Source organism: Pipistrellus kuhlii, unplaced genomic scaffold, assembly GCF_014108245.1.
Source record: "Pipistrellus kuhlii isolate mPipKuh1 unplaced genomic scaffold, mPipKuh1.p scaffold_m20_p_59, whole genome shotgun sequence".
Classification (NCBI taxonomy): domain Eukaryota; kingdom Metazoa; phylum Chordata; class Mammalia; order Chiroptera; family Vespertilionidae; genus Pipistrellus; species Pipistrellus kuhlii.
The window spans coordinates 147,314-204,198 of record NW_023425561.1 but is presented as its reverse complement, the minus strand read 5'-3'; the positions used below and the strand labels follow the sequence as shown (position 1 = coordinate 204,198).

Genomic DNA, 56,885 nt, shown 5'->3' with positions numbered 1-56,885 from the left:
CCAGACGCCCCCCACAGGGCCGGGGAGGGGGAGCAGCTGCTGGGCCCCGGGGTCAGCCCTCAGCCGAGGCGGGGCTGCTGCCGCCTCCTGCCCTGTGACCCTGCGCAGCTCCTGCCTCTCTGGGCGGCTTCCTCATTGAGGCGCAGGTGCCGCGGCCGCTCACAGCTGTCGCTCTCCCCGCGCTCCCTCCCGGTGCTCCCCGCGCTCCCCCCTCTCCCCGCGCTCCCCACACAGGCACCTGGAGGCGGGCCCTGAGCAGCGGCTCAGACGCTGCCTTGCAGGCTGGGGTCCTGGCACCAGGCAGCCTTGGGGGGCGCCCACTGCCCTTCTCACCAAGGGCTGCCCCCAGGCGCCCGCCCCTTCCGCCCGTCCTCCCATGCTGGTATCCATGTGTCCGTCCGTATGTCCATCTCTGTCTCTGGAGAGACCTTCGGGGCTCCTCCTGCCCCCACCGGCCTCCCCTCTCCATTGTGGGTCCCAGAAGAGCCCAGAAGCCCTCCCGCCCCGCGCCATAGACCAGGTATACGAGGCCTCCAGCTGGCTCTGCCTCCCTCCACCCCCTGCCCTCCCCCGGGCCTCCTCCCTCCCTCCCCTGCCCCAGCACTTAGCACAGAGGAGACCTCCTGCCAAAGGAGAGGAGACAGAGCACTTAGCACACAGGAGACCCCACAGGAAAGAGGCGGAGTCTCCAGAGTGAAGGGCCTGGTCCTCCGTGCCTCCCTGGCCCTCATCTGGCTCCGCCCTCTCCTTTTCCCAGCCCGCCCCCCCAGTGACGGACACGCTCTGCTTTGCCGCTCTTTATTTCATCAGGAAAGTAACTGGGGGCGGGGGCAGGGGCTCTGGGGGGACAGGGACAGCGGCTCCCGCCCCATCGGCTTGGCGAACCTGTGCCGGGGAACAAAGACGAGGCTGAGGGCTCTGGGTGGTTCTGGGCGCCCGCCCTCCCCTACTCTGGGGCGGGGGTCCCCCAGGCAGGGCTTCCTCCACTCAGGGATGGGAGGTGCGCTGGCCCTCAACAGCAACCCCCAAGTGGGGAGCAGCTGCAGGAGGGTCCCCCAACCCTTACCCAGGCCTCAGCTCAGTGGGGGGTGTTGAAGCAGCTGCTGTGAGGTGGGGAGCGGTAGAAGGGGTCCGTGGAGATCAGGGTTCTGCAGGGAGGAAGGGCCAGAGTGGGGTGAGCAGTGAGCCGGCCTTTGCTTCCCCTGCGCCTCCCGAGGGGCCAGGCTCAGCTCGGGCTGTGGTGGCGTGAAGGCCATTGGTGAGGACTGAGCGAAAGGGTCAGCGTGAGGCCTAACCACAGCACATTCAGGTGTGTCTCCTCCTGCACACCCGCCCCCCTCGCCCCCCATGCAGCCCGGATGGAGGGAGCAGGTGGGGCGGCCTTGGTCACTGGGGAGAGGAGGGGGCGTGTGGGCAGGAGAGCGATGAAGGAGCCAGAGAGGAACAGGCCTCAGGACAGATGGAAGGAGAGGGAGAGGCTGCGGAGCCTGAGGGAGGGAGGGAGGAGTGGGGGAGGCGGAGGGAGGAGAGGGGGAGGGGGAGGGCTACCTTCCCACGTGGGGGTGCAGGTGCCTCAGGCTCTCCGTGGGGGTGGGGGTGGGCTCCATGCGGGTGACAGGCTGGTTGAGGGCGTAGCCTCCAGGTTTCTGCGGCTGGAGGCCCCCTCGAGTCCAGCCTTCCCGATCTAGACCCTTCGGGATGTTCTCAAAGTACCTGCGGCACAGAAGGGGCTGTGGCCGCAGCCTCTGCCCACCCCTGCAGCCCCCCACCTCTGCAGCCCCCACCTCTGCAGCCCCCATCACTGCAGCCCCCCATCACTGCAGCCCCCACCTCTGCAGCCCCCATCACTGCAGCCCCCCATCACTGCAGCCCCCCACCTCTGCAGCCCCCATCTCTGCAGCCCCCCATCACTGCAGCCCCCACCTCTGCAGCCCCCACCTCTGCAGCCCCCATCACTGCAGCCCCCACCTCTGCAGCCCCCACCTCTGCAGCCCCCACCTCTGCAGCCTCCACCTCTGCAGCCCCCATCACTGCAGCCCCCATCACTGCAGCCCCCACCTCTGCAGTCCCCCACCTCTGCAGCCCCCCATCACTGCAGCCCCCACCTCTGCAGCCCCCACCTCTGCAGCCCCCATCTCTGCAGCCCCCATCTCTGCAGCCCCCACCTCTGCAGCCCCCCATCACTGCAGCCCCCACCTCTGCAGCCCCCATCTCTGCAGCCCCCCATCACTGCAGCCCCCACCTCTGCAGCCCCCATCTCTGCAGCCCCCACCTCTGCAGCCCCCACCTCTGCAGCCCCCATCTCTGCAGCCTCCCATCACTGCAGCCCCCATCTCTGCAGCCCCCCTACCTCTGCAGCCCCCATCACTGCAGCCCCCATCTCTGCAGCCCCCACCTCTGCAGCCCCCATCTCTGCAGCCCCCCATCACTGCAGCCCCCCCACCCTGAAGCCCCCCCACCTCTGCAGCCCCCCACCCCTGCAGTCCCCCACCTCTGCAGCCCCCATCTCTGCAGCCCCCACCTCTGCAGCCCCCATCTCTGCAGCCCCCCTACCTCTGCAGCCCCCATCTCTGCAGCCCCCCATCACTGCAGCCCCCACCCCTGCAGCCCCCATCTCTGCAGCCCCCCATCACTGCAGCCCCCACCTCTGCAGCCCCCATCTCTGCAGCCCCCCATCACTGCAGCCCCCCACCTCTGCAGCCCCCATCACTGCAGCCCCCATCTCTGCAGCCCTCCTACCTCTGCAGCCCCCCCCACCCTGAAGCCCCCCCACCTCTGCAGCCCCCTCACCTTGCATCCACACCTCTGCAGCCCCTCCCACAGGAGTCCTAGCTCCCACAGCCCACGCTGCCCTGTGCTGGGCCTGCTCCCAGGCTGAGCTGGCACTAGCCGGCCCAGCCCCTGCCTGGGGGGCCGGCTCCCCAGCCAGATGTGGGCTTGAGGGGCTCACCCTTGGTTGTAGGAGGTCAAGTAGGGATTGTCCAGGCCGGGGTTGTAGGGGCTGCGGACGTAGCCGGGGTTGTTCAGGCTGTACCCGCTGGGCTCCTGCCGAAGGGCCGAGAGGGGCTGTCAGGTCAGAAGGGGAGGGCTTGGTGGTGGGGGTGGGGTGCCCCAGGCCTCACCTTGTGCCCCACCGTCTCCCGGCCGAGCAGGGAGACGTTTGTCTGCTGCACCCGCTGCGGGTGCTGGAATTGCCATTGGCTCAAGCTGCTGCGCTCCAGGCTGGGAGGGGGCACCTGCAGGGGCAGAAGCATGGGACGTGGCCGTGGCCGGGTGGCCCAGCAGGTGGCCCGCAGAGGCAGCCAGGATGGAGGGAGGTCAGGCCGAGGCCAGCAGCCACAACAACCTGCCCTTCTTTCCGTCCGTCCGTCCGTCCGTCCGTCCATCCCCTCCAGCCACACCATTCAGTTTCCAACACGCCCTCCTTCCCAGCGCCTAGGCCCTCCCCCTCCCCAGGGGCTCCAATGCCCTGATTCTCCCCACCCCCAGGGCCAGCCCAGGCCCCCGAACCTGTCTAGGCGCCTTCCCCCCCCCCCCCCCCCCCGCGCCCCTGTTCCGCGGTGCTTTCTCCCAGGAGCCGGGCCACTTACTCTGGAGCCCAGGATCCTCTCATTCACTCGGCTGAAGCCGCTCTCCCGCTCGGCGTCCCTGGACATCTGGGGCAGGACCTCGTCCCCCTGCGGCGACAGAGCGGCCGCTGGAGGTGGGGGCAGCCCGCACACCGTCCTCACTGCCTCGAGCCCCGGCCGGTGGGACGGGCAGCCTCCCGCCCCGCTTACGTGGAGGGGCGTCATGGGGAGGAAGTCCGCCTTGCTGGTGCTCCGGGCGGGAAGGAGGGCCTGGAGAAGGCGGGCAGAGCAGCGTCAGTCTGCCCCCCGAGGCAGCGGCCCCCCCAAGGGGCTCAGCACAAACGGGGGTCCCCGGGGTAACAGGAAAGGGACGGGTGTGGGAGAGCTGAGAGGAGGCCGTGACGCGGAGAGACACCAGCGGGCAAGGGCCTGTCTGGTGCTGAGTGGCCTCAGGTGGCCACGGGGCTTCTCCTCTTCAGGCCTCAGTCTTCTCATCTGTGAAGTGGGGCTACGAGGCCGAAGGAGTAGTTTTTACAAATGCTCTTTCAGCGGGCGTTTGAACAAAAGGTTCTGCAGCTCACATTTTTAAAAAAAGAAAGAAGAAAACCCAGGGATTTCCAGACCGAGGGCTTCCGTCTCCCTGAGACTCTGGGGGGGGGGGGGGGGCGGGCTGACTCACCGGGTCCCCGGGGAGCGCCTGGGAGGTGAGGGGGTTCTTGGCGGACGCCTCGGTGAAGCCGCTGTCCTCCTTGGCCCCGATGGACTTCTTCTGCAAGAGATCTGCAAGAGGCAGCGCTGGCCCCGGCCCCGCCCACCACGGGGCCCCGGGGGCTCAGGCCTGAACCCCAGGATCCCGGGCACCGGGAGGAAACCAGAATCCAGGGCAGAGGAGGAGAGAGGAGCAGAGGAAGGGCAGGGCACACAGGCGGGGGGTGCTGGGTGCTCAACCAGCCCTGCAAGGTGACAGTGTCCTTTGGGGTTTGGCGCCTAAGGCGCTGAGGTCACCCATACTGCCTGAATCTCCTTCCTTCTCCCCGGGCCTCCCTGGCGCTGTGCCAGCTCCCGTCCCCCGGGGTCTCTCGGGGTCTCTCCGGGGGGCGGGGGGAGGGGGGCGTGCAGTGGAAGGCGGTCTGAGCTCAGACAAGTGCCCACCTGGCTGGTTTGAGGGCTCCCTGAGGAACTTGGAATTGTACTCGGAAGTCATGAAGCGCGGGCCCTGGAACAGAGAGTGGGGCGTGGGGCCCGGGGGCCAGGGCCCGGGCGGCTGGGGCGCTGGAGGCTCTCGGAATCGGCTCTGAGCAGCCCCACGCGCTGTGTCCTAGCCGTGAGAGCCAGCCTGACACCCGGACACCAACTCCTCTCCCTCCGACAGGCCTCCCGCACCAGAATTCACGAGAGACAGCTCCCGGCGACCGTGAACGCCGAGTCCCACCCCCTCGGGACTCCCAGTGCTGAGCAGCGGGACCTGGCGCCCTGGAGGGCCCACAGAGGAGGGAGGGAATGGGAGCTCCCCACAATTCAGTGCCGGTTCAGGCTTTGGGGGGAGGGGGGGCAGGGAGCCCCGGTTCACCCTGAGGCTCGCAGGGGGCCCGCCGGATGCCGTCTGGGTGGCCACACCCTCTGCTCACCCCCGTGGTTGCTTCCCAGTGCCCCGAGCCCTCCCCCGGGCGAGTCACGCAGAGGAAGGCGGAGGAGGAGGAGGAGGAGGAGGAGGAGGAGGGGCGCCCCTGCCCAGCCCCCGCCGCCGTGGGTCCCACTCACGTGCCCGGCGTTCTCCCACTCCACGGAGCCCTTGCTCTGGTGCTGCTGGAGCAGCGGCACCTGCTTGGGCTCCAGCCCGGTGATTGCCTGAGGCCCGTAGTCCTGGGTGTCGAAATGCACCTTCCTGACCTGGGGGGGGGGACCCGTCGCCCGCCTGTGAGCACGTGGCAGTCACCGCCCGACCCCGTGTCGGCCCTGGACTCCCAGGATCCCCACAGCAGCCTCTGGGGGGGGGGGCCTCCAATGAAGTCGGTCCTGGCCCTCTGCTCAGAGCCCTGCGGTCCTGACAGCAGCCCACAGGCCCTCAGCCCTCCTCTCCTCTCCAGCCCTGCCTCCTTGCTGTCCTCCTCACCCCGCACCCTGACCCGGGCCCCAGGGCCTTTGCACCTGCTGTCCTCCCTCACCTCACTGCAATGGAGGCCAGAGAGCGCACCTCCCTCCCAGCTTGTCTAACGTCTCCATAGCAACCTTTCCTGACCTGCTTTGCAGGCGCAGCCTCTCCACATCTGCTCCACCCCTGCCTCTTCCTGTTCTATATAGTTCCCCCAGCACCATCTCCTTTGCCTCAGCCAGGGGAGGGCGCTCAGGACATGGGTGGGATAAACGCCAGAGGGAGTGGGTGGGCACCGGGGTGATGGGAGTCATGAGGAGGGAGTGGGTGGGCACCGGGGTGATGGCGGTCATGAGGAGGGAGTGGGTGGGCACAGGGGTGATGGCGATGATGAGAAGTGAGTGGGTGGGCACGGGGTGATGGCGTGATGAGGATGATGGCCACACAAAGACAGGAGACAATGGGGGTGATGAGGACCATGTGGACATGACCGTGATGGTGTGAGTGGGGGTGTGGCCTGGGGCCGGGGAAGGGATGGCGGAGACCGTGGGGACGGGGCCGGGAGTGGGGTTGGGCGGCGACGGGACTGGAGGAGGGCGGGCGTGGGGAATGAACGCGGAGGGGGAGGGGCTGGGGGTGCGGATGAGATGAAGGTGATACAGGTGACTGGGTCCCTAACAGGGCGGGCCTACTCGCTGGAGGAGTCGCCACTCTTTCCCGCCTGGCCCTCCTTCCACCCCATCTCAGCCTCCGCCCCTTCCCGCCCCCGGGCCCTGGCCTGGCACCCACCTCCTTGGGGGTGGGTGCCGGGCCGGCCTTGTCCAGGGAGTAGCCGGAGCTGGTCTGGTACAGGCTGCTGGGCAGCGGGCTCTTGCCATCAGGCACCTCCAGGGGGCGGTAACTCTGGCCGGTGACGGTCTGGAAGCCGTCCCGGACTTGTTCCCTGAGGGGCGGCAGAGCTCTCACCGGCCTGGGGGCTTCTCCCCAGGAGCTCCCACCTCCCTCAGACCCCAGGGTGCATCGCAAGTCCTTGGGGCCGGGCTCGGAGCCAGGCCCTGAGCCCCCAGAGCCCCAGGCCTGGGCAGGCGGGCTCAGGGTCCCCCTGCATGGATGTCCGTGAGAGCCGAGGCCCAGCGGGCGGGCAGGGGCTGAGGGGGCGACAGACCGTACCCCATGGCCGGGCTGTAGGAGACCACAGGCCGGTAGTTGGACTTGTAGCCGGTGCCTCTGTGAGTGCCCATGCGGGGCTTGAACTCCTCCCGGCCTGGCAGAGGGGGCAGGGAGGCAGGGCCCACGGTCAGCAGAGTGGGGGTGCGGAGGGCGGGGCTGCTTCCCAGGCAGGGCCAGCTCCCCCACCCCCTCCCCGTGGTGGAGAAGGCACAGGAACAGGTGTGAGCGGAAAAGGCTGAGGCCCGGAGTCAATGGGTGGGGCCACGGTTCTGTGGCAGCACCAGAGGATGGCTCAGGCCTGCGGGGGGCCTGCGGGGGGCTGCGGGGGGCTGCGGGGGGCTGCGGACACAGTGTGAGCGCTGCTCTGTGGGCGCGGGGCTGCGGCCACACTGCGTGACGGCGGGGCGGGCAGCTTCCCTCCCGGGTCCTGGGACCCCGCACATGGGCGCCCTCACCGTAGGCTGTGCAGTAGGTGGTGGCGTAGAATTTCATGGGGTCCGTGCAGCCCCCTGAACTCGTCTTCACGTAGGGGGAGGCCACCCCCAGGGGGATTTTCCCCGTCATCGTGCTGTGGGGCAGAACCCCGGGGGGCCTAGGGAGGGAACACCAAGAGCCGGGGGGTCCTGCAGCCCAAGCACCTGGCTCTGGGCGGTGGAGACCACAGAGGAGGTGATGGAACCCCACCCGCTGGCCTCCCCAGGCTGGCCTCTCCCCCCACCCACACCTCTCCCCACCCCCTCTTCTCTCCCACCCGCACATCTCCCCCACCCGCACCTCTCCCCCACCCACACCTCTCCCCCACCCCCTCCTCTCCCCACCCCCTCTTCTCTCCCACCCGCACCTCTCCCCCACCCGCACCTCTCCCCCACCCACACCTCTCCCCCACCCCCTCCTCTCCCCCACCCGCACCTCTCCCCCCACCCGCACCTCTCCCCCACCCACACCTCTCCCCCACCCCCTTCTCTCCCCCACACTCACCTCTCCCCCCACCCCCTTCTCTCCCCCACCCGCACCTCTCCCCCACCCACACCTCTCCCCCACCCCCTCCTCTCCCCCACCTGAACCTCTCCCCCACCCACACCTCTCCCCCACCCCCTTCTCTCCCCCACACTCACCTCTCCCCCCACCCGCACCTCTCCCCCACCCGCACCTCTCCCCCACCCCCTCCTCTCCCCCACCCGCACCTCTCCCCCACCCACACCTCCCACTGAAGGTTGGTCTCATCATGGTCAGCGTGTGTCTCAGATGTGGGTCTCGTTCACTGGCCCACACTTGGTGTGAACTCCTGTTTACCTTCGGGAAACAGGTTCCCCGTGATGAGGGGTTAGCTCAGTGGTCGGTAAACCGTGGCTCCCGAGCCGCGGTTTGCCGCTCTGTTGGCTGAGTGTGCCACCCACTGGACTAGACTAAAGGTTCCCGGGTGGTTGGGAGCGGTGAGGACTGGGCCGTTGTGACGGATTGTGTGCCAAGAGGTAAAGGTGGTATATGTCAGCACATGCTCGATGGCGGAGCCAGGGCCTGGGCACGGGCACCTGACCGCCCCACGTCCTGATCCTGGCCCCCCACGCCGTCCCCTTGGCACTGACGGCCAACCTCTGGCCAGCGGGCACTCCGGCTGCTCCAGCGGGACGCCCACTCCCAGCCCCGGGGCCTGGTCTCTCCCTCCCCTCCTGTGGCCTTGCCCACCGCTGCCCACCAGAGGTTGGCTCTGCCCCCCGCAGCTGACCCCACCCTCACCTGCCCTCCACACCGGCTGTGAGGTCTGCGAGAGGCCACAGGAGGCGGGAGGAGGCAGGAGCCACTCCAGAGAACCCGGGGCCCTCAGGGAGGTGGCCTGGCCGGTTGTAACAGTGGTTGCCTAGCAACCGGCGCGTAGCAACAGCGTCCACGCCTCCGAAGCAGTTCTCAGGCCAGGGCCCTGCGAGGGGCTGACCTGGCCGGAGGGGGAGGGGTGCCAGGCGTGGTCCAGACCAGGGCCTGCCTCCTCGGCCTCCCCCCTCGCCAGCCTCCCCCTGCACCGGGGCCCAGCAGAGCTGTGCTCTGAGCGACGCGAAATAAAAGATAATCAGGAACAATCACTTCCATTTATTGAGTACCACTTCTCAGCAGACACTCTGCATCCTTTATCTACAGTAGCTCTTCCAGGTCGCTGTCATTATGCCTCTCGTCCCATGGGGACAATGAGGTTACACAAGCAAAGTGGCTGGAGAGCTTGCAATCAGGGGACAGGCTGCCTCGCGGAGGTGGGTGGGTCCGGACTGGGCGCTCAGCCTCCGGGTTAATGAATGTCGGATGTGTTTTGCCAGCGCCGAGTCGGTGCCCAGCTCCTCGACACACATTCATAATCGTCCCCACGAAGCCGCAGCCGCCGCCGCCGCCGCCGCCGCCGCCGCCGCCGCCGCCGCCGCCGCCGCCGCCGCCGCCGCCGCCGCCGGTGCGGTTCAAGCCGGATCTGTGGCCGCGGATGAGGTTCTGATCCCTCACGCCCCCACTTCCTCCTCCCCCCAGGGCTGCCGCTGCACAGGGCTGCTGGCAGGCTGGGGAGAGCCCGGGCTCGGCACCTGAATGGTAACAGGCTCCGTTTTTATTTACTTATTTTGTTTTTTAATGTATATTTTTAAAATACATTTTGTTGATGTTTTTTACAGAGAAGAAGGGAAAGGGAGAGAGAGTTAGAAACATTGATAAGAGAGAAACATCGACCAGCTGCCTCCTGCACACTCCCCACGGGGGATGTGCCCGCAACCAAGGTACATGCCCTTGACTGGAATCGAACCTGGGACCCTTGAGTTCACAGGCCGACGCTCTATCCACTGAGCCATACCGGTCAGGGCTTTTAATATATTTTTATTGATTTCAGAGAGGTAGGGAGAGGGACAGACAGAAACATCAATGATGAGAAAGAATTGTGGATCGGCTGCCTCCTGCACGCCCCCCACTGGGGACCGAGCCCACAAACCCAACATGTGCCCTGACCAGGAATCGAACCGTGACCTCCTGGCTCACACATAGGTCCATGCTCAACCCCTGAGCCACGCTGGCCGGGCTCCGTTTTTAAAGCTGCTCTTCTTGGCCTCATGTTGCAGATGGGAAGACTGAGGCCCAAGGCCAAAGGGCCTGAGCCTCGCAGCTGGTGGAGGCGGAGCCTGGACTGAAATGGAGTGAGCCAACTCTGAGGCCCCCGCCCCGCTGGGGCCCACTTGCCCCACTCCGGCCCTGGACCCCGGCGCCGGGCATTTTAGGGCTTGTAAATGCGTAACAGCGGGACCTCTGGGAGGTGGGCGTGGGAGTCCTGGTCGGTAGCATCAGCCCATTTCTGGGGTTAAAGACGCCTGTCACGGCTGCTGTCCAACTCCAAAGCAGCGGCACGGAGCTGGGAGCTGGAGGACGAGCATACCGAGCTGCAGCGTCTCCGCACACAGAGCCACGGCCCAGTCCTCTCAGGTGAGACATGAATGGCAGGACATCAGTCACATCAGCAGGCGATGACTCTGAAGTGCTTACCACCTTCATTTTTATATATATATAGATTGATTTCAGAGAGGAAGGGAGAGGGAGAGAGAGAAACATCCATGATGAGAGAACCATGCATTGGCTGCCTCCTGCACGCTCCCTACCGGGGATCGAGCCCACAGCCTGGGCCTGTGCCCTGACCGGAACCCGCAGGCCTACACTCTAGCCACAAGCAAACTGGCCGGGCCCCGTCATTATTCTCCAGCTTTTCCTTGTTAACAAGGCTGAGTTCTACGCTCAGCTTGTAAACTCCCTGGAGGTTTCACCTGCTCTCATGCTCCGTGAGCACCCCTGCCCTCAGGAGAGGGGGAGGTGTGGATGCAGGGGAGAGGGGGGCCGCCCTTGCTGCCCTCACCCCAGGCCACTGGGCCTGCCAGGGAGGGTGCCTGAGTCTGCATCTGACCCCACCGAGGGTCCCAGGGCCCCAGGAGGTGGGGCAGGCAGAGGCGAAGGCACACGGCCCTGCCCTCCAGCGAGATCGGGTGCCATGGGTGGGTGGGGGGTCGCCCGGGCAAAGGGCAGGAATGGGTTTCTCAAAGTGTCTGTGGAGAAGTGATGATCACAAGCAAGAGCTCAGACTGACGCCAGCTGGCCTGAGCCCTGCCCCCGCCACTTACAGCCATAAGACTTGGTGCCTGTTCGGTGAGCCTCAGTTTCCCCTTCTGGACATTGGGGGCACTGATGGTAGCCACCCCTGAGGGCAGCTGTGAGCTGCTGGGGACCCCCTGAAGGAAGTTGTGAGCTACTGGGGACTCCCTGAGCAGGAGGCCAGAAACACTTGGGCAGGAATTTCAGAGGCGGGAGGCCCTGCCAGCCCCAACTCCCACCAGGGCCAGCAGCTGTGGTTTTCTGTTGTGTGGCGACACCCAGCGGCTAGACCTGGAACTGCAGGAGATGTGCTGCCTTCATTAGGCTGGGGCATTGCAGGAGGAGGGAGCCCAGCGACCAGGCTGCCCCAGAGGGGGCTGGTGGAGCAGCATTGGCTCCGGGGTTGCACCCGGCCTGCTGGGCGCCCCAGGTCCTCTGTGAAGTGCTGAGGCTGTCACCATGCGCGCCACACCATGTGGTTCTGAAGGGACAGGCTGCCTGGCTGGATGAGTCTGGATGAGTGACCTGCATCCAGGCCTGTGCAGGAAGATGGAGAAGGCAGCACTTCCGGGGCCCAACATGGGGTACAAAGTGTCTCTTTGAGCCTCGCTCTCCGTTCTTTGGGGTGTGTATCCAGAAGTGGCGTTGTGGGTTCCATGATACGGTTGAAGTCCCTGTGCTGGAGGCCAGGGCAGGCCCAAAGGCTGATGTTTCCTGGGCCCTGAGACAAGAGGTGCTGGAGAGGGAGAAGGGAGGAGAGGAAGGGGGGGGGGGAGGGGCGGAACCAGGTGTGGCCTCGGGAAGGCCTGGGCCGAGCCCCTTTAGCCTTTAGCCGGGAGAGGAAGAGGCGGAGGTGCTGATGTCTTGGGTGAGCCCGGGTCACCCCCCTGCTTCTTCCTGAGCCTCTTCTAAAACGTGGGTGTGAGGTCTGGCTCTGCCACAGACAGTGCTGTGTGCCGTTCCTTTAGTGACCGCCCCTCTCTGGTCCCGCTGCCCGTCATGGAAAGAAGGGGCTGGTTGGGAATAGGAGGTCCGGTTTTTGTGTTGGTGGTGGGAGAGGCGTTGCTTGTTTGGGCTCAGGCCTTGAAACTCTCTCTTCAAACAGATATTAAACTGATGGCTGTCCCCCATCTCCCCCCCCCTCCCACCTCATCTGTGAGGCAACAGGAGCCCCAGCCCACCTCCTTCCAGCCCCTTCCCCTCTGCCTTGTTATGGGGGTTTGTGGCCTGGCCCTCCAGGGCCTCTGGCCCCGCACGCAGTCTCTCCCAGCCCAGACCCTCAGGTGTGTCCACAGAGGCCATGGGGTCCCTGAGACAGAGCTCACCAAACCCCGCACTCTGCCAGCAGGGACACTGTTTCTGAGCCCAGATTCTTCTGAGGCCCATGCCGGCCTCCCCCGAGCAGGTGCCCCCTGTGTGACCGCCTGGGTCCCAGCGGCCTGGTGCGCCCCCGTGGAGGGGCAACTTGAAGGTGGGACACGGCGTTTAAGGGCACTTCTGAGGGACGGGGGTGGCTATGATGGCTGTAAGGACTGGTCCAGCCCGGCCGGTGTGGCTCAGGGCTTGAGCATCAGCCTATGAACCAGGTGGTCACAGTGTTGTGGCTGGCAAGACCCGGTCGAGGCAGGGCTCCAAATGGCCAGCAAGATCTTGTTGAGGCAGGACTCCAGGCCAGGGAAGGAACAAGCAACCAGATCCACAACAAAGAATGTAACGTAACTGTTAGCCATAAAATAGTTCTGTTGCAGGGCTCAACCCCCAGGCAGGCACGTCCTGTGTCCAGTAGCCGCAAGGCAGGACAAACAGACCAAACCAGGTCAAACAGAGACTGCTTAAGCTGAAAATAAACCCCCACCCCAGGTGCTGTATAAACTTTAAATGTTACTGTACAAGTGGAATTTTTCTACAACTTATAACTGACCTTCCTTTGTTAAAACTTTGGCCAATCATAATCTGCCAGGCATCCCTGAGACGGGGATAAAAGCAGCATGCTTAGAGTGGGTCGGGGCTCTCGTTGCTCGCTGCTGTGTCAGTTGAGACGGGAGCCCGGACTCGAGTTCGTAATAAAGGCTTCCTGAATTCCAGTTTGGCTGACTGGTGGTCGTCATTCGCGGGTCGCCCACAACAACAGCTTGCTTCCTGGTCAAGGGCATGTGCCCAGGTTGCTGACTCCATCCCCGGGGGGGGGGGGGGGGGCCTGCAGCAGGCAGCTGGTCCATGATTCTCTCGTCATGGATGTTTCTCTCCCGCTCTCCCTCTCCCTTCCTCTCTGACATCAATGGAAATAATGTTTAAAAAGACTGGGTCCCAGGAGGAGCCTGCAGACGGATGGGCCAGCCGACTCTGGCTCCACTGCGGGTTTCCCCCTTCCCGGCTTCTCCGCAGGACGACTTGGGCCGGAGGAAGGTCTGCTGGCCGCCTCAGGGAGGCAGGAGAACTGCCAGACTGGGCTCCCCACCCCCTGGCACCCCTACTCGCTGCGCATCACCCCCAGGACCTGAAGGAGTCCAGGCTAAGGGCCCATCGCTCTGTCTTTCCTAAAAGGAACCGCCGCCCCTGGCAGCCGGGCCCTCTCCCTGCCGCCCCCGTTGGCGTCACCGCTTCCCTGGCACTTCCCCTCGGGGGCGGTTCCTGGAAGACGTGTTTACGTGATGGCTGTGCTGTTCCTGCCTGTTCTGTTCTCTCACTGTCTCCGCGCAGGGAACTGGTTGATCTTGCACGAGGTTTAAAAATTCATGACTCCTGGGAAGACGGAATAAGATGAAGCAGAAAATGAGCCTGATCCGGGCCTCCAATGGGATGGAGGTTGCTGGGCAGCGATGCTGGGGGGGGGGGGGGGGCACGAGGGCGGGTTCTGGGCGCACAGAGGTCTGGGGCCGAAGCTGCGGCCTCTGTGCGGGCGGCTGTCTGGCTTCCTTCATGCCCTGCAGCCATTCCCTAAGCGGTACCCCGAGCTCACAGCAGCACTCACACACGTGGGCTGTGGATTCGGGGAAGAAATGGCATTTAAGTGCTTAGCCTGGCCTAGAGAAGGCGCTCCTAAGTGTTTATGATCATTTCCATTTCCCAGATGCCCCCGCAGTTAGATAAGGACCATGTGGCCAGTTCTGCTCCCCCTGCCCCCCCCCCCGCCCCGCCCCGCCCCTCTGTGGGAGGGGTTGAGGGATCTGCTCCCAGTCTGAGGTCACGAGTTTCCCCGCTCTCTGAGGGTGGAGACCCCGTGCTGGGATGGAAGGACCGAGAGCTGAGAGTCAGCTGAGAGCCGGATGCAGCCTGGATCCCCGAGGCACCGCATGGAGGCCATTTGGGGAAGTGGTGGCCGCCTCGCGCTCCCGCCCCCGAGGCCGGGCTCCTGCTTCTGCAGCCCGAGGGGAGGGAGGGCTTCTGGGGAAAGAGTTTGGCCGTGGTTCTGTGTTAGTCAGGCTTCTCCAGAGAAGCAGGACCACTGGGTGTTTACAGAGGGAGAGATAGAAATAGATTTATGATAAGAAATGAGCTCATGCTATGATGGAGGCCGGCGACTCCCAAGATCTGAGAAACGGGGGAAGGGGGGTAAACAGGCCTGAGACGGGGAGAGGCGCGGTCGCTATTTGAACCCGGAGGCAGGTGATGATGTGCTGTCCCCACGGGAAGGCAGGCGCAGGCAGGTGAGGGGCCTGTGAGATGTTAGGAGGACGGTGGTGGCAAGGCAGCCGCGGCCTGGTCCTTCGTCCCCGGCCACTGAGCTGCCGACGGAAGACCCAAACCCGCAGCGTTCCTGGGAGGAAACAGGGAAGGCACGCTTTTCCGTGGGCCTGCAAGGTGGTCTAGTGAGTAGGACCCCAAAACTGCACGGGCAACAAAAGCAGCTATAACCGAAGGGGACGCCTCGGACGCCACAGCTTCTGACCGAAGAGGAAACCGTCAGCGGGTGGGGAAGGGGAGCTGTGAAAGGAGGAGGAAAACGTTTGCAAATCCCATCCCAGAGGAGGGGTTGCTGTCCAGAGTGTAGAAGGAACTCGTACGTATCACCAGCCAAAGGCACGTGACCCCGGTTAAAAACGGGCCAAGGACATTCATGGACCGTTCCCCAAAGAATGTGGACAGACGGCCAATGGGCACCGGGAGAGGTCTCCCAGGCGCTGACCGTCAGCGAATGCAAACAAAAGCACCACGAGATGCCACCTCTTCCCCGGCAGCACTCGCACCCTGACCGGTGTGGCTCAGTGGATAGAGCGCCGGCCTGTGGACTCGGGTCCCAGGTTCGATTCTGGTCAAGGGCATGTACCTTGGTTGTGGGCATATCCCCAGGAGGGAGTGTGCAGGAGGCAGCTGATTGATGTTTCTCTCTCATCGATGTTTCTGACTATCCCTCTCCCTTCCTCCCTGTAAAAAAAAAAAATCAGTAAAGTATATTTTAAAAAAAGACACGTACTAGGGCTGGCCGCATGTGGAGAAACGGGGGCCATTGTGCACTGCTGGCGGAGCACAGGGGCCCCATCCAGATGTGTGACTGGCCCAGCCAGCGTGGCTGCGTGGCTGAGCGCTGAACTGGGAACCAGGAGGTCACGATGACATTCCCAGTCGGGCAGGTTACCTTGAACTTCGTCGAAGACACGGCTGGGAGGATGAAGACCCAAGGCGCAGGCCGGGTGGAAATATTCGCCGACGTTTCTCTGGCCACGGTCAGGTGTGCAGGATAAATAAAATGTACGTTTCAACAAGAAGATGACGACAACCAAATTTTAAAGTGGGTAAAAGACTGGGACAGACACTCCGCAGAAGAAGATACAGGAATGGCCAATAAGCATGTGAACAGAGTGCTTCACCTCATTAACCGTCAGGGAAACACATGTAAAAACCGCAGCGAGGCGCCCGCCCCTGCCTGCCGGATTGGCTGAAGGTTGAAGACTGTCAACCCAAGTGCTGACAAGATCCAGGGGTAGCTGGCCCTCCTGGGGGGAGTGTAAAATAGCACATCTGCTTTGGAAGCAGTTCTGACAGTTGCTTTTTTGTTCTTTGTTAATCCTCATCCAAGGATATTTTTCCATTAATTTTTAGAGAGAGAGGAAGAGAGGGAAAGACAGAGAGAGACATCGATGGGAGACCAGGACCCCCCAACCAAGGCATGTGCCCTTGACTGGAATCGAACCTGGGACCCTTCAGTCCTACAGGCTGATGCTCTATCCAGTGAGCCAGGGCTTGGCAGCTGCTTTTAAACTAGACATATACCTACCTTCGACCCCAAAATTCCTTGCCTAGATACCTACTAAGAGAAAGAAAAACATTTGTTGCTGAAACCTGTGTGGCTCAATGGATAGAGGTTCAGCCTACGAACTGAAGGGTCCCAGGTTCAATTCTGATCAAGGGCACTTACCTTGGTTTCAAGCACATCCCCAGTGGGTGGTGTGCAGGAGGCAGCTGATTGATGTTTCTCTCTCATGGATGTTTCTAACTCTTTATAATTCTCCCTTCTTCTCTGTAAAAAAAAAAATCAATAAAAAAAATATATTTTTTAAAGAAAAACATGTGTTCACACAGAAAGACTTGTCTGTAGCATCTTCAGTCATAATAGCCCAACGCGGGGAAGAGCGGAGGCGCCCATCGGTGGAGAGTGGATGACCGTGGCGGTCAGCGTGGAATAGACGCGGAACGCTGGTGTGCAATGACACAGCGGAATCTCAGAACATCCTGCTGAGTGGAAGCAGGCATGCGCAGAACAGGGCGCCCGGAGCGAGTCCAGCTACAGGCAGTCCCTGAGGGGAGCAGCTCTCCCGCAGCTCTCCCGCGCTGGGATCGGAGAGAGGGAGGCCCGAGGTGCTGCAGGGGCTGCTGGGATGAGCACGAGGGACCTTTCTAGGGTGACGGGAATGTCTGTACCTTGACTGGGGTGTGGTTGTTAAAAATGCGCTTTTATATGTCAAAATTCGGCAAATGTGTACTGAAGAGTTTTACCTTTTAGCCCCGGCCCATGTTTCTCGGTGGTTAGCCCGACCACAGAAGAGTTGCAGGTTCAGTTTCTGATCAAGGGCACGTACCTGGGTTGCGTGGAAATCCCAGCCCGGTCAGGGCATGTACAGAAGGCAAGCCATCAATGTGTCTCCCTCACATCAATGCCTCTCTCTCTCTCTCTCTCTCGCCCTCTCTCTCTCATTCCCTCTCTCCCTCCCCCTCTCTAAAATTTAATGGAAGCTCTAGCTGGTTTAGTTCAGTAGATAGAGCATCAGCCTGCAGACTGAAGGATCCTGGGTTCGATTCCAGTCAGGGGCACAGGCCTGGGTTGCAGGCTTGGTCCCCAGTAGAGGGCCTGCAGGAGTCAGCCGATCCATGATTCTCTTTCATCATTGATGATTCTATCTCTTTTTCTCCCTTCCTCTCTGAAATCAATAAAAATATATATTTAAAAAAGAAAAGAAAATTTAATGGAAAACATTTTGAGAATTAACAACAAAAAGATGTGTGTGTTTTATTGCATGTATACTTTATAGCAAGAGGCAAAAAACTTGACATAAATATCAAAGTCTAATAATTTGTATTCTGAAGTATTTAGGGGAGGTGTTCTGATGTCAGTAATTTTCTCTGAAATACATAAAAAAGTAGATGCTTTTATGGGTGGAGAGAGGGATGGAAAGACAGACAGATGTGTGATCCATCAAACAGCGTTAAGAAGTTAATGGCAGGCTCTGTCCGGTGTGGCTCAGTGGGTTGGGCATCCCATGCACTGAAAGGTTGCTGGTTCGATGCCAGTCAGGGCACATGCCCGGGTTGCGGGCTGGATCCCCAGCAGGGGGTGTGCAGGAGGCAGCCGATCAATGATTCTTATTTTTGATGTTTCTATCTCTCTCCCCCTCTCCCTTTCTCTCTGAAATCAATAAAAAAATATATATATATTTTAAAAGTTAATGGTAGAATCGAAGTTCTGGCTGTAGGGTTGTTTATTGCAGAACTCAACATTGTTTGAAATTTTTAATAACAAAATGTTAGGAGAACTTGGTAACATTTTATGTGTTTGTTCTTATAGTTACCTTTTTAATTTTGGCGAGTGGCCGCTATTGACATAATTGTTCCATTTCCAGTGAGGATCAACAGTTTCCTTATAAAACTAATCTGTTTAAATAAAAAAGGGACTTTTTTTATTGAAGAAAGCTATTCGGTGAATATTGGCACAGATGGTGCACGGATTCGGTCAAGCTCAGGCTGGCCGGGCGTGAACAGGCTCGTCTGGGCTGGGGTGTGGGAGTGCACAGTTCTGGAGGACCTGGTAGAAGCTTCCCTTGCTGCCCCCCATCACCTTACCTGCCTGGGGAAGAGTCTAACTGTGCAGAGGGCTCCTGGGAAACGGGGATCCCCAGGCAGCGTAACTAGAAGCTTATCAGCATCAACTTGTGGTCCGCTGTCCGCAGGCAGGATGGGCTGAATGAGTAGGGGCTGTCAGCTCAGCTCTGAGACCTACTGCTGTGTAAAGCTGCACCAGCTCTGTGCCCTGGCACCTTCCCTCCAGCCACCATGGCAGCAGATGGACTGAAGGGTAAATAGTGGACTAAGGTTGACCACTCTCCCAGAGGAATCTGGTGGGTGGGTGCTGTCATTGAAAAGGCTAGGCGAGCAGGGAGAGCTATATATACCATTTAAAGGCATACCCTATCCGCTTTTCCTTTCGCAGCATGTACACAGTGAATTCATGTTTAGTTTGGAACCAAATTACTTCTTGAGTCTCTTCCTTCCTCCTCCTCCTCCCCCTCCCCCTCCCCCTCCCCCTCCCCCCCCTCCTCCTGTTCTTTCTCTTCAGCATAGGGCTGTTGTTTCCAAGTTTTTGTCTGATATTCAGGTGTAGGACAGATGTATGTATGTATGTATGTATGTATGTATGTATGTATGTATGGTCTGAGTGGTCAGATTATTATGATCTCTGAACATATCATAATCTGGCCACTCAATGCATATATATATATACTAGAGGCCCGGTGCATGAATTTGTGCATGGGTGGGGTCCAGCCAGCCTGGCCAGGGGGAGGAGACATGGGCCGTTGGCTGGCCTGCCTGCTGGTCGAACTCCTGGTTGAGGGGAAAATTTGCACTTTAGCCTTTTATTATCTTGGCTATACACTGAGTGGCCAGATAATTATGTGTTCAGAGATCATAATAATCTGACCATTCAGTGTATTACTTAAATATATTTTTATTGATTTCAGAGAGGAAGGGAGAGGGAGAGAGATGGAAACATCAATGATGAGAGAGAATCATTGATCAGCTGCCTCCTGCACCCTCCTACCCCATTGGAGATTGAGCCCAAAACCCAGGCATGTGCCCTTGATCGGAATTGAACCTGGGACACTTCAGTCCACAGGCTGACGCTCTATCCACTGAGCCAAAGCAGCCAGGGCTCCCTGGTGATATTTGGAATAGGAGCAGGTTTGTGCTGGTGCCTCCGTGTCCGGAGGCGAAGACACAGACCAGATGACGTCCAGGCAGTGCCGGGAGCCAGACAGAGAGGCCCCGCCGTGGCCGGGAGAGATGCGCTCCCTCCAAGGGGCACAGCTCAGGCAAACGGTGTTTGGCTGTGGGTTTTGACGATTTCCAATGACTCCGTGAGAAAACGATGGGAAGAGAACAGTCTTGACTGACCCAGTTTGATGAGCCTGGAGAGGGACTGGCAAGACCACATCTGATGGGCCAGGGCAGGGCCAGGCGCTCAGGGCCCGGCGGGCGGGAATGAGGTCAGCAAGTGGTGGTGGCAGACCGAGAGGAAGGATGCAGCTTCTGTGCACCAGGGCCCTTGGGGGCTGCTGGCCTGGCTGCGTGGCTATTAATTGTTGTTTATTTTTAATGCACCGTGGCCGGCCTCATTTACCTTCATGCCTAATAAAGGGAAAACTGTTTACACAGCACCTTGCGCCTGTCCTCGGAGCTGACACACGCCAGCAGCCTGAGAGGCAGGCAGCCCCGTTCGCCAGCAGGCGCAGGTGGCAGTGCGGCGGTTGGACGGTGTTGGGGAGACAAACGGGGGACAGGGGAGGTCAGCGCCCTGGGAAACAGCTCTGAGTGCAGAGCTGGCTACCGGGCGGATGGCGTCAGCGCCAGGGGAGATGGGCCAGCAGCCCAGACCTCTAAGCTGTCTGCGCCCCCTTCTCCCCACGTCAGCGCGGCTGGGACGATGGCCAGGGTCGGCGGTGCGTTCCAGGGCGACATCCGTCTTCGCGCCTGCCCTGCTCTGCCTTCTCTCACGCCTGCTGCCCGCCGAGGTGAGCGCTCTGGTTTTTCCATCCAAGGTCCCGTGACCAGGGTCTGTGTTCTCTCCGGCCGCCGCTGCGGGGAGACACTGGGCGCTCTACCTGCAGATGGGACTGCCCTGCGCAGAGCTTGGTGACTTCCCGACCCGCCAGGCCGTTAGGACACAGGTGACCCGATACCTACCGAGGGCTTGCTGTGAGCTGGGGTCCTGCAGGAATGTGGCGTGCTGCACCCCTCTCCCCTATGGGGACCCCTGGTTAAGAGAGAGCGTCCCCCTGGCCGGTTTGGTTCAGTGGATAGAGCGTCGGCCTGCAGAGTGAAGGGTCCCAGGTTGAATTCCGGTCAAGGGCATGTACCTTGGTTGCGGGCACAGCCACAGTAGGGGGTGTGTAGGAGGCAGCTGATCCATGTTTCTCTCCCATCGATGTTTCTTTTTCTTTTTCTTTTTTTAACACTATTCTTTTTTTTTTTATAATATATTTTATTGATTTTTTACAGAGAGGAAGAGAGAGGGATAGAGAGTTAGAAATATTGATGAGAGAGAATCATCAACCAGCTGCCTCTTGCACACCTCCCCACTGGGGATGTGCCTGCAACCAAGGTACATGCTCTTGACCGGAATCGAACCTGGGACCTTTTAGTCCCCAGGCCGACGCTCTATCCACTGAGCCAAACCGGTTTCGGCTGTTTCTAACTTTCTATCCCTCTCCCTTCCTCTCTGTGAAAAATCAATAAAATATATATTTTTTTTTAAAAGAGAGAGAGGGAGCCGAGACCGGTTTGGCTCAATGGATAGAGCGTCGGCTTGGGGACTGAAAGGTCCCGGGTTCGATTCCGGTCAAGGGCATGTACCTTGGTTGCGGGCATATCCCCAGTAAGGGGTGTGCAAGAGGCAGCTGGTCGATGATTCTCTCTCTCATCGATGTTTCTAGTTCTCTATCTCTCTCCCGTCCTCTCTGTACAAAATAATAAAATATATTTAAAATAAATAAATAAATAAATAAAAGAGAGAGAGGGAGTGTCACCGCCCCACCTAGTAGATGAGGAAACTGAGGCTCAGGCCAACCTTTCCTCCAGCAAGCGGCGGAGCCAGGGCGAGAACTTGTCACCGGTGCTGCTCTGCTTCCCCGCCGGGGGTCCTGGCCTCGTCCTGCCCCCTCCCCGCAGGACACACAGCCACGCCTCGGAGCCAGCACACTCCTTTGCTACAGTCTGTCCCAGGGTGGATTTCTGTGTCCACCGGTGAGGCAGGCAGTATGTTCCGGGAGCAAGTTCATCCACTTTGGAGGCAGGCTGGACTAAACCACACTCAGGAGTTTGTTTGTTGTTGCTGTTAATTCTCACCTGAGGATATATTTCCATTGACTTTTAGAGAGAGTGGGAGAGAAAGACAGAAACATCGACGTGAGACACATCGATTGGTTGCCTCCTGCACATGCCGAAACCAGAGCCTGGGCTGGGGAGGAGCCTGCAACCGAGGTACATGCCTTTGACTGAAAATGAACCCAGGACCCTTCGGTCTGCAGGTCAATGCTCTATCCACTGAGCCACACCAGTCAGGCAGGACGCTGGCTTTTTTACCTTGAACAGACTCCTCTCTCTGAGGCCCCTTCTGTACAAGACGGGCCCGAGCCACTGGCCTGGAGGAACGACATCACATAGGCACAGGCTGGTTCTCCTTCTGAGCCAGGGCGCTGAGCTGAGGAATGGGCAGGGCCATGAGGACGCTACTAGAGACCCGCAGCCTGACAGTGCTGGGAACGCATACCTCCTCCCCACCCACAGCTGTACCTCCTCCCCACCCACAGCACTTCCTTCCCCCCCACCCACAGCTATACCTCCTCCCCACCCACAGCTTGTCCTCCCCCACCACAGCTGTACCTCCTCCCCACCCACAGCTGGTACCTCCTCCCCACCCACAGTTGGTACCTCCTCCTCCCCACCCACAGCTGTACCTCCTCCCCACCCACAGCTTGTCCTCCCCCCCCCACAGCTGGTACCTCCTCCTCCCCACCCACAGCTCGTCCTTCCTCCCTACCCACAGCTCATACTTACCTCCTCCCCACCCACAGCATGTTCTTCCTCCCCACTCACAGCTCGTAATCACCAGGCATCTGCTTATCAGCCATCGCCATCCTGATAGGATCGTGTCCTGATAGGATCACAGCTCCAAGGGCACGAGTCCCCTAGAGGCCGCCCCTAGCAACACCAGTCTTCTGGCTGGAGCCCAGCACTTCCAAATACGTCATTCATTCTTAAAACACTATCGTCATTCTGTCATCTACAATAATGTGAAGACTAGAAATAGAGAAAAACTGGCTATGTGACCCGGAAATGAAAGCTGACTGTGACCTTGTAAACTCTATGCACATGTCTACGGATTATATGAAGTAATGGTGCACAGACTGGGAATTGTGGTTTTCCATCTTAAGACATTTTCCAATATCTGATTATCGTTGTTCACAAAGTGACATTTCAGAGAAAGACCTGAGGAGGAGGAAGTTGGCTGTGACGCAGCACGCACACCCACTCCTCCCGCTGTGCCTTCCAGACTCAGGCCGGGGTCCTGGGTCCGCTTCCCTGGGCAGGAAGCCCCGCTGGGCTGGAAGGGGAGGATCACGGGCCCTGCTGCAGCTGGGGCTGTTCTGCAGTGCTGGGGCTGCCAGCACCTCCAGCTGAAGCCCTGAGCGGGCACATTTGCTTCCCCACAGCGCCCTCCTGTGGCAGAGGCCAGCCAGAGCCCACAGGCCTTCCTGCCAGCAACAATGACAACCCACTTTTTAAAAAACTATTTTTGATTTCAGAGAGGAAGGCAAAGGGAGATCGAAACATCAATCAGCTGCCTCCTGCACGCCCCCTACAGGGGATTGAGCCTGCCACCTGGGCATGCACCCTTAACCGGAACTGAACTTGGGACCCTACAGCCTGCAGCCCAACACGCTATCCCTTTTTTTTTTCTTTAAAAAAAATATTTAATTAATTAGCTAACCTTCAAACCAGTCATCGGGCATGAGTAATGTTTAAGAAGAAGGAGTAATCACAAAACTATTAATGTTGTTTTCTTTAATCACTGTTTGCTACAGGTAAAATGGATACACATCTGTGTAAAAACACACAATCCGTGCTTTTTAAATACCAGATTCCCCCAAAACCAGGGGAAGGTGGTTCAGCGTGGCTGGTGGGAGGCGAATGGCGATTTGAAAGACAGTTCATGCACATCACACTCTAACCCCCGCTCGAGGCCCAGGACTGAGCAAGCAGCACTAGACTAGGAGATGCTGAACATTTAACGTCCTGGGAGAGGGTGGGGGAGGAGGGGCCCCTACCCGGGCAGGAGGGTGCGAGAGCTGAGGGCCAGGAGGAGGGGCAGCTGAGGGCCAGGAGGAGGGGCAGGGAAGCCAGCATCCTCGCAGCAGGGAGCCGGCGGAGCTCCGCGCAGGGGCAGGGGCAGGGGCAGGGGCAGGGGCAGGGGCACGCTCACTGGGGCTTTTCGAAGAGGTACTCGAGGTCCGGGGCGCGCAGCCGCTGCTCCTTGTTTTTGTTTTTAGCAAAGTCTCTGAGCAACGCCAGGATTTCGTTTTCGAATATCTCCGGGGCTGGTTTGGCTTCTGCAAGAGAAGAGCAGCCAGAACAAACTGTGTCAGTCAGTAGTTAGGCAAAAGGGTTTTGAGCCTTGACTCCAGCCTTGGCGTAGCCGTTCCTTTCTCCCTCTCAGTGCTGATGCACACGGTGCTGGGCCTGCAACAGGTTTGGGACAGCAGCTCCTGCTGGTTCATGTGCCGTTGTGGCTGCTCTTGTGCTACGAGACTGAAGCCTTTACTGTCTGCTAACAGCCAGACACAAGCAAGCCGCTTCTATTCATGAACACAGCCCGCCTCGGTCTTCCTTACGATGCCTAACATTCAACACACAATTACCACACACACACACACACACACACACACACACACACACACACGGGGAAGGGACAAAGCAATCCACAGAAACAGACGAAGGGATGGCCCACAAACTGGTGGGGAATTTAAAGCCACTGTGGCTAATATGTTAAAGGCCCCAGTGGAAAAAGGAGACAAAAATCTATGAACCGGCGAGGAGCTCCGAGATGGGAACTATAAAAGTGAAATTGAAAGGTTAACAAACCCTGGCCGGATGGCTCAGTTGGAGGGTCGTCCCAGGCACCGAGGAGGTCACTGGTCAAGGCACCCGGGCGGGTTGTGGCTCCGGTCCCCGGTCAGGGTGCTGGGGTGTGTGTGAGAGGCAAGCCATGTTTCTCCCCTCCACCTTCCTCTCTCTCTGAAATCAATAAAAACAACATTTAATAAATAAGTAAAAATAAGCAAATAAGCAGAATGACCTCAACAGGTCCATCCTGAGATGTGACAGAGTCGAGGACGAATCAGTGAACTGAGGACAGGTCAACAGACATCACCCAAATGAACGCATTGAGGAAAAGAGTAAGAGACAGAGAACAGAATCCCAGACTATGACATCAGATGGACAGTCTAACCGAAGTGTAACTGGACCCAACAAGCCCAGAGAACCCAAAGCAGGTAAACACCCAACACAAGCATCCAGCCTGTCACACACCAACTGCTGGAAGCCAGAGATAAAACGCTGGAAACGTTCAGGAAGAACAGATACACTATACACAAAGCAACAAAGACACAGCACAGCCCATGCCAAGACTAGGCAGACCAGATAAGACACAGCACAGCCCACGCCAAGACTAGGCACATGGTGACACTAACGGACTTGAAGCTGGCGGTACAAGGTAACCAAAGCAACAATAACCAGATCAAGCTCAACCGAACAGCTCATCCTTCAGCCTCACAAAAAAGTGTGCCCCTATAATGTGCTGAAAAGTTGTGAACTTATAATTCTATAGCCAGTGAAAATATCTTTCAAAACTGCTAAAAGCTGAGAAAATGCATAACAGCAGACCTACACTACAAGAAATATTAAAGGAAGTTCTTCAGGAATAGAATACCAGATAGAAACATCGATCTACATAAAGAAATGAAGAACTTGGAGGCGATTAAAATAAGGGAAATATAAAACACCAGAGGCCCAGTGCACAACATTTGTGTACTGGGTGGGGTCCCTCAGCCTGGCCTGCGCCCTCTTGCAGTCCAGGACACCTCAGGGGATGTCCAACTGTCAGCTTAGGGGAGCAGGCCTAAGGGGGCAGGCGGACATCCCCCAGGGTCCTTAGTTCTGCCACCACTGCTAGTTACTGCGCTCACTAGCTGTGAGCCCGCTGGCGAGCCTTGCTTCAGGCTGAGCAGTGCTCCACCTATGGGAGCACACTGACCACCAGGGGGCAGCTCCTGCACTCAGCATCTGACCCTGGCGGACAGTGCACGTCATAGCAACCGGTCATTCCACCGTTCGGTCAATTTGCATATTAACCTTTTATTATATAGGATAATGTAATTTATATATTGGTTACCTTGTACCGCCAGCTTCAAGTCCGTTATATATTATCCATATATTTACATATAAGATACTATATGTTATAATTTTTACATATATCCCATCCTTTTCCTTATTTTAAATTGCTCTGAAGTAAAACAACAGAAATGTAGTATAGGCTTATAGCGCAAGTAAAAATAGAAAGTATGACAACAATAGCACATAAGATGGGAGGAGGAGCTGGAGTGTGCTACTGTAAAGGTCTTACATTATGCATGAAGTACTATAATATTACTTGAAGGTAGACTGTGATTAATTAAAGATGTAGACTGCAAGCCCCAGGGCAATTGCTAAAAAATTATAAAGGGAGGTATAAATAATAAACCGAAAGCGGAGTAACATTTAAAATACTCGTTGAAAAAACCCCATGGAAACAGAGGGGGAAAGGAACAAAGAACAGATGGAAGAAGTAGAAAATAAAATGATGGTAAATTTTAATGCAATCACATTGATAATTAGTTATATGTAAATGACCAAACATAGCAACATACAGATAGAGATGTTAACATTGGACAAAGAAATAAAGACTAGGTATGTTGTCTGCAGGAGGCTCCGTTTAGAGCAGAAGAATGGCGCACAAGCCTTGAGCAATCCCGGCTGGTCACCGCGGCACAGTTGGCCTCCGGACAGGGAAATGATCCAAGCGGTTTTGACCTGGTCACATGAGCGCTATTAAAAGCAGGGTTTTCTCCAGGAGGCGACAGCAGGGCACTCGGGTAGCTTGGAAGCACGAGAGGGATTCCATGGGAGGGAGCTCCGCTGCTGAGTGGAGGGGCCACAGGGCCCAGATCTGAGAGTGGCTTCCAGGAGCTAAAGGAGACCAGCAGCTAACAGACCGCTGGGACTTCAGTCCTACCGCCTGAATGAGTTTCCAGACGGTGAGATCTGGGCACAGCTCCGGAGCTAACAAGGCACTAAGTTTGCGGTGTAGAAGGGACTTACGGGGGGTGGGGAGTGGGGTGGGGCGGGGACATCTCTGATACTTTGAAGAATAAAGATAAATTAAAAAAAGATAAAGTCACTAAGTTTGTATTAATTTACTCCATAGCAACAGAAAATTAATATAGACGGAAAGACACATACCATGCAAACACTCATCAAAAGAACGCTGGAGTGACTAAATTATGATCAGGTACTTCGGAACAAGGAACACCATCAGCAATCAAGACAGGCATTATCTATAATAATCTATCATAATAAAAGCATAATATGCTAATTAGATCAGACGTCTTTCCAGACAACCATCCTGACGAAGCCGGGGCTGCGAGGGAAGCCGGTGCCCGCAGCCAGAAAGCCGGCTCTTGCACGAATTTCGTGGATCGGGCCTCTGGTGTGATGAGAAAGGCGTCAATCCATCAAGAAGACATAACAATCCTAATATGTCTGCACACAATAACAGAGCTTCCAAATGTATGAAGTAAAACTGAGAAGGCAGAAAGGAGTAATAAATCCGCAATTACAGATGGAGATTCCACAGTCCTCGCTCACCGACCGTCAGAACAAGCACCGAGGACTCTGTCAGCACGGAGGAGAGCCGAACCTGCAGCACGGCCCCTACGTGGTGGCCCACCCTGAGTGGGGACGCAGACACAGGAGACCCAGAGGTGCGAGAACGGGCGAGACGTCCACTTCTGGCTCCACGCCAGGCCCTGCCTCATTTTTCCTCAGCCTGCCTCGGAGACCGGCGCGATCCCACCAAACTCCCTTTTACCCAAGTTCCCCAGAACAGGTGTCTGCTGTTGGCACACAAGAGCCCTAACTAATCAAACAGATGCCGCACACCTGGGGACATGAACAGTGCCTGGAGGGAGGGTCTATTTGCATGAATAAAGGGGGGGGGGCACTGCCCAGAGATAATCCCAGACTCAAGTCAGCCCAAGTGACCCTCCTTTTCACATTCCACTTGCCCTCCCCCCATCCCCTAGTACCTGTGGCCCAGTGGTAAATATCCCAGTCGTTACTGGGCTCGTTAATCAGGCGATCGTACAGGTTCAGCTGTTTCTCCGTCATTTGATGCAGATACTCTTTAGCAAAGAGGCTAAAACGAGAGTGAGGGGCAGAGAGAGAGGAACAGTTAAAAGGCCGGGCGGCTCGGGCCACGGGGCGCGGCCCCGAGCCCGGCCCACCTGAGCAGGATGCAGTTCTCCAGCATGCCCCGCTTCCGGCTCTCATACAGCAGGCGGGCCCTTTTGGTGGCGATGGGCTCGTCGGTTCGCTCCTGCCACGGGGGCAGCGGGATCTCGATCATGTCTTTCTGGGAATCTGACGGGCTGTCCCCTCGGTAGGAACGGCTGAAGGCCGTCACGCTGGGCAAAGGAGACCTGAGGTGTTGCCTGGACAGCGCGAGCCTCTGAAACAGACAGACCACGGACATCTTTTCAACATCAGGTGGCATCACTGCCACCCCCGCTCGCGCTAGGTGCCTTCGAAGCATTTGGTTTCACCGGGTCCTCGAGAAGCTTCGCCACAACTGGCCCCACTTTACAGCTTAGAGGCGGGGCTCAGGGAGGCGAAGACACCACTCCGACAGTAACTGCAGTGAGACCTGAAACCCAGCTCTGACGGCAAACGTCCTTAACCAGTCCCTTCCGAAAGTTCTCCAGCAGACGTACGTCCTCCCGTCCTCCCTCCCTCCCTCCCTCCCTCCGAGGAATTCCCTTCCGGTGCAGTGTGTGTTTTTGTCTCCTGACTGTGTTAAAATCTGGCGGCACGGACCCTAACCCTCCAAGGGCTCCCAACTGAGAGACAGGCAAAGCCTCTCATGATGCCACGAGAAGGTACTCATGTCAGCAAGATGGCAGGACAGGCATTCTCCCCCCACCCTCACCCCCGCTCTCCTCCCAGAAACCATCACCTCCGGTCCCCTTTACGAGAAATCCCGAAACCAGTGAAGAGGCTCCTAACCCCAGGCAAGCACGCAGCAGCGGCATCAAAGCTGGAAGGGAAAGCCAAGACAATCCTTCATCTCGGTCCCTCCCCCTGGCTCAGCTGGTGCAACTGAAGAAAACCCTCAGCTCCTGGTGCCTCCCTCCGGAGAGAGAGGGGAGCCTGAGACATATGCCCAGCGTGCCCACTTCTGGGGGGACTGCCGGATGGGCTAGTGTTTGTCCTCTCTGAGTCTAAGTGCTGGCAGGAGATGGGTGCTGTGAGAACACAGGCAAGGTGTTTGGACTGGTCCGCACTCACCCACCAGGGCCCCGCCCCCAGCTCTGCACAGCAGGAGAAAGCCCCAACTTCTGGCTTTTTAAATGGAAATGTATCCAACTCCCGAACCAAAATGCATGGATAAAACAGTAAGACCCAACGGCCCCGGCCAGTGTGGTTCAGTTCTTTGGAGCATCGTCCCACACACAGAAAGGTCGCAGGGTCAATCCCTGGTCAGGGCTGGTAGAAGGCAACTGATCAATGTTTCTCTCACCCATCGACGTATCTCTCTCTCTCCCTCCTTCTCCTCTCTCTAAAGTCGATAAGCATGTCCTTGGGTGAAGATTTTAAAAATAATAAGATCCAACTAAATACTGTTACATGAGACTCATTTTAGATGTAAGGATACACATGGGCTGAAGTGAAAGGATGGAAAAAAAGGTATTTCATGCAAAAGTGAGCAGAATGACCCTACTCATATCAGATGAAACAGACTTTAAGTAAAAAAACGGTCAGGGGAAAAAACCACACCTGTCAAGAGGTAAAGAAGGGCATTGCATAATGATAAAAAGGGCAATTCATCAGGGAGATACAACCGTGATACATACACACGCCGTCAACATCAGAGCACCCACATATATGAGGCAAATGTTGACCAGATAGAGAAGCAGCAACACAATGACAGGAGAGTTCCATACCCCACAGAGCATCCAGGCGGAAGATCAATACGGAAACAGAACTTGAACACTACAGACCCAACTGACCAGACAGACAGACATATCCAGAACCTCCCACCCACCAGCAGCAAGAACATGTTCCTCTCAGGCATACAGGGAACTTTCTTCAGGTGAGACCACCTCGAAATTACAACACACGTCTCAGGAGGGTGAAATTATACGAGACCTCTTCTGATAACCATGGCAGGAAGCTGGGAAGAGCCGAAGGAAGGCTGCAACATTGGTAAGTATGCGGAATCAACACACTTAGCCCATGTTCAAGTGAGTCCAAGAAGGAATCGGAAGGGAGGTGAGGAAATGTCTGGAGACCAAAGACACACATACAAACTGTTAGTAGGCGCAGCAAAGGAGCACTCAGAGGGAGGAATACGGCGGGAAACATTAAACAGGAAAGAAAGATTAAACAGGAAACATTAGACAGGAAGAAAGGCCGTATGATGCGACGTGAGGTCATGGAGGTGTCAGGTAGGACTCAGAACAGAGTCCCCGGGGGAGAGGAGAACTCGCACGGGTCCGGCAGAAAGCTGATCTATTCTAACTGCCCCGCGGGACAGCACGCGGCGGGCCCGGGAGAGGGGGGAGCGGCCTGAGCTCCCAAGTTTGCAAGAAGGACCTCTGCCCGGGTCTGTCCCGCCCCGGACCGCCAGCAGCCGGACGGCCCCGCAAGACGGCGGCGGAAGACGAGACTCGGGGTCCAGGGCGGCCGCCTGGGGCCCCAGCACCCGCACGCTCCTCACCCGCGCCAGAGCCGGCAGCACGACGGCCAGGGCCATTTTCCCCGACCTGGACCGGAAGCCGGCGACCCGGCCACTTCCGGGAACTCCCGAGGCCGGCCTCGCGGAAGACGCGCCGGAGCCGGAAGACACTTCTCTGCGTGTGACGGAAGTGGCCGTGCGTCTGACGCCCCTGGCGGAGGGGAGGGGGGAGGCGGGCTCTGGGGGGCCGTGAGCGGTTCGCGCGCTTCGGGCCTAGTCCGGACTCGCCGCCTCCGCCGCCATATTCCCGGTAACGGGGGCGCGCGGCCGGGGGCCGGCGGGGCCGGAAGAGGGCTCGGGGCCGGCGCCGAGGCGGGGAGGGGGTCGGTTGAGTCGGGGGCCGTGGGAGGCGGCGGAGGGAGGGGGGAGGCGCGGGCCTTTGTGGGAGGGGGCTGCGGGCGCTGGGCCGGGGCTGCGGGACGGAGCGGGGCGGGCCTCGCTGGGGGCAAGGACTGGGCCTGGGTGCGGAGCGGGGGTGGCGGGAGCTCAGAGACCCGCGGGGCCTCGGACTCGGGCCGCCCGGGGCCTAGGCAGGTGCGGCGGGCGGGGGCCGCGGGCTTTGCCTCGGGCGTTCTTGGCAGCGCCGCCCGCGGCCCCTCGGAGCGGAGGCCCGGACGTGCCCGCGGCGCCATGGCCAGCTGCGGCGCCGCTCGGGTCGGGCCCGAGGGTGATGGGCAGCGAGCCCCGCGAGCCTGGCGGCCCGGGAGAGCGAGGGGCGGCGCGAGGCCGGGGGCGGGGCGGGGCGCGGCGGGTGGGGCCGAGCTCGGGGCCGGAGGCTGCGTCTCTGGAGACCGGGAGGTTGGCAACCATTGCCCTCCGCCCAGCCCGGGACCCGCATGCCGTCTAACTCTCGCCTCTCTCTGGATATCGCAGTGGCATCTTTCTTACTTGGTCCGCTTTCCGGGCTCGCGATCTGCCTTCCGGAGCCATGTCAGAAGGAGTGGACTTGATTGATATATACGCCGACGAGGAGTTCAATCAGGTGAGGGGTCGCCGAGAGCGTGGGGACTCCCGGGTCAGCCGGGAGCCACCTCCAGCATACTTGCAGGGGCTCCAAGTTCCGCCCGCCCGTGGGGGGTTTGCTGCCTGAACACGCCTCTGCCGGGTCCCTCTAGCACACACTTCCAAGTCCTCTGACCGCTCTGTGTGTTAATTTAATCCCAGGCTTCATTAGCAAGGCTTTGATTTAAGAGCACATAAAAGTCAGGTTTAATGGTTTGGTGCATCAACCTGTGGAATGTGCTGCCCCAGGAGCCAGAGTTGGATGCCCATCTCCTCCGAGGCTAACCGCGCTCACAGACCAGAATTCGGTTTCCTCAGCGTTCCTGGGACAACGCTGACATCTGTTCCTTTGTGATTGTCCCGGACTGCAGCGGGGAAATAGCTGTTAGTCCCCCCTCTCTCCCATAAGGCAGTGCAAAGGCACAATACAAAGATACTTTGACATTTAATCTCGGCTCCCTTCTGATTGCCTTAATCTCCTCTAACTAGCTGGACTCCAGGCTGAAGAGGGCATTTTGGTGGAGTCCGTTTTACTGATGAATGTAATTTTTGTTTGGGAGGTTAGGGGAGAGGCGAAGGCTTGGGACAAACAGTTGAAAAGCAGGTATAGACCACTTACATACCTAAGTTGGATTCGTTGGTGCTTTTATGTTACCTCAGAGAACATTATACAGTGACGTTCCTGGAAACAGTCATTTAAAATTTGATTCCGAGCTCTCGAGGTCACAGCTCAAGAATGTTGCAGAGTCTCTGTTTAAAACTTCGTATCTTGCCCGGGTTGTTTCCAGCACCTTCTGCTTGGGTAAGCTGGTTCTTCCCATTGGCATCGCTTATGGGCAGCACGCGAGGGCTTGGGAGAGGTAAAAGAACAAACTGGAGGAGGAAAGTCTGCCGTGTGGACTCTGGCTTGGATATGAGGCAAAAGAAGAGGCTGAAATACATGCTGGTTTTTTGTTTGTTTTTTCCACTTGGCATAAATTTAAATGTAAAAAAACTTTTTAAAGTATTATGCCTTTTTCACATAGAGATCTTAAAACACAAAATAAGAATGTAATGACCTTGTATCCATTATACAGCTTCAGTTATACTTTTTTTTTTTTTTTAATGTTTTTATTGATTTTTAGAGAAAAAGGAAGGGAGAGGGGGAGAGAGAGAAACATTGATCAGCTGCCTCCTGCAACACGCGCAGATGTGCCCTCACCGGGAATTGAACCACTGACCTTTGGTACATGGGGTGATGCTCAACCAACTGAGCCACACAAGCCAGGCACCAGTTACACTTTTTTTTTTTTTAATATAATTTTATTTTAGAGGGAGAAAGAAACATCAATGAAGAGAGAGAATCATTGGCTGCCTCCTGCACACCCCCATTGGAGATCAAGCCTATAACCGGGGAATGTGCCATAACGGAATCACACCATGTCCTCCTGGTTCATAGATTGATGCTCAACCACTGAGCCAGCCGGGCACCAGTTACACTTTTTTTTAATAGTCATTTTCTGGTGTCTCCTCAGGTAAACTGGATGAGTCTACATGTGGGTATTGATTGACTTAAATACATGAATAAATTTTTGTTAATTTCAAACAAGTCAAATACTATAGATAAAAAGAAAGGTTTAATGTAATAAGTAGGTTACAAACCATTGCTTTCCTGAGTTTTCCGTGCTACTTTGAGGCAGACTTTTACTACCTTTTAACAGGTTACGGTTTGTTTTTAAGCACAAAATGATAGGAAAAGGACTCCCTGCGGAGTTGGTTCCCTCCTGTGGGTGGGAACGCCGCTGCTTTGGGAAAGGGGAGGCAGGGGTCCCTGACCGGAGGTCTAGCCACAGCTGGCCTAAGAAAGCGAAAGTTCATTATTTCCTGAACAGTGTAAGTTGTAGGTCAGAGACAAGACTCCGGCCTTGTCCAGAGGTCACTGCTTTGTCAGAGGAGAAGTCCTTGGCCTCTACGATTTGTGTCCTCTGACTTCTTGCTAAAAGGAATTTTGTATGAGTCTAAGGTAAGCCAAAGGTGGTGTGTGGGATCTAGTAGACATTTATACCAAACAGACAATATTTGATTCTCGGCAAGTTGAAGAAAGTGGAGATTTTTAATGTCTTGTGGAAGGTTGGGGGAGGGGTGCTTTTTACCCCCATCAGGGAGTTAATTTTTGGCAGAAATGGTTTTAGTGTTATTGGGAGGCTGCTGAAGAAATAATGAGAGCTCTGTCCGGCTGGAATTGTTAGAAGCAGGCTCAGGGTGAAGCAGTCAGGACAGATAGTGCTTCAGGGTGTTTTAAGAATGTTCTTGATTAACCCCAAAGTGACCCAGGCACAAACTCCATCACACGGACTTTGTTCCCCAGGGAAAAGGAATGCCTCTCCTAGATGGAACCCCATGGCGCTGGCTCCCTGATCTCTCCCATGTGCTGCGAAAGCCTCTTACAGGCTCTCCTGTGTCCCAGGGGGCTGGAGCCAGCTCCTCCCTGGGCAGGGGAGGCGCTCAGCTGCTGCCTTTCCTGAGTGCTTGTCTCCGCTCCTTGGGCCAGACAGGCAGGCGCTCTGCGCAGTCGGCCGGTTCTCCTCTTTACTCCCAGCAGCAGGTGTTTACTGAGCGCCTTCTATTGGCCAGGCCTGTGTTGGGACCAGTGAGGTAAAGGGGAGGAAGCATCCTGTGCTCAAGAGGTGTTTCTGGTGGCTGAGGGTATGGAGAGTGACAGGACGGAGGCTGTTAGATGAGGACTGTGTTAGCTTTGTTTACAGTTAAGAGAAGCAGTGCTATCAAGTAGATCGCTTTGAGAAAAATAAGTCCTCTCAGACATCAAGGGAAGGGGGCTGGAGGTGAGCATGCTGATGAGGAATTATGTAAATTTAAAATTCTGCTAGTTCTCTTGTTAACCATGAAGCGTCACGAGACAGTGACAGCTCTGTGCTGTTAAACACCAAGTTCTTTGTGAGATAGTCATTCAGTATTAAACGCTGCCTTTTTAAGTAAAATTTTTTTGGTGTTTTTTTTTAAATATATTTTAATTGATTTCATAGAGGAAGGGAGAGAAAGAAACATCATTGATGAGAATCATTGATCAGCTCCCTCCTGCACACCCCACACTGGAAATTGAGCCCACAACCTGGGCATGTGCCCTGACCGGGAATCAAACTGCAACCTCCTGGTTCATAGGTCAATCACTGAGGCATACTGGCCAGGCTGGCTTGTTTCTCTCTCTCTCTCTCTCTCTCTCTCTCTCTCTCTCTCTCTCTCTCTCTAAGTAAAAAATGTTATTGTTAATTTGTAGATTTAGGTTTTGCCTTAACCTAATGCATCACTGCATAAATCATTCACTTATTTGTAACCAGAAAAAACTTCAGGTCATTATCTGTTCTTTGTTTTACCAACCAGAAGTAAAATGAATTGGTGTCACTAGCAGTTTTAAATCCAAATACAAATTGGTACCTTGTTTCTTCAGTAAAATTTTACCTCAACACAACCCTCAGCAGGCCTTCCTGTGCAGGGGAACAGCTCGGTCACCCCGAGCCCAGGCTCTGGCCCAGAGAACCCATGTGCGTCCCGTGACAGCTGTGCACTGGCTGGAGCCTTTTTTCGTGCAGAGTTGAGGTAACCCATGCAGCAGGGCCTCCGGGGACAGCCGGGTTCTCCGAGGGACCCTGAGCGAGCAGCTGATTTGCTGAGGCTTATAATAGGGGGACACCCTGGCCATACGTTTGCTTTTTGAGCTACCCAAGTCTGAATGTTGGTTTGTTACCCAATTACCAGTGGTAATTTTTGTCTTACAGCTTTCAGACACATTCCTTCCTTACATGGAAGGAATTCCAACTCGATTCCACTGACTATCCAAGATGGCGTGTTTTTAAGTTCCATTTCAAAATTCTTGATTAAAAAAAGAAAGCCTAGTATGAAGTAGTGTTCTCCAAGGATTAGGTCATTGGAGAGGATCAAGTGCTTTCTCTGTCTTTAACCACAAGGGAAAATTGCCATAGCTGGTACATAAACAAATAAGTGATTTACATAGAATTGGGATAGTTCGAAACATAAGGTCTATAAAATATTTACACAGAATATTTGTCAACTTAGCCCTCGCTTTGTCTACCTTACTCAGTCTATTACCCACCCTGCACTCCAGTGTTAGCTTCTCTCTGTTTTCCACACACCCATTTTATGCAAGATCCTTATTTACTGGTTTGCTAGAATAGTCTTCTAGTGCTTGTCTGATTCCTTCTCTTGTAAGCTGCCCCTAAAAGGTTTCTCTTGCCATTCGCTTTCTGACATTTTTACAAGGTTTAGACTCCTCCCCTGTGGGGTTTCTTAGACCAGCGGTCACCAACTGGTGGTTCATGAGGTCCAAAAGTTTGGTGACCGCTGACTTAGAGTATCTGTGATCTTTGACATTATTTACAAGCCTCAGGAGGTAGCAGCCTGTCCCCTTCATTAGCAAAACACTGTTACGTTAGTGTGCGTATTTTCATTGTGCTTCAGATAAGCTGAGAAAATAAAAGACGGTTTCCAAAAGTGTGGGATGGTGTGTAGGCCTGATGATCTGTGCACGGCCAGTGTGACTCAGGCTGCGTGTCAAGTGGTCACAGGTTGGGCTCCTGGTCAGTGCCTGGGTTGTGGGCTCCATCCCTAGTGGCAAGCATGCAGGAGGCAGCCAGTGGATGATTTCTCACTGACATTTCTTTCATCTTTACCGCTTTCTTCCTCTCGATCTAAATCAATGAAAACATACCGTATTTTTCGGACCATAAGACGCTCCGGACCATAAGACGCACCAGTTTTTAGAGAAGGGAAATGAAGAAAAAAAGATTCTGAAACAAATAGTGTCCTAAAATATTTTATGTGCATTAAAACCCAACATCACAGTCATAAACACATGTAATCAACCCTGTAAAGTAAACAGCAGCATTTAGAACCATTTTAGAGCCGGGCAAGCACACAGAGACCACACAGAGCCGGGCAAGTAAAAAAACTTTTTTTTTAAAGTATATGTGTAGGCTATATTTGGACCATAAGACGCAGGGACTTTTTCCCCCCACTTCTGGGGGGGAAAAAGTGCGTCTTATGGTCCGAAAAATACGGTACTTTTTAAACAATGATTTCTGTGGTGAGTCTAAACCTCTCCAGTCTCCTTTGAGAATCAGCAGTATTTGGGTTGATAGTGAAGGGAGACAGCCATTGGAGCTTCCTGTCCTGAGTTGTTTAGGCAGGAAATGACGTCAGGGAACTAGACCTAACGCAGGTTTTTCCTTTATTCCCTTTTTAAAAGGCAGCAGTGGATGAATGAGCTGTGGCTTCCGTAAAACACTGTGAACTTCTGTCCCTCATTTTGGCAGCTTCATCTTCAGCATTGTTTGCATGTTAGAGTGTTAACTGGAAAATACTTCTCTGATCCTTTAAAAAAAGATCTGAGATAATTGCAAAATCTGAAATTAAGATACTTCGATAGTAGTTCTTGTGGTTTTAGGGTTTTTGGTGTATGGTGTTAGTCAGCTTGGACTTCCATAACAAAATAATAAAAACGGGGTGCTGTGAACACAGAAACTTATTTCTCACTGTTCTGGAGGCTAGAGGGCCAAAACCAGGTTTGGGTTCCGGTGAGGCCCCTCCTCGGGGTTGTGGACTGCGGTTTCTTACGTTCTCACCCTGTGCAGAGCAGAGGAGAGAGTGTCTCACTTGACTCTTACAAGGGCCCTAATCTCATCCATGAGCGCTTCACCCTCATCCTCATTACCTCCCAAAGGCCCCCTCCTGACACCATCCCACTGGGGAGCAGGGCTTCAGCATACATATGGGGGCGGGCACACGGACATTCAGTCTATACAGTAACGTGTCACATAGGCAATAAGCATCTACAGCAGCGCTCGCCAGCCTGGTGGACCTTACACCACCAGTTGGCGACCACTGTCATCCAGAATAGACATTTATAGTGTAATGCTCACTGTGACATAGCTCATGGTATGGCTACATCTCTTTTCCGAGTCTTATATTTTAGAGAACTTGTTATTGTATCATTAAACATCTCTGGTATTGTTCAAAGATATCTCTTCTGTAGGCGTTATGGTAATATATTGGATCTGCATGCCACTTGAGAAATAGAACTTAGTGAGGGAAAATTCTCCCAAGGTTATTAACTTTTTACTTTATTTTTTAATGTGGGTTTTTTTTGTTTGTTTGTTTGTTTGTTTTTTACGGTTATTGGAAAGATGGGATTGTGTACTCTGAGTTTTAGAGCTTCCCTAAATCATTTGTGTAAATCAAATAATTTTAACCAGTTATTCCCATTATTTTTTATGTTTTGGTTCCCATTTTAACATGCCTTTCCCCCCGCTTTCTATTTCTAAACAATATTCTCTATTTCCTATTGAATAGAACGTTTGTGTAACTCTTGATTTTGAAAATGCATAAGATACTGAAATTTTCATTAGTGTGTCTTAGACGCAACGTTTAGAAGCTAACCTCATTGATATCAGTGTGTCCTTGCATTCTTATTTAATTATAATTTACCTTTTAATTCTCACAAGTGCCTGGAGCTAGAAATATTGCAGACAACTCACAGGGTCTTAGAAGAAAAACCTACGTGAGCATAATTAAGTGAAATAGTTGTAAATGAGGAAGTTTCCTAGAGTAGGACAAGGAAAGTTTTGTACATTTTATAAAGTATTTGTGGCTCTAAGTGAACGAGAGTGAACTAGAACGGACAAAATGAAAGGTTTGCAAACCCACCTTTGCCGACCCTTCATCTCTTAGGACCCAGAGTTCAACAATACAGACCAGATTGATCTGTATGATGACGTGTTGACCGCCACCTCCCAGCCCTCAGATGACAGAAGCAGCAGCACTGAGCCACCTCCTCCTGTTCGCCAGGAGCCGTCTCCCAAGCCCAATAACAAGACCCCTGCAATTCTGTACACCTACAGCGGCCTGCGAAACAGGCGGGCGGCTGTGTACGTGGGCAGCTTCTCCTGGGTGAGCGTGGGCAACCTCACAGGCTGTGGGGGCTGAGGGAGAGCCCGGGGAGGTGATGGCATTTTCAAAACCCAATGTCGCACTGCTTTGTGCTCTGATGGGGTTGGATTTCTTTTTCCTGGGATCAGGTTGGATTGATCTCTGAAAGAGAACTATCCTGAGGACGTTCTGATGCCGAAGAACGCAATGATTAAGTGGGTAGTTGCTTTTTCTGTCATCTTGTTACCACCCCTGACCCTGGGGCTTTATGTCTAGCAGGGTCATCTGTGGGATGAGATTTCAGAGTGAATACCTTGTACTCTTGGTGGTCATTAGATGGTCCTGTGATAATGATGGGTGACAGGGATCAAAGACCTTGATAGCTCTAGTACACCTGGGGTAGGTGGTGATTGTTACTCTGTAAGTTACTGTGTGACATGTTTTTGGGCTGGTGGGGGGATTGTTCTTCAGATTAGAAAACGTATGAGCTGGGGGAAAGCTCCTGACCATGGTCAGCTCTGCGGATCAGACCTGTGATTAAAAGCTGCGAGTCTCAGCGTTTGAGCTGATGACCAGACAGCCCAAATGGCAGTCAAAGTTAAACTAGGTTTGGCTCTTACTCTCTAAAGGTGGGGACTGTGGAGGGGGTCGGGGGACAGTAAGAAAAGCCTGCACCAATTGAAGTGCTGATGGGCTTTGGGGTTTCCTGAGGGAGGTCATGGCTGTGACTAGAATCCTAGGCTTGGGGAAAGGGTTGGGACATTCTGGGTTGGGGGTGGGGGCAGTGTAGCTCCTGACATTTCTTCCTTTTCCATTTTGCCGGCCCAGTGGACCACAGACCAGCAGCTAATCCAGGTTATTCGCTCCATCGGAGTCTATGACGTGGTGGAGCTGAAATTTGCGGAGAATCGAGCCAATGGCCAGTCCAAAGGGTGAGGTCTGCGTTTGAGAAGCCCCTCTAGTTTGTAACCGTTGGGATAACAGGTCTGCACTCTCTTGGCCCTAGATTTTTTTTTTTTTTTAATATATTTTATTGATTTTCTACAGAGAAAGGGAGAGGAACAGAGAGCCAGAAACATTGATGAGAGAGAAACATCGATCAGCTGCCTCCAGCACACCCCCTAATGGGGATGTGCCCACAACCAAGGTACATGCCCTTGACCGGAATCGAACCCGGGACCCTTGAGTCTGCAGGCCTACGCTCTATCCACTGAGCCAAACTGGTTTCGGCTTGGCCCTGGATTTTAACCCCTCCAACCCCAGGCCCAGTTCACTGCCTTGATTTTGGCAAATTGCCTTAGAATGGGGACCTGGCTGCAATGTCGTAGAACATCTATCCCTTGAGGGGCAAAGAAAGCTGACTTCTAATTTCAAATAAGTAGGAAGATTATAGACTGACACCTTTTTGTTGTTGGTAGAGTGTGTGTGTGTGTGTGTGTGTGTGTGTGTGTTCAATAATAGCACGATATTGTTTGCTTGGCCAGTTTTCACTAAAAGTGAAAGAAAATGTCTTTGTTCTTCTGTTGTCTATAGATCTCACTCATTTTTAATGTTTCTTCCTCAGGTACGCTGAGGTGGTGGTAGCCTCTGAAAACTCTGTCCACAAATTGTTGGAACTCCTGCCAGGAAAGGTTCTTAACGGAGAGAAAGTAGACGTGAGGCCAGCCACCAGACAGAACCTGTCACAGTTTGAGGCTCAGGCTCGGAAACGTGAGTGCGTCCGAGTCCCAAGAGGGGGTACGTGGCGACCATCTGTACGAAGTGGGGAATGCTGTGGATTTGTCTTCTGTGGTGTAGGCTCAGCCTACAGTGTGGAGGAATTTGGGGGAGGGAAGGGGTGGTTGTGGGTGGCAGCATGTCAGGTTGGCCCCAAATGAGGTCTGTGTGAGAGTCAGGTTTAGGTTTTACTTTGGTTCTGCCACTAAGTCATGTGACTGTGGGCTTATTTCCCCATCTGAACTAGATACATGATGTTTAAAGTTCCTGTCAACTCTAAATTGTGTGTTTCTGCCTGAAAAAAATCCTCAGTATATAGTGAATGAATGGGCTTAATTTATAAATTTTTTAAGAAGGAGCCACCCTAAAATATAAACAAGGTATATATATGCCTAAGCAACCAGCCGACCGTCTGACCAGTATCTATGACACAAACTGGGCAGATGCTCAACACAGGAAGCTGCTGAGCTGCGCTGACTTGACAGCTGCGGTTCTTGGATGATGCACCTGGAACAGAGAAGAGGGAGCCCGATTCTGGGGTGCATCACCCAAGAACCGCCCTCTTGCAATCCAGGACCCCTCAGGGGATATCGGAGAGTCCGTTTCAGCCCCATCCCTGCAGGCCAGGCTGCAGGACCCCACTGGTGCATGAATCCATGCACCGGGTCTCTGGCCCATTGGCTCCCCACTTTGGGTCTGGCTCCCCACCAGGCCTCTAGCCCTTTGCAGAGGTCGTGGGTCTGGCCCTTACAGAAACTTTTCGACTCAGTTAGCTAAACGATAAGACGTGCAGGACCTACTGGCTATGGTCCCAATGTTTGGTGCCCACACTGACTCATCCGCTTAATACCAATTTCCAGTGGAGGCAGCGAATTTTCCCGAGACCACTCTCACTAAGAAACTGGCCGTGGCTTCCCTCCTTTTGGGCAGACAGTAGCGCCAGTGGGCAACCTCCAGGGAGGTAAGGCACAAAGGCGCAGCAGCTCAGGTACAAAGAAGGAGGTTCCTGCTGCCACAGGATTCTGCTTGGGCAGAAGGGCCAGGGCGGGAGCCTGACATTGAGCAGGGCCTGCCCTGGGCCTATTAGATTCCAGGCTAAGCAAATCCTGTTTGCTAGTAAACAATTGCATTTACAACAAACAAACAAAACAAAACAAAATAAAAAACACAATTGCTTTTGTAGCTAAATGCCCACAAGGCTTCAGTTCCTGCCAAACTTAGGGTAAAGTGAGGTGAAAGAAGTGAGACAGATATAGAGAGAAAGTGACAAAATATTGGGAGAAGAGAGGAGGGAGCCTGATTCTGGGGTGCATCACCCAAGAACCACCCTCTCACATCCGGGACCTCTTTGGGGATGTCAGGGAGCCGTTTTCTGCCTGATCCTTGCAGGCCAGGCTGAGGGATCCCACCAGTGCACGAATCCGCACACCAGGCCTCTAGCTTGTCATAAACCAAGACTGGAAGGTGCTCTGTAAGGAAGTGATCTAAAGATGTGCTGGAGAAGGTGCATTTAACAATGTTTCTCCAGCATTTTCTAGGGACACCCTTGCAGTTGCTGGATATTTTTAGTCTGCTTGGCAAGTATTTCTTAGAAAAGAAAGTTGCATCATATTACCTTAGCTCCACGCTAGCATCTCTTAGTGCCTCTTACTCCTTTTATTCCGGCTCTGCCCACCGCGCACCTTCTGATCCTGATTTGGTTTCCCAGCGAGGCTCTCACTGGGAAGGGAATGCCCTGACCAGCTGCTGCAAGTGTTCTCTCTGCTTGGCAGCTCTGTTTCTTGTTGTAAATTAATAAAATGGCACTCTGGTTTATGAATCGGTCTCTGGTGAGTTTGGTTAGTATGAATCCGTCTCCTAGGGTTTGATCACCCTTGGTGAACGGTTCAAGTTGAATTTCTGAACCTGGGAAACCTGAGAACCAGACGTTGGATTGGCCTGACCTCACGCAGTGCGGCCACCTGTCAGGCCCTGTCTGAAACAGCCAGCTGCCTTCACTCTGCCTTTCCTGCGGGGGGAGCCTTGGAGTGGCTCACATTGATTGGGGGGCCCATGGGAACCGTGTATTGATTGATGGGAGGTGGAGCCCTAGCCCCTGCTCTCTTGTGTGGGAACAGCTGTTCTTTTACTAGATGGAGAGCTTAGATGGCTGTGGTCTGAGCGTCCATTGCTCTGGTTCAGAAGGCACACACTTCCTCCTTGACTGCTTGTACTTTCCAATCCCTTCAGTTTTAGTCTCCCTGTAAAACAGCCTTCTTCAGACTTCCTAAGGTGCATCATTTTCCAGCTGCGTCAGGGGACACTCCTAACTTCACATGGCTGTTTGTTCCTTGGTGCTGCCTGCCTTTGCTGAAATGTTGGTGGTGGCTGAGCGCTGTTTTTCTATGTTGTGGACTTGGCCTCTGTTCACTCGCTGAGTACAGTTGGTGGACTTGCTTTGCTAAAGAATGTTGGGATTTGTAGCCAAAGATATAAAACAGCCTTGTGGATGAGGGGACAGTAGGTGGGAAGGTGGCTGTCAGAGCTCACACTTGACACTTGTTCTCCCTTCGGTGTGGGAGAGCGTGGGGAATACGCAAGGTGCCGTGTGTTTGAGACAGAAAGGTGCTCTGACGGGCATTGTGATAAACTGCAGTGGGGAAACGGCAGTGGTTGCAGGGCGGTGACCCCCCTTCTGCTGGAACCGGAGTGGGTGTACTGACAGGTTCGAGTCTAAGGAGCGCTCTTCTTTCCACACTGTCTGCTGACGGCGTCTTTCTGCCTCGGAGACTCCACGGCCAAGCAATCGCGTTCTTCTGTTGGAGTCCACGCTGGCCAGGCCTAACGTGGCTGCGAGCGGGAGGGAACAGGTGTAAGCAGGGGCTTGACAGTGCCAGGGCCTCACACCACACAGCGTGCTCTGACTGCATGCTGCCCTGTGGGGAGAACAAGGGGTCATTGAAATGTAGCCCTGGGAGTTCCCACATTTGTGGCATGTTTTACCCCAGGCGTTTGCTAGGAGTCTGTTCTCAGCTGTGGGCATCAGCTCTTCTGTGGGCAGACTCTTCCTGGCTTACCTCCCATTGTCTCTACCTCCCAGTCTCCGGTCTTCTCTTGGTTGTGGGTCTCTTTCATCCCAGTTACCACTTTGGTATGTGAAAGAAGTGTCGCCCATCCCGAACCCTTCCTTCTCTTTCCCCAAACTCTCTAGGTCAAGTGCCTGGGCGAGGAGGAAATCCCAAGTGTGCAGCAGGAGCAGGTAGAGAAGGTCGACTAGCGCCAGGCTAAGGTCCTGCATTCTTACCAGGGGACATGGAATTCCAAATCCGATTGACTCCAGCTGAACAGGGATGAACATACACTGTCATTTCTCACGGAGATTAGGATCCTTCTGCACTTAAAAATACAAAACAGATCTAAGGATAAATGTGAAGCATGGATGGTTCTAACCTGTTTCTCCGAAAATAAGACAGTGTCTTATATTAATTTTTGCTCCCAAAGATGTGCTAGGTCTTATTTTCAGGGGATGTCTTATTTTTCCATGAAGAAGAATACACATTTATTGTTAAATGAAAATAAAAGGAAATTTATTACCTGTATACAGAACGGTAGTATGGTAGTTGTCAACACAAACCAGACAAACTGTGAATCCTACAGTATCAAGAATTTACTTGGCGAAGCCAGTTTGGCTCAGTGGTAGAGCATCTGCCGACTGAAGGGTCCCAGGTTTGATTCCGGTCAAAGGCATGTACATTGGTTGCGGGCACATCCCCAGTAGGGTGTGTGCAGGAGGCAGCTGGTCGATGTTTCTCTCTCATCGACGTTTCTAGCTGTCTATCTCTCTCCCTTCCTCTCTGTAAAAAAATCAATAATATATATATATATTTTTTTTAAAAAGTAGGGAGGAAAAAAGAATTTACTCATTTATTCAATGACAATCTTGTCATCATCTTCTGGAACATCATCATAATCCAATTCCTGAATTTCCTGGTGAATTTCTTGTGAATCCATTCTTTCAGAATCAGTGGACCAAATCTCATGTTTAGCAATAGCACTGTCTTTAAATGAGTACTTCTTGTCGAGGTAGCCTGCTCGCAGTGCATTTGCAATACAACTGTCAGTGATTTTCTCCCATGAATTCTTCACCCAAGTCACAGCTTTTTGCAGTTTAGGTTTCACAAAGTTTCCACACTGATTTCTCTCCATTCTATTTTCAATGCAGTCATTAATTTCCATGCGCAAATTGTCTTTGAATGGCTTGTTTATTGCAATATCAAGAGTGTGGAGATAGGCCATCATTCCTGCGGGAATCATTATCTGATCTATTTTTCTTTCATGAAGAAATGTCTTAATGTCTTTAGCGCTGTGAGTGCTGGCTGCATCCCAGACTAGCAGACCTCTTTGGCTCTCTCGCGTAACAAGCGGCAGCATTAAATCAACCCACTTCCTTATAACTGCTTGTGTGGCCCAAGCTTTTTCAGTTTCAAGAATAAAAACTCCCAAAACACGTTCAATCTTTTCCTTCTTGCTCTTAGAAATGATTAAAGGTGGGATTTTAGTGCCATCCTTACAAATTGCCAAAATACAGGAAACACGTGCACTTTCGTAAGCAGTGGAGGGAATGTACACTAAGGAGGCACCCCGCTGTTCAATTGTTGTTTGAGATGATTGGCCCACAAACACTGCAGTTTCATCCATAGCAATCATGTTGGAAAGATTGTATTTAGAGAAGTCAGCATCATCAATGAAGGACTTGAATGCAAGTGCTTGCTTAATAACTTGAGTATCTTCCAACCTAAACAATGTTGTACCGGTAGATCTTCTTAAAGACAGTTCACTTCGCTGAAGGAAATTATCCAGCCAGTGTTGTGATGCTTCGAAGTCTTTGGGGGCTATGTCAAACTGGTGCCATTGCAAGGGCAAATTCTTGAATCTGAGCCCTATTCACAACCAAAGCCTTTGCTCTCCTGTCAACAACCCATTCACAGATCAGGTCTTCCAGCTCAGAAAATAATGGTTGCCTACCTGATCCACACTTGCGCTTTTTAGCATTTCCCTTGTCCACTTGTTCAATGAGGTTACCATTCTCTGCTCGCCATTTTCGGACCAATCGGACACTCAACATCTTCTCTTTGCAGAAAGCAGTAAAATTTTGGCCCCAAGAGTCTTCCACGATTCCTTTCTGGTACTCCATGGAGTAGCTTTTTCTTTTTGCACTCATTTCTAGGGGTAAAAAAAAAAAAGGAATTGGCGTATCAAGGTGAGGGAGGGGGGTCACTTAAATGACACAGGGGGGATCAGAGGGGGGAATCAAAATGGCACAGGAGAATCAGAAGGGGGATTACCATTTTAGTAACCTCTTTTGATCCTCCTGTGTCATTTTGATTGCCCCCTCTTTTCCTCCTGTGTCATTTTAAGTGATCCCTCTCCCCCCACCCCTGTGCCACTGAACACCTTCACCAGACATCCCCCCTACCCCTTTATCAGACATTTACCCCCTGGGGCCTGCTTGGGGACTGTCACTGGGCTTGCTGGGGCCTGGATCTGGGCTGGAGCAGGGTCTGCCACTGACTGAGAACCTTTAGTCATGAGGACTGCCGCGAGCATCAGGTAGTGTCACCAGAGACCAGCACTCACCACCTTCGCCGTGTCCTGTCCACTCTAATCCTCCTGTTCTTCTACACGCGTCTTCGAAAAGTCTCTTCTCTCCCGCCCTGCGCTCACTGCTCACTCTGACCTCTGCTCCGCCTCCACACAGCAGTGACGTCAGGACTCCGTGTAACGTCACTGATTGCTAGACGCCAGCTGGGGCGGCCCTAGCGACCAGTTTACGGTAAATTAATTTTCATTCTGAGACAGAGCCTAGGGGAGGCCTTATTTTCAGGAGGATGCCTTATATTTCACTCAGAAGGAAACCTGTAAGTAGGTCTTATTTTCGGAGGATGTTTTATTTTCCGGGAAACACGTTAGATAAAGAATATTTTTGACATAAGAATTTAAGGTGGTATTGCCTTCTGGGTTTATGTCTTAACTAAGTCGCCTCAGCTTTTTCTCTGATGCCAAAGAAAAGGCAGTAGATGATTCTGCTTTTCAGCCACCTGTCCTTCCTCAGGAGGTAGCCAGTGGCCTGCTGGAGGACGAGCTGGTCCTGTGAGTGCGTCTACAGTCTGGGCAGTAACAGTCGTCGTTTTGTTTCACAGGAATACCTCCACGGGCTCACTCTCGAGATTCGAGTGACTCTGCCGATGGACGGGCCACGCCCTCTGAGAACCTTGTCCCCTCTTCTGCCCGCGTGGATAAGCCCCCAAGTGTGCTGCCCTACTTCAACCGCCCTCCGTCAGCCCTCCCCCTGATGGGTCTGCCCCCACCTCCAATTCCACCCCCACCACCTCTCTCCTCAAGCTTTGGGGTCCCCCCTCCTCCTCCTGGCATCCACTACCAGCATCTCATGCCCCCTCCTCCTCGATTACCTCCTCATCTGGCTGTACCTCCCCCTGGAGCCATCCCACCTGCCCTTCACCTCAATCCAGCCTTCTTCCCCCCACCAAACGCCGCAGTGGGGCCTCCACCAGACCCGTACATGAAGGCCTCAGCCCCCTATAACCACCACAGCAGGTAAGAACTACCTGTTCCTCTCACAGCTGAGCCAGGCGTGATGGGGTGGAAGGGAAGCGTTTTCTTCTCTCCAAGGAAGGAAGTGAGCACTGAATTCCATGTTTCCCTTGTGCGAAACCGTAGTCATAGAGTTGAGTCCTGGGAAATACCTGTTAGCTAATGTTTTTATTTGGTGTTTTGTTTAACCTCTTGAACCAAACCACGTCCTTTGTACCCCTTTTTAAGGGGCTTGATTAAAAAGAGGGTGTAGGTCGCTGTTAGGGAGGCTATGAATGTCTAGCACTGTTGTTGGGTCATGCCAAAATCACCCACGTATATGTCATTGAGGAGAACATGAACACACAAAGCACGTGACCAGGCAGAGGCCGTATAAGAAGTCACACAGGGGAGACAGTATAGGAGTCACATCATTCCTAGGGTGGTGAAGGTGAGTGGGTTTGGCAGTCACACTGGTATCACTTCTGTGCAGCCGGGATTCGGGCCCTCCGCCCTCTGCAGTGAGTGAGGCAGAGTTTGAAGAGATCATGAAGCGGAACAGAGCAATTTCCAGCAGCGCCATTTCCAAGGCCGTCGCTGGAGCCAGTGCAGGTAGGAACGCTTCCCTCTATGGCCTTCTCCCTGCCCTCGGTTTCACACATTGCCAGGCCTTGTTATTCCATCGGCAAGAAATTCCGCCAGATCCAGGTGGAGCGCTGTTAGGTTCTCCAGAGTGCTCCGCTAGCCCAGCCGGATGGCTGAGTGGGTGAGCGCCAACCCAGGAACCATGTAGTATTGAGGGCATAACCAGAAGCTGTGGTGACTCTTGAGAATCTTTGGTTTCTAAAAGAACATTGGCGGGGGGTGGGGGGGGCGGAGTAAGATATGTATACAGGAAGTTTCAAGGTTCTGGTCCAAGTTTCACTTTATGACATCAGCCATATTCACTTAACTTCCTATGAGTTTGCCACGTGAATGTAAATGTAGACTGTCCAGTCTCCAAGTTAACCCTAAGTTTTATCTATTTCCCATAACTTCTCAGCTTGGGCTGCAAAATTTAAATCCACGGAGTAGGTTAAAGACAGGAAGTGTACATATTTTTATTTTTCCCTCCAGATAATCTTCATTGGCATCTGAATAAACCTTTTTAAATTAGAAGTAATCTGCTCAGTGGGACAAGTCAGATATACAGAGGACTATGATGAAAATCATTGTTCTCCACCAGTTCCTTCATAGCAAGATGGTCAAAAACCGAAGCTCTGTCTCCCTCTATTTCTATTGTTCTCATTCCAGTCATTCAAACCACATACATTTACTGGGAGCCTGTAAAATGGGCAGAAGAGCCCTTCCCTGGTGGAGCTGACCTGATGTGCTGGACTCCTCCAGCTTTTATTTTATTCTTCATGCCTGTACGGAGGAGCTGCCAGACCTCAGTATCCCGGCCCTTGTCTGGTCTCCTGCTTTCCTGGCATTATCTTCTGTCCTTACTACTCCTAACGCAGCTCAAAAAAGCTTTGTGGCCATAGCTGGTTTGACTCAGTTGATAGAGCGTCGGCCTGCAGACTGAAAGGTCCCAGGTTCGATTCCGGTCAAGGACACATGCCCAGGTTGCAGGCTTGATCCCCAGTAGGGGATGTGTAGGAGGCAGCCAATCAGTGATTCTCTCTCATCATTGATGTTTCTATCTCTCTCTCCCTCTCCCTTCCTCTCTGACATCAATTAAAAATTACTTAAAAATATATAACTAAAATAAAGTCTCATTTGGGGGTTGGGGGGAGGCTTTCTGCAAGTACCCACCCTGTGACCACTGTCCCTGCCAGGTATTGCTCAGATTTGGAGAATGAAGGGACTAATTCTTAATGGTAGCATAATTTAAATAAAGAAAAATGTTAAATATGCATATGTGTGTTTATGCATGTGTATGTGCTATATGCATGTTTTGGATATTTATTAGATATATGTATATCTACACACATCTGATTATAAATTTAAGACAATTTAGTAAAAAAAATATGCAGTGTTAATAAAGTCATCTGCACAGGCCCCCCTACAAGTCTACCTCTTACAGTTTTTTATCTATCCTCCAGATTTTTTTTGTGCATATAGCAACATATATGTAATTTTATTGTTTTTACAAAAATGAAATAATATATTCTGCACATGTTACATCATGTTACTGTGTGCCTGCACTGTGCTAAGTGCTTTGTATTGCTTCCTTTGTTTACATACAAGATGACTTCATGCTTTTTAACAACCACGTGATAGTCTGTGAAACCAGTGATGTGTAATTAAGTGGCTAGACCCCGTTGAAGGAACTTCAAGTTTCTAATTCTTTAACACAGCAAACAACACCGAAACAAAATGATTAAACTTACACTAGTACACAGGGGGAATCGAAGTAGAAAATGTTTAGAATTCCTAGGTCAAAGGTATGTACCTTGTTTATTTCAATGGATGTTGTCAAGCAGCCTCAGACAGTGATGCGCCAGTTTGTACGTCCACTAACAGTGTCTGAGGACAACTGTGATTGCAGCCCATTGGGACGTAGGTACCTTCTGGTTTTATACCTGCTGCGTCTGCCGCTCTCACTGGGGTTCTGTGGGACCGCTCGTGACTCTTGGTTTGTGTCGTCCCGAGTTCTCCATTTGGTCCAGCAGCTAACTGCCTCTGCTCACTCTGGCTTTTCCGTCCACCCGTCAGGGGATTACAGTGACGCAATTGAGACGCTGCTCACAGCCATCGCGGTCATCAAACAGTCCCGGGTCGCCAACGATGAGCGCTGCCGTGTGCTCATCTCCTCTCTCAAGGACTGTCTCCACGGCATTGAAGCCAAGTCCTACAGCGTGGGTGCCAGCGGGAGCTCGTCCAGGTGAGCTGGTGGCTGCCTCCGCGGCCGGCCAGCCCGGCTCGGCTCTCTTCCAGGGGTGGGCAGGGCGGGAGGGAGCCCAGGGGACCTGGCAAGGACCTGGCTGACAGCAGACCACGCCCCCCTGTCTCCCGGGGAAGAAATCACCTGACATTTACAGTAGTCAGTGTCAGCAGGTTAGGTGAGGAGTGGGTTATTCTGGGGAAAAGATAGACCGGGATAGCCAAGAACACGGGCTTCGGAGCCACCCATGCTTGGATTTGAACCCCAGGACTGCCCCTACCTACCTGTGTGACCTTGACAATGGAATTACTCAACTTTCCAAGTTTCCTTTTTCTCATAAAAGAAAGGTGGGGAGCAATAGTACAAATCTTATAGACTTGTAAAGATCAGGTGAGACAGTGCATGTACAGCTTTTAGCACTGTGCCCGATACATTAGTAAGATCTCAACAAATTTAACTGTTATTTAAAATAAAAAAAAGACTCGTCCTCACAGGACCGCCACCGTCAGACAGTGGGCCCATGAGGGCCGTGGGAGACAGGGTAAATAAATGCTGGAAGACGCCAGAGGCAGCACTGGGGGAGGAACGCGCTAGGCCCTCTGTGCGAGGCTCAAGGATCTTTCTCACAGGAAAAGACATCGGTCCCGGGAGAGGTCACCTAGCCGGTCCCGGGAGAGCAGCAGGAGGCACCGGGACCTGCTTCACAATGAAGATCGGCATGACGATTACTTCCAAGAAAGGAACCGAGAGCACGAGAGACACCGGGACAGAGAACGGGACCGGCACCACTGAGAAAGGTGGGATGAAGCCCCGTGCCAGCTGGTGGGCAGTCTTTTATGAGAGAAGATTACTCACTGAAGGTTTTTCTCTCTGTATGTTTTATTTTTATATTTACTGATTGGAGAGAGAGGAAGGAGGAGAGAAAAACATGGTTTGTTGTTCCACTTATGCATTCTCTGATTCTTTTTTTTTTTTTTTAATATGTTTTATTGATTTTTTCACAGAGAGGAAGAGAGAGGGATAGAGAGCTAGAAACATCGATGAGAGAGAATCATCAATCAGCTGCCTCTTGCACACCCTCTACTGGGGATGTGCCCGCAACCAAGGTACATGCCCTTGACCGGAATTGAACCTGGGACCTTTCAGTCCGCAGGCCGACGCTCTATCCACTGAGCCACACCGGTCTCGGCTCACTGATTGATTCTTATATGTGCCCTGACCAGGGCCCTGACCCACAATGTGGCCTGTGGGGATGATGCTCTCCTACCCACCAGGGCTATTTTTTTAGAGCAAATTCAGGAGGGCAGACTTCCTGCTTGTTAGGAGTCTCACCCTGAGATGGGCCTGAGAGTAAGGTATTTTTTGTTTGTTTCTTGGCTGCCTTGCCTGTATCTGACACAGCAAGCCTAAGAGCTCAGAGCACAGTGTCTGCGGGCAGTGCCAGAGTGTGAATCCACTCCTCCAGCCGTATGGCTTTCTCTTCCAGTTTCTCACTGAATGAAGGTGAGAAAGTTGTCTCATTAGACTGCCGTGTGTTCAGTGAGGTAATCCCCACACCTGTTACATAGTAAGCTCTCGATGAATGGCAGCCGTCTTACCAGCATTGCTGTGCATACCGGGGAAGTTGACCGGTACAGAATACTTATTGTTTACAAGGTGCAACATAAGTGATTTTAAAAATTACTGTCTAAAAAGATTTTGAAAATCAAGATACTTTTTTCAAACAGAAGAATGCTGACCCGGAAGAAAGTTTGCAGGGGTCTTCAAACTACGGCCCGCGGGCCACATGCGGCCCGCAGAGGAGTCTGATCCGGCCCACCAGGTTTTTTGGGCAGTGAGCGCAGCCGAGGTGTTACAGTAGGAATTAGTAGTTCATATAGTCCGGCCCTCCAGCTCTCTGAGGGACCGTGATCTGGCCCCCACTTTAAAAAGTTTGAGGACCCCTGGTTTATAGCTTTGGAGACTGTGGAGGGTGCTTCAGTGGAAGGATATATTCGTTTAGGGAAAGACAGATTGACAGCAGACACTTTTTCTTTTTTTAAAGCATCTTTGAAAAAAGTATCTTGATTTTCAAAAGCAGGAGAGTTGGAGTGGGGGAACCACATGAACTCAGGTCATTGAAAATGGAGTTAGGCTTGGTTGGACCCAGGGCTTCAGCACTATTTTCATTCTCGAGGTCGGCTGCGAGTTTGACATGCTTGGTGTAAAGGCAAGGGAGGGGACCATCCAGCCTGTAGACCACACAGGCCTGCGCATTCACTTGGTCTGGCCCTGCCACGGCATCAGGGGGGAGTTAATTACATGACCACGTGTAGCAGGCTAGTGTTTTAAAATATATTTTTACTGATTTCAGAGCGGAAAGAGGGGGAGAGAGAGAGATCAGTGATGAGAGAGAATCTTTGATCAGCTGCCTTCTGCATGCTTCTTTCAGGGTGTGTGTGTGCTTTGGAATTTGAGGGTATTCTTCAATTCGTGGTTTGTACATTTTGTAGTTCTTGGTGGTTTGTTTTTTTTTTAATCTGTGTACATATACCATTGTCCCCCCTCTCCCCATACATGCCCTCCCTCCCCAGAGTTTTGTCTCCATTGGTTGTACTTATATGCATGTATACAAGTCCTTCAGTTGATCTCTTATCTCCCCCAGATCTCCCTACCCTCCCTGCTGTAATTTGACAGTCTGCTTGTTGCTTTACTGTCTCTATATCTATCTATTGGTTCATCAGTTTATAATGTTCTTTATTAGCCATAAATGAGTGAGGTCATGTGGTGTTTCTCTTTCATTGACTGGCTTATTTCACTCAGCATGATGTTCTCCAATTCCATCCAGGTTGCTGCAAATGATGATAATTCCTTCTTTTTTTATGGCAGCATAGTATTCCATTGTATACATGTACCATAGTTTTTTGATCCAATCATCTGCTGGTAGGCACCTAGGCTGTTTCCAAATCCTAGCTATTGTAAATTGTGCTGCTATGAACATAGGGGTGCATATATCCTTTCTGATTGGTTTTTCTACTTTCTTGGGATATATTCCTACGAGTGGGATTACTGGGTAGTTCTTGGCTCTTGCCTTATTATTTTAGAACCTTCTATTTGATGTATAGTCTTTCTCACTTCATTGCTGTCCTCCTGGTCCAATAAAACTGAACTTTCTGTTCAATTTTGATCCAGGGCAAATATTCAGAAGCCCAAATGGTGTGACATTGAGAAAGTATTGAGGGCTTCAGTTTTCCCTACAGAAAGGGGACAAAACCTGCCTGCATGGGTGTTGAGAGAAGCCAGAGGGAGAGGCCATGCCTGATTCTGAGGCTGAAACTTCGGCTGCAGAGTAGAAGGATTACTCAGCTTGTGGGTGTCTGTTTTCTGTGTAGCTCCTTCAGCATACGGAAGTGTATACATAAAGGGTGAGCATTTGTGTATTAGTAAAATCCTAAGCCTGACTCTAATCCCCCCTTCTTCTTTTACCTATTGTTTCTATTTTCTATACTAGAGGCCCAGTGCACAGAATTCACGTGCTTGGTGGAGGGGGTCATTCCTCAGCCTGGTCTGTACCCTCTCATAGTCTGGGAGCCCTCGGGGGATGTCCAGCTGATGGCTTAGGCCCACATCCCATGGGCCGAAGCTGGCAGTTGGACATCCTTAGCATTGCTGCAGAAGCCAGAGGCTCTGCCAACGCCATTGCACTTACCAGCCATGAGCCCAGCTTTGGCACTCCCTGGTGGTTATTGTGTGTCATAGCGACCGGTTGTTCTGTTCAGTCAGTTTGCATATTAGCCTTTTATTAGGATGATGAGGTTCACCGTGCTCCCCTGCAAATTAGTGTTATGCCATGAGAACAGGGCTGAGGGGATAAGGGAGCGGCAGTTAGGTGGAGACGTGGCAAATGGCTAAACAGTTTCTTCTGTGGGGCAGAAGCTCCTCTGTGCACTCACGATTCCGGGTGGCGACTGCTGGTGGTTTCTCTAACCCTGGGTGCTGTGCTCTCAGCCCCTCCCCCCAGCTGTCATCTGGGAATAGACTTAGACATTTCTTGAGTTTTAATACAGTTTACAGCACCTCTGGCTGTGGGTGTATGCGTGTGCACACACTCAGAATGCTGTTTGAGCCAGGGCTTCTTTAAGAGAAGAAAAAGTTTGGCTTTGAGTTTACTGTGTAAGTACATGCTTTCTGCCAGGGCCTCACAGGTGTGTGGAGGTTAAGCACACGTGTGTTCTCACACTGTACCTCCCAGTTCCAGATTCCCCCTCTCCTTAAGGTAAGCTCTGACTTGCTCAGAGTGATTTCCTGAAACAATTTAAATTCATCATGTTCCCTTGTACAATAGCAACTTTGCTTGAAATGTAATTTCCATACTTTTCCAGTCTCTTTTTGAGACTTCATTTCATTGTCTTCCCCCCCCACACTCACCTTAAAGGAAGAGGTCACTGCTTTTTTCTCTCTCCAACCAGCCCGCACTGTCCACAGTGCCAGACGCCAGACAGTCCTTTCTTTCTTCCGCTTTCCCAGGCTTGCATTTCTCTGTCTGCACCCCCTGCTGCGTATGCTGGAACTTTAGGAAATGCCCTGGTAAGTCATTTAAGCCCCGCTGCTCTGAAAGTAACTCTGATGTGTGTTCCTTCGGATGTTCTTGTTGCAGGAGTCGGACGGAAGCAAATGTTTTTTAATGGACTTGCATCTCCTCACCTCGATCAGGACTAAAGGACGGAGGCCGCTCCACCCCTTCCCTTCCCTCCATGCCCCCACCCCCCTCCAGACACCCAGGGATTGCCCTCTGCCCTCCAGGACTGAAGACTGCCGGCCCTCCCAGTCCCACACCCCGCTTGCCGGGAAAGAACCTACAACCTACAGACCGGTTGGGAGGGGAGGCAGACAGGAAGAAGCAGGTCCAGCCCCGGTCTCCATAGAGAATGGTGCTTTGTTCAAGGAAACGTGAGTTTCTGATTCTCCTGGAGCGGTTCAGTAGTGAGGTTGATGGGAAGACTTCCTTCTCAAAGCAAAGGAATCCTTCGAGTGGGATCTGGGAGAGCGACTGGGGTGCCAGGATATGCCCAGGCTCATGCCCTCTAGGTTTGATGGGGCCACGAGGGTCCAGACCCCTTGCTAACACCTCTTCGTTCAACTCCTTTCCTTCCAGCCCTTTGAGGCGGGACCATGAGAACAGAATGTGTGGAAAGCTGCTCTTGCTCTTGCTTTTCCTTCTTACGTAGTGACGGTTTGTTTCCCTGGCCTCCCGCTCCTGCTGCCCGGCCGCCTCCGCGGACGCCTCCCTGCAGAGCAGGCCGCGGGGTGCGTGTGCTGGGAGCCCGGAGCCAGCTCCCTCCCTGCTTCAGGTGCGGTTGCCTCGCAATAACCAGCTCTGCCAGGTGTTCTGTTTCTCGGGGCTCCACCTTTCGCAGGGGAGCCCTCCCCCCAGGGCTGCTTCCTTGTTTTAGAGGAGGTATTGCCGTTGGGAGGTGGGGACATGGCCTCAGCAGCGAAGAGCCTGGTGCAGTGCCAGGATGGAGGCGGCACCGCGGGCAGCGCATGGCAGGCAGGCATGGCCTGCTCCCGGAGGCCCTCCTTTTTTGCGCGGGTTTGATGTAAGCATCGGCTCGCATCCCCCAGGTACCAGTTCCACTCCTCGTGGGGTAACCTGACACTAGCAGCCAGGGAAAGTCACAGGTGGGGTGTCTCCACCTTTGACCTTTGACCATTGACTTCCTGTCTCCCTGGGCTCTGCCTGGAGGTACTTCCTGCCTCTGAGGAGGAGCAGGGACAAGCGGAGCCTGACCTGAGTGAGCTCCGTGTTCTAAGGACCACCGCTCGGGGCCATTTCCCACACGGGCATGGAATTGCTTTCCCGTAACATCTGATTGTGAAGTTCTTGTTGCTGAGGGAGGAAGCAGCAGGGTCTGCAGTGCCCAGGGGCGACGGGCGATGGGCACTATGCGCACCTAGAGGGCACGTGGCAGCTAACGAGAGAGACGTGACGTGAGACGTGGCGTGTGAGGTTAGGGTCATTGGAGACCCTTGTGGCTCAGGGAGAGACTGAGTTGGACTGAACCCTCTCTTCCCTGCACGTTTCTGACCCGGCCCCCCAGGGCGGCCCCGAGGGCTGGAGAGGCACATGCCCTTGGGACAGGCGACAGGTTTGTAGCCCTTTTCCCCTGTCCCAGGTCCCAGCTCCACCTCCAGCTCAGGATGTTGCCCCCTGCCCGCCGGCAAGAGCTGGTACTGGGCGTACCCTCGGGAGCGGTCCTGGTGTCAGAGAACAGTGAGTGGCAGGGAGGAAAGGAACGGAGCGCAGGACAGCCTCTACCCGGGAGCTCTCCCCGTTTTTGTTTTGTTTCTATTCGGTGACACCATTTTTAGTTTTGTTTCCTGATAGCGAAAGGAAAACACCCAGTCCTCAAAGGCCAAGGCCCCGTCCCCCTGTTGTCGGTGATTTGTCTGTCTTTCTGATAGGTTGAAAATTGTGTAATAAACTTGATGACGCTGTCAATCTTTTATACTGCATTGTATTTTTTTCCTTTTGTAACAAAGTATTTTTAAATAATAAATGGGGTGTGAGCTATTTCATGGATTCTGCATTGAATAGATTTGTTGAGGTGTCGGGCCTGGGCGTGGGTGGATGCAGAGGCTGTGGATGGTAGTGAAGCCCAGGTCGCTGGACTGGCGTGCAGGGTGTGTAGCTGCCTGTGGTGCAGGCAGGAGCCTCTGTGCAGGCTGTTTTCCTTCGCCACCTCAGCAGTCTGGTTAAATCTTAAGGCCGTCCTGTACCAAGACTCCAAAGATTTACTCCCAGAATACATGTCTTCCCTGAACTGGTGTCCTCATGGCAAGGTCAGGAAGGGAAGAGGCCCCAGGAGTGAGAAGTCTGATGGCTAGCGCCTCCTTCCACCCACTGGTCTGCCCATGGGCCGTGGAGATGAAAGCCAGAGCTGTCCTCCATCCACACGAGATGCTTTCAGAACCAGAGATAAATGTGAGTGGACATGGAGCAAGAGCTGAACTGGGAAATACATGTGAGGAAGCAGAGTGATCTTGACGTTCCAGAAAACTGGCTTTTGAGAAAGCCAGGTGAACAGGGAGCGTTGTGTGACCAAGATGAACCAGAAACCAGCTGATGGATAATATGCACTGGGACCAGTAAAGGCAAAATCTGTAAAAATAACTTTTTAAGAGATGTTTTTAAAAATACATATTTATTGATTAGAAAGGAATATCAATGATGAGAATCATCGATCGGCTGCCTTCTGTATGCCCCACACTGGATCGAGCCGAAACCCAAGCATGTGCCCCTGACCAGAAATTACACCGTGGCCTGGTTCATTGGTTGATACTCAACCACTGAGCCACTGCAGCTGGGCAGAACAAGTAATCTTGCAGCAGAAGGGAACTTTGCTAGCGGGCCTGAAACCTGGCAAAAGAAGAGTTGGGTGCCTCAGTTCCAACCTGTACCTGCTCGCAGTGCTTGCTAATGCCTGCTGCTGCACTGCGCCAGTCCGCACCGGCTAGAAGCCCACTCCTTAGGCCCATGTGGTGCCTGCTGGTGGAGAA

General features: G+C 53.9%; 3 protein-coding genes across 8 annotated transcripts; 1 reads left to right on the top strand and 2 right to left on the bottom strand.

The window, feature by feature from the left end:
• Positions 1–1,009: 1,009 nt before the first annotated feature.
• PPP1R32 (protein phosphatase 1 regulatory subunit 32) lies at positions 1,010–7,438 on the bottom strand. The gene is made up of 12 exons (XM_045574034.1): positions 7,287–7,438; positions 6,832–6,925; positions 6,451–6,622; positions 5,331–5,459; positions 4,722–4,785; positions 4,249–4,349; positions 3,780–3,839; positions 3,591–3,677; positions 3,123–3,236; positions 2,951–3,045; positions 1,549–1,713; positions 1,010–1,148 (listed from the first exon to the last, which is right to left on the bottom strand). The coding sequence occupies exons 1-12, from the start codon at positions 7,393–7,395 to the stop codon at positions 1,079–1,081; spliced, it is 1,260 nt and encodes a 419-aa protein (XP_045429990.1). The 5' UTR covers positions 7,396–7,438; the 3' UTR covers positions 1,010–1,078.
• SDHAF2 (succinate dehydrogenase complex assembly factor 2) lies at positions 6,457–28,003 on the bottom strand. Of its 4 annotated transcripts, none has more exons than XM_045574033.1 (4): positions 27,741–28,003; positions 27,543–27,652; positions 23,618–23,750; positions 6,457–6,477 (listed from the first exon to the last, which is right to left on the bottom strand). In XM_045574033.1, the coding sequence occupies exons 1-3, from the start codon at positions 27,986–27,988 to the stop codon at positions 23,620–23,622; spliced, it is 489 nt and encodes a 162-aa protein (XP_045429989.1). In that variant the 5' UTR covers positions 27,989–28,003; the 3' UTR covers positions 6,457–6,477; positions 23,618–23,619. The 4 variants fall into 4 exon arrangements, with proteins under 4 accessions (XP_045429989.1, XP_036273320.2, XP_045429987.1 ...); XM_036417427.2 differs by lacking the exon at positions 6,457–6,477 and adding an exon at positions 8,904–9,102; XM_045574031.1 differs by lacking the exon at positions 6,457–6,477 and adding an exon at positions 23,191–23,542 and having other exon boundaries at positions 23,606–23,750.
• A 2,385-nt stretch (positions 28,004–30,388) lies between these two features.
• CPSF7 (cleavage and polyadenylation specific factor 7) lies at positions 30,389–55,827 on the top strand. 3 transcript variants are annotated; one of them, XM_036417423.2, is made up of 10 exons: positions 30,389–30,500; positions 31,124–31,232; positions 37,994–38,212; positions 39,020–39,123; positions 39,756–39,901; positions 46,087–46,501; positions 46,971–47,089; positions 49,178–49,346; positions 49,976–50,143; positions 53,983–55,827. In XM_036417423.2, the coding sequence occupies exons 2-9, from the start codon at positions 31,179–31,181 to the stop codon at positions 50,136–50,138; spliced, it is 1,389 nt and encodes a 462-aa protein (XP_036273316.1). In that variant the 5' UTR covers positions 30,389–30,500; positions 31,124–31,178; the 3' UTR covers positions 50,139–50,143; positions 53,983–55,827. The 3 variants fall into 3 exon arrangements, with proteins under 3 accessions (XP_036273316.1, XP_036273314.1, XP_036273317.1); XM_036417421.2 differs by having other exon boundaries at positions 39,756–39,928; XM_036417424.2 differs by having other exon boundaries at positions 30,447–30,573; positions 39,756–39,928.
• Positions 55,828–56,885: the final 1,058 nt, after the last annotated feature.

Excerpts from the sequence above, each read along its gene's own strand:
- SDHAF2 (XM_045574033.1), bottom strand. The coding sequence starts at position 27,988 with ATGTCCGTGGTCTGTCTGTTTCAGAGGCTCGCGCTGTCCAGGCAACAC. Across the intron at positions 27,653-27,740 it reads GAGAACTGCATCCTGCTCAG|CCTCTTTGCTAAAGAGTATC; the intron begins GTGGGCCGGGCT and ends CTCTCGTTTTAG. Across the intron at positions 23,751-27,542 it reads TATTTACCACTGGGCCACAG|AAGCCAAACCAGCCCCGGAG; the intron begins GTACTAGGGGAT and ends CTTCTCTTGCAG.
- PPP1R32 (XM_045574034.1), bottom strand. The coding sequence starts at position 7,395 with ATGACGGGGAAAATCCCCCTGGGGGTGGCCTCCCCCTACGTGAAGACG. Across the intron at positions 6,926-7,286 it reads CACCTACTGCACAGCCTACG|GCCGGGAGGAGTTCAAGCCC; the intron begins GTGAGGGCGCCC and ends CCCCTCTGCCAG. Across the intron at positions 3,840-4,248 it reads AGGCGCTCCCCGGGGACCCG|GCCCTCCTTCCCGCCCGGAG; the intron begins GTGAGTCAGCCC and ends CGCCTTCTCCAG.
- CPSF7 (XM_036417421.2), top strand. The coding sequence starts at position 31,179 with ATGTCAGAAGGAGTGGACTTGATTGATATATACGCCGACGAGGAGTTC. Across the intron at positions 31,233-37,993 it reads CCGACGAGGAGTTCAATCAG|GACCCAGAGTTCAACAATAC; the intron begins GTGAGGGGTCGC and ends TTCATCTCTTAG. Across the intron at positions 39,929-46,086 it reads CGTCCGAGTCCCAAGAGGGG|GAATACCTCCACGGGCTCAC; the intron begins GTACGTGGCGAC and ends TTTGTTTCACAG.